At 44.3% G+C, this 69,847-nt stretch overlaps 1 pseudogene; it reads left to right on the top strand.

Moving 5' to 3' along the window:
* The first annotated feature begins 14,063 nt into the window (after positions 1-14,063).
* On the top strand, positions 14,064-49,609 carry LOC115175208 (HBS1-like protein; annotated as a pseudogene).
* Positions 49,610-69,847: the final 20,238 nt, after the last annotated feature.

Below are 69,847 nucleotides of genomic sequence, written 5' to 3'. Positions count from 1 at the left end.
CATTATACTGCTAGTTCACACTTACATTATACTGCCTCTAGTTCACATTACATTATACTGCCTCCAGCTCACGCCATTATACTGCCTCTAGTTCATTATATATTATACTGCCTCTAGTTCATTATATATTATACTGCCTCTAGTTCACAATCCATTATACTGCCTCTAGTTCACGTTCCATTATACTGCCTCTAGTTCATTATATATTATACTGCCCCTAGTTCACCGTTCCATATACTGCCTCTAGTTCACGTTCCATTTACTGCCTCTAGTCACGCTCCATTATACTGCCTCTAGTTCACATTACATTATACTGCCTCAAGTTCACATTACATTATACTGCCTCTAGTTCACATTACATTATACTGCCTCTAGTTCACATTCCATTATACTGCCTCTAGTTCACATTCCATTATACTGCCTCAAGTTCACATTACATTATACTGCCTCTAGTTCACGTTGCAAACTGGAGGGTGACGGTAGGCAGGGGTTTTGCCTCCGAATGGGAGGCGCGCTTTTCGAGTTGAGATTGAGAAATACATTTCTTTTAAATCGTGGCCACCAAAGTTTTTAACACACAATTGAATTTAGAATTGTTATTTGTTGCGGAACGACGGTTTAAAAAGCAGGTTTCACTCCAGTGAGGAGCCATTCTGGCGCTGTCTGAGAAGTGACAAACCAGAAAGCGTGGATAGATGGCAGCATTCGTGCAGAACTGAAAGCGCGAACCACCCCATTTAACCATGGCAAGGTGACTGGGAATATGGCCGAATACAAAAAAGTGTAGTTATTCCCTCCGTAAGGCAATCAAACAGGCAAACCGTCAGTACAGAGACAAAGTGGAGTCGCAATTCAACGTCTCAGACACGAGTCGTATGTGGCAGGGACTCCAGACAATCACGGACTACAAAGGGAAAACCAGCCACGTCACGGACACCGACGTCTTGCTTCCGGACAAGCTAAACACCTTTGCATACCGCTCCAATAGATCCACAGACGATGCAAACGCCATCACACTGCACACTGCCCTATCCCATCTGGACAAGAGGAATGCCTATGTAAGAATGCTGTTCATTGACAATAACTCAGCATTCAACACCATAGTACCCTCCAAGCTCATCATTAAGCTTGAGGCCCTGGGTCTGAACCCCACCCTGTGCAACTGGTCCTGGACTTCCTGATGGGCCACCCCCAGTTGGTGAAGGTAGGAAACAACACCTCCACTTTACTGATCCTCAACATAGGGGCCCCACAAGGGTGCTTGCTCAGCCCTCTGCTAAACTCCCTGTCCACCCATGACTGCGTGGCCACACGCACCTCCAACTCAAACATCAAGTTTGCAGACGACCACAACAGTAGTGGGCCTGATTATCAACAATGACGAGACAGCCTACAGGGAGGAGGTGAGGGCCCTGGGAGTGTGGTGCCAGGAAAATAACCTGGAGCTAATCGTGGACTTCACATCGACGGGACCTTGGCGTACACATCACTGAAATGGTCCACCCACAAAGACCGTATGGTGAAGAAGGCGCAGCAGCGCATCTTCAACCTCAGGAGGCTGAAGAAATTTGGCTTGGCACCTAAAACCCTCACAAACATTTACAAATTCATAATTGAGACCATCTTTTCGGGCTGCATCACCGCCTGGTACGGCAACTGTACCGCCTGCAACCGCAGGGCTCTCCAACACATCACCGGGGGCAAACTACCTGCCCTCCAGGACACCTACAACACTCGATGTCACAGGAAGGCCAAAAAGATCATCAAGGACAAGAACCACCTGAGCCACTGCCTGTTCACCCCGCTATCAGGTCAGTACAGGTGCATCAAAGCTGGGACCGAAAGACTGAAAAACAGCTTCTATCTCAAGGCCATCAGACTGTTAAACAGCCATCACTAGCCGGCTACCACCCGGTTACTCAACCCTGCACCTTAGAGGCTGCTGCCCTCTATACATAGACATGGAATCACTAGTCACTTTAATAATGGAATCACTAGTCACTTTAATAATGTTTACATTCTGCTTTACTCATTTCATATGTATATACTGTATTCTATTCTACTGTATCTTAGTCTATGTGGCTCTGACGTTGCTCGTCCATATATTTATATATTCTTAATTCCATTCCTTTACTTTAGATTTGTGTGTATTGTTGTGAAATTGTTAGATATTACTGCACGGTTGGAGCAAGAAACACCCGCAATAACATCTACTAAACATGTGTATGTGACCAATATAATTTGATTTGGTAGGACATTCCTCTCTTCAAACTAGGCCCTTGAGCTCCTCTGGTGCTGCCTGATAGGTGGTAGGATATTCCTCACCTTTCACCTTTCGACACGACCCCTCCCCCCGACGACATCGTACGAGCCAATCAGAAGAAAGCCTTCACCCCGAGTAGAGGTTGCTAATGAAGTGGACTGCCTGTTGCTAGGTTACCTCACATGTTCTAGGGAGTAGGGTAAAGACCCCTAGACGCTGATCTGGGGTCAGTTATGCATTTTCACCACTAATGGTTAAGGTTATTGCTTGAGGAAGGGGAAGCTGATACTAGATGTCCCTACGTAGGGGAAACTTCACCCTGGAGGTGCTACGGAAGTGGACTGACTGACTATAGGCTGCCTCGTACGCTAAGCAAGGAACATGGATTCATGGATTCAAGCACAACAACATGGATACATTTGAACATCTTGGCCATGGTCTGTCATAATCTCCACCCGGCACAGCCAGAAGAGGACTGGCCAACCCCTCATAGCCTGGTTCCTCTCTAGGTTTCTTCCTAGGTTTTGGTCTTTCTAGGGAGTTTTTTCCTAGCCACCGTCCTTCTACACCTGCATTGCTTGCTGTTTGGGGTTTTAGGCTGGGTTTCTGTACAGCACTTTGAGATATCAGCTGATGTAAGAAGGGCTTTATGAATACATTTGATTTGATACTCGGCAGTTGTAGGTTTAGAAAAGAAAGTGAATTTCCCAAAACTGCTCTTTTGAAAGTATTCTGAGAATTTTATGAGAGAGAGAGAGAGAGAGAGAGAGAGAGAGAAAGAAAAAATATTTGGATTGTGTTTTTTTGTAATTAGGAACAGAGGCTTTTTGTTGGATTTTGTCTATAATTCTAGCATATTTTTCAGTGTGATCTCTTTTACGGTAGCTCTTTTACGGTAGCTCTTTTACGGTAACTCTTTTACGGTAACTCTTTTACGGTAACTCTTTTACGGTAACTCTTTCACGGTAACTCTTTCACGGTAACTCTTTCACCGTAGGTATTTTACGGTAGCTCTTTTACGGTAGCTCTTTTACGGTAACTCTTTTACGGTAACTCTTTCACGGTAACTCTTTCACGGTAACTCTTTCACGGTAGGTATTTTACGGTAGCTCTTTAACGGTAGGTCTTTTACGGTAACTCTTTTACGGTAGCTCTTTTACAGTAGCTCTTACGGTAACTCTTTTACGGTAGCTTTTTACGGTAACTCTTTTACGGTAACTCTTTTCAAGAAAGATAAGAGAAATCATGTTCAGAAGGAAAGAATAGTGATATAGGCTAGAGGGGGTTGTACAGCTGGAATTGGAAATATGCATCTGTTAACCTTTGTTCTGGCTCACCACCTGTGTGTGTGTGTGTGTGTGTGGTGTGTGTGTGTGTGGGTGTGTGTGTGTGTGGTGTGTGTGTGTGGTGTGTGTGTGTGTGTGTGTGTGTGGTGTGGTGTGTGGTGTGTTTGGAGGGGGAGACGTTTGAGTTTACAGGACACCTGGAGTTTTTCCCATGACTGAACACACACACACAATTGTTTCACTAACCTTGTCGGGACACAATTTATAACCATTCAAAGTCCTATTTTCCCTAACCTTAACCCTAAACCTAATTCTAAACCTAATTCTAACCCAGACACTAATTCTAACCCTAAACCTAATTTTAACCCTGACACTAATTCCAACCCTAAACCTAATTCTAACCCTGACACTAATTCTAACCCTAAACCTAATTTTAACCCTGACACTAATTCCAACCCTAAACCTAATTCTAACCCTGACACTAATTCTAACCCTAAACCTAATTCTAACCCAGATACTAATTCTAACCCTAAACCTAATTTTAAACCTAATTCTAACCCAGATACTAATTCTAACCCTAAACCTAATTTGAAACCTAACCCTAGCTCCTAACCCTAAACCCCCTTGAAATAGCATTTGACCTTGTGGGGGACCAACAAAATGTCCCCAGTTGGTCAAATGTTTGTTAGTTTACTATTCTAGTGGGGACTTCTGGTCCCTACAAATATAGTAAAACATGTCCACACACCAATGGTTTAAAAATACTTTAAAGTACTACTTAAGTCGTTTTTTGGGGTATCTGTACTTTACTATTTATATTTTGTGTGTGTAGCTGGTGTAGAGTGTCATGCGCAGGACAGCAGATATGAGTGATCAACGTATTTACTCAAGTATTCACAAATACAACACAATATACTGAGCCCACAATAATGGACCGTATACAAGACAAACAATTTGCTTACCTCCCTAATAAATCCACAGACGACACAATCGCAATCACACTGCACACTTCAATAAATTCCTAAAGAAAATAATGTACTTTTTACTCCTTACATTTCCCCTGACAACCTAAAGCACTCGTTACATTTTGACAGGAAAATGGTCCAATTCACACACTTATCAAGAGAACATCCCTGGTCCTCCCTACTGCCTCTGATCTGGAGGACTCACTAAACAGAGAACATCCCTGGTCATCGCTACTGCATCTGATCTGGAGGACTCACTAAACAGAGAACATCCCTGGTCATCCCTACTGCCTCTGATCTGGAGGACTCACTAAACAGAGAACATCCCTGGTCATCCCTACTGCCTCTGATCTGGAGGACTCACTAAACAGAGAACATCCCTGGTCCTCCCTACTGCCTCTGATCTGGAGGACTCACTAAACAGAGAACATCCCTGGTCATCCCTACTGCCTCTGATCTGGAGGACTCACTAAACAGAGAACATCCCTGGTCCTCCCTACTGCCTCTGATCTGGAGGACTCACTAAACAGAGAACATCCCTGGTCATCCCTACTGCCTCTGATCTGGAGGACTCACTAAACAGAGAACATCCCTGGTCATCCCTACTGCCTCTGATCTGGAGGACTCACTAAACAGAGAACATCCCTGGTCATCCCTACTGCCTCTGATCTGGAGGACTCACTAAACAGAGAACATCCCTGGTCATCCCTACTGCCTCTGATCTGGAGGACTCACTAAACAGAGAACATCCCTGCTCATCCCTACTGCCTCTGATCTGGTGGACTCACTAAACAGAGAACATCCCAGCTCATCCCTACTGCCTCTGATCTGGAGGACTCACTAAACAGAGAACATCCCTGGTCATCCCTACTGCCTCTGATCTGGAGGACTCACTAAACAGAGAACATCCCTGGTCATCCCTACTGCCTCTGATCTGGAGGACTCACTAAACAGAGAACATCCCTGGTCATCCCTACTGCCTCTGATCTGGAGGACTCACTAAACAGAGAACATCCCTGCTCATCCCTACTGCCTCTGATCTGGTGGACTCACTAAACAGAGAACATCCCAGCTCATCCCTACTGCCTCTGATCTGGAGGACTCACTAAACAGAGAACATCCCTGGTCATCCCTACTGCCTCTGATCTGGAGGACTCACTAAACAGAGAACATCCCTGGTCATCCCTACTGCCTCTGATCTGGAGGACTCACTAAACAGAGAACATCCCTGGTCATCCCTACTGCCTCTGATCTGGTGGACTCACTAAACAGAGAACATCCCTGGTCATCATCATTGGCCTTAAGGACTCACTCTGGGTGATCAGATCTCTGTCTCTGTGATCAGGCCTCTCTCTCTGGGTGATCCTCTCTGGGTGATCAAGCCTCTCTCTCTGGGTGATCAGGCCTCTCTCTCTGGGTGATCCTCTCTGGGTGATCAGGCCTCTCTCTCTCTCTCTCGGTGATCAGGCCTCTCTCTCTGGGTGATCAGGCCTCTCTCTCTGGGTGATCAGGCCTCTCTCTCTGGGGGATCAGGCCTCTCTCTCTGTGATCAGGCCTCTCTCTCTCTGGGTGATCAGGCCCTCTCTCTGTGATCAGGCCTCTCTCTCTCTGGGTGATGTGTGTGTGTGTATTTGAAATGTTTTGACTGTTTTAAGTACTCACATAATTATTTTTCAGAGTACTCCAGAACTGGAATGGAAAAATATATATTTTTAGAACACAAAGCCCACACTGGAATTTGTTTTTGCACAGTGTGCAACAATGCCTCGTTTATCATAACCATGACAGATAACGCATCTGTCTTATTCAGAGTTATTATCAGAGTGAACATTTTGAAACAGGTCTCAATTGGGCGAGTTAAACAACATTTTGTAGCTTGTGTGTCATATCAGATACGTTTTTAATAGGTATTTATTTCTGTAGGTTTACGGGGAGCCGTCAGAAGGCAGTCGAGTGAGACGCGAAGGGGAAAGGGAATTTAGGAAGAACGACTGTGATGCCTGGCATCATGCAAAATGCACATCTACAAATGTAAACGCTAGAGTCAAAGCAAGTTAACTTTTGTCAAGACAACATAAAAAAACTGTAGGCACAACAGTTCACTTTGCCCGTTCAGGCAAAATAACATTCCACCAAATAGTTTTTACAGTATTTAGAAAAAGAAACATATCTGGTTAAAGATTGGAGTACGGGATCCCTACTGTGTGTTAACTCGTGTGTTTATGTGTGTGTGTTTGTGTGGAAAGTGTGTACTGTGTGTGTGTGTGTGTGTGTGTGTGGTGTGTGTGTGTGTGTGTGTGTGTGTGTGTGTGTGTCTCTATGGTGTTTTTCTCATGGACCACAACAAGGTGTGGGGCAGCTGAGCTACCATGGGTTTCCACCCGTTAATTCACTCTAGAAAACATTCTTCACCACTAAAACCAGCTTAAACCTACATGCTACCAGGTCATAAACCTGACTACCAGGTGGAAAACCTGACTACCAGGTGGAAAACCTGACTACCAGGTGGAAAACCTGACTACCAGGTGGAAAACCTGACTACCAGGTGATAAACCTGACTACCAGGTGATAAACCTGACTACCAGGTGGAAAACCTGACTACCAGGTGGAAAACCTGACTACCAGGTGGAAAACCTGACTACCAGGTGGAAAACCTGACTACCAGGTGATAAACCTGACTAACAGGTGGAAAACCTGACTACCAGGTGATAAACCTGACTAACAGGTGGAAAACCTGACTACCAGGTGATAAACCTGACTACCAGGTGGAAAACCTGACTACCAGGTGGAAAACCTGACTACCAGGTGATAAACCTGACTACCAGGTGATAAACCTGACTACCAGGTGGAAAACCTGACTACCAGGTGGAAAACCTGACTACCAGGTCATAAACCTGACTACCAGGTCATAAACCTGACTACCAGGTGATAAACCTGACTACCAGGTCATAAACCTGACTACCTGACTATTCTGTGGAGGGGTTTTGTGTGCGAGGGCGACGATATCTACATTAAAGTGTGTGTAGCCTATGTCCATCTGTCTATAACTAGCTGTATGTCCAGCTGTCTATAACTAGCTGTCTATAACTAGCTGTATGTCCAGCTGTCTATAACTAGCTGTCTATAACTAGCTGTCTATAACTAGCTGTCTCTCTAGCTGTATGTCCAGCTGTCCATCTCTAGCTGTATGTCCAGCTGTCTCTCTAGCTGTATGTCCAGCTGTCTCTCTAGCTGTATGTCCAGCTGTCTCTCTAGCTGTATGTCCAGCTCTCTCTCTAGCTGTATGTCCAGCTGTCTTCTAGCTGTATGTCCAGCTGTCCATCTCTAGCTGTATGTCCAGCTGTCTCTCTAGCTGTATGTCCAGCTGTCTCTCTAGCTGTATGTCCAGCTGTCTCTCTAGCTGTATGTCCAGCTGTCCATCTCTAGCTGTATATCCAGCTGTCCATCTCTAGCTGTATGTCTATGCTTTTCAGACAGTGCTAACGTGGTTTGCTGCAGGAATGCAAATGTCACAGCACACACACACACACACACACACACACAATTCCTGATCACTTTGCTCTATCTCTCTCTCTCTCTCTCTCTTTTCTCTCTTCACCACCTACGTAGGAAAAAGTGATTGTGCGTCAATCACCAGGCCGTCGTCATTGGTCTCTGTTCTGCAGTCTTGGTTTTGCAGATAGATGCAGGTGTTGCATTCCTTGTCGCAAGCTTTGACATCATCCCTCAAGGCACATTTCTCAATGCAAACTCATCGACAAGTAGCAAGTAACCTAGCAAGTAGATATTTATAGCCTTTTTATTATATCGTGTAAATAATCAATATTTAGTATTTCTCGTGTGTATTCTTGTTTATAATTTTTTAAATGAGCTGGTCTTCCCTGTGGCTCAGTTGGTAGAGCATGGTGTTTGCAACGCCAGGGTTGTGGGTTCGATTCCCACGGGGGGGCCAGTACAAAGAAAAAAGTAAGTCGCTCTGGATAAGAGCGTCTGCTAAAATTACTAAAATGTAAATGTAAAATGTAATTCCTGCAGATAGATAGATGCTGGTGTTGCATTCCTGCAGATAGATGCTGGTGTTGCATTCCTGCAGATAGATAGATGCTGGTGTTGCATTCCTGCAGATAGATAGATGCTGGTGTTGCATTCCTGCAGGTAGATAGATGCTGGTATTGCATTCCTGCAGATAGATAGATGCTGGTGTTGCATTCCTGCAGGTAGATAGATGCTGGTGTTGCATTCCTGCAGGTAGATAGATGCTGGGTTGCATTCCTGCAGGTAGATAGATGCTGGTGTTGCATTCCTGCAGGTAGATAGATGCTGGTGTTGCATTCCTGCAGATAGATAGATGCTGGTGTTGCATTCCTGCAGATAGATAGATGCTGGTGTTGCATTCCTGCAGATAGATAGATGCTGGTGTTGCATTCCTGCAGGTAGATAGATGCTGGTGTTGCATTCCTGCAGGTAGATAGATGCTGGTGTTGCATTCCTGCAGGTAGATAGATGCTGGTGTTGCATTCCTGCAGGTAGATAGATGCTGGTGTTGCATTCCTGCAGATAGATAGATGCTGGTGTTGCATTCCTGCAGATAGATAGATGCTGGTGTTGCATTCCTGCAGGTAGATAGATGCTGGTGTTGCATTCCTGCAGGTAGATAGATGCTGGTGTTGCATTCCTGCAGATAGATAGATGCTGGTGTTGCATTCCTGCAGGTAGATAGATGCTGGTGTTGCATTCCTGCAGGTAGATAGATGCTGGTGTTGCATTCCTGCAGATAGATGGATGCTGGTGTTGCATTCCTGCAGATAGATGGATGCTGGTGTTGCATTCCTGCAGGTAGATAGATGCTGGTGTTGCATTCCTGCAGATAGATAGATGCTGGTGTTGCATTCCTGCAGATAGATAGATGCTGGTGTTGCATTCCTGCAGATAGATAGATGCTGGTGTTGCATTCCTGCAGGTAGATAGATGCTGGTGTTGCATTCCTGCAGGTAGATAGATGCTGGTGTTGCATTCCTGCAGGTAGATAGATGCTGGTGTTGCATTCCTGCAGATAGATAGATGCTGGTGTTGCATTCCTGCAGAGGGTAGGAAAAGTAGCATCGCTCCAGCAAGAGGTCAGGAGGTCAGGAGTTTGGAAGACGCATCAGACTGAGTCTCAAATGGCACCCTATTCCCTATATAGTGCACTACTAGACCAGGGCCCTATTCCCTATATAGTGCACTACTATAGACCAGGGCCCTATTCCCTATATAGTGCACTACTTTAGACCAGGGCCCTATTCCCTATGTAGTGCACTACTTTGATTGGTGTCCATTGTCCTCTGGTCAACGTTAGTGCACGTTATAGGGAATAATATGGTGCCATTTAAGACGTCGACCTGGTCCCATATCTCTACCAGTCATCTTCTCTACCAGTCATGTTCTCTACCAGTCACCTTCTGAGATGTAGACCTAGTTCCATATCTCTACCAGTCATGTTCTCTACCAGTCACCTTCTGAGATGTAGACCTAGTTCCATATCTCTACCAGTCATGTTCTCTACCAGTCACCTTCTGAGATGTAGACCTAGTTCCATGTCTCTACCAGTCATCTTCTGAGATGTAGACCTAGTTTGATGTCTCTACCAGTCATCTTCTGAGATGTAGACCTAGACAAAGCATAGATGTTGTTTTGGTTTGTTGGTGACTGTGTTTTGTGTTGAACGGTAGCCTGTGCTTATGGAGGAAGCCGTTTGTTTTGTATCTTTAACTCAGTAGATGTGTTGCTGGGACCTTGTACCTGATTCCATCTGCATTCAGTACATGTTCGATCATATCAAAAATTGCAGCTTGGAGAATTCGATAACGTGCTTTTCTATTCTATCCGTTCACCCTGTGACTATGGCTTTGACTGTCTGGTGAGTGTCTGGTTAACAGACGAGGGCTTTGACTGTCTGGTGAGTGGCTGGTTAACAGACGAGGGCTTTGACTGTCTGGTGAGTGGCTGGTTAACAGACGAGGGCTTTGACTGTCTGGTGAGTGGCTGGTTAACAGACTATGGCTTTGACTGTCTGGTGAGTGGCTGGTTGACAGGCTAGGGCTTTGACTGTCTGGTGAGTGGCTGGTTGACAGGCTAGGGCTTTGGTACTGAAAGCTTATTGTTATGTCTGTAGCATTTCCCCTGTGTGCGTGAGTGTGTGTGCGTGCATGCATGCGTGCGCGCGTGCGTGCGTGCGTGAGTCATCCTAGGAGAGGTTATATGTGTCAGTCAGACAGCTCCCCTCACTAGTAACGAAGTGAAATATTCACTGTACAGTACTGCCTGTAAATCATGTCCTTTCTCATCTAAATTGCCTTTGGGAAGTATTCAGACCCCAGTGACTTTTTCCACATTTTGTTACGGTACAGCCTTATTCTAAAATGGATTCAAATGTATTTATTTATTTTTCTCATTAATCTACACACAATACCCCATAATGACATCACAATACCCCATAATGACAAAGCAAAAACAGGTTTAAAGAAATGTCCTGTCCCGTCCCCCCCCCAAAAAAATGGAATAAAGAAATATCACATTTACATATGTAAGTCTGAGGTCCTGAGAGCTCTGTAGCAGGTTTTCATCAAGGATCTCTCTGTACTTTTCTCCGTTCATCTTTCCCTCGATCCTGACTAGTCTCCCAGTCCCTGTCACTGAAAAACATCCCCACAAGTCAAGGGGTCTGAATTTTTTCCGAAGGCACTGTGAAAGACTGTTTAATAGGGGCTAGGGGTTGTTTCTGGACTTATACGCTGTGTCCCTAATGGAACCCCTTATTTTTATATAGAGGGACCAAGGGTGCTAGGGCGCAGGGCGTAGGGTCCAGGGTTCAGGGCGTAGGGTTCAGGGCGCAGGGTTCAGGGCGTAGGGTTCAGGGCCCAGGGTTCAGGGCCCAGGGTTCAGAGCCCAGGGTTCAGGGCCAGGGTTCAGGGTTCAGCAGGTTGCAGGGTTCAGGGCGCAGGGTTCAGGGCCCAGGGTTCAGGGCCCAGGGCTTAGTGTTCAGGGTTCAGGGCCCAGGTTGCAGGGCCCAGGTTGCAGGGCCCAGGGTTCAGGGCCCAGGGTTCAGGGCCCAGGGTTCAGGGTTCAGGGCCCAGGGCCCAGGGCTTAGTGTTCAAGGTTCAGGGCCCAGGGTTCAGGGCGCAGGGTTCAGGGCCAGGGTTCAGGGCCCAGGGTTCAGGGCCCAGGGTTCAGGGCCCAGGGCTTAGTGTTCAGGGCCCAGGGTTCAGGGCCCAGGGTTCAGGGCCCAGGGTTCAGGGCCCAGGGCTTAGTGTCAGGGTTCAGGGCCCAGGGTTCAGGGCGCAGGGCAACGTGTTTGTACATTCAAACAGGTATTCTCTCTTGTGATTCTCTCTGTGATTGAACAGGTGGTAGCCTCCTAAACTCCCCAACCCTATTGTGAATACCCTGCTTTCAACACATGTAAATTTTTATTAAAATAGATAAGCGTATACTAAATTACTACGAGGGCTGTTGTTGATGACATGATTTGGTTTGTTAGTTACAGCAGTTAATTACTATACTTTACTCTGCCACAGCCTCTACTGCACCCTAGTGGCAAGGAGGGAGATTACAGTGGAGATTATTATATATTCACGTTCTGTCTCTCTCCTCTCGGCCTCTCCTCTCTGTCTCGGCCTCTCTGTCTCTCTCTTCCTCTGTCTCTCTCTGTCTCTCTCTCCTCTCTGCTTCTCTCCTCTCTGCTCTCTCTCCTCTGTCTCTCTCTTTCTCTCTCTCTCTCCTCTCTGTCTCTCTCTCTCTCTGTCGCTCTCTCCTCTCTGTCTCTCTCTCTCTCTTTCTCTCTCTCTCTCTCTTTCTCTCCTCTGTCTCTCTCCTCTCTGTCTCGGCCTCTCTGTCTCTCTCTTTCTCTCTTGCCTCTCTGCCTCTCTGTCTCTCTCTTCCTCTGTCTCTCTCTCTCTTTCTCTCTCTCCTCTCGGCCTCTCTCTCTCTGTCTCGGCTCTCTCTCCTCTGTCTCTCTTTCTCTCTCTCCCTCTGTCTCTCTCCTCTCTCTCTCTCCTCTCTGTCGCTCTCTCCTCTCTGTCGCTCTCTCCTCTCTGTCGCTCTCTCCTCTCTTTCTCTCCTCTCTCTTTCTCTCCTCCTCTGTCTCTCTCTTTGTCTCTATCTCCACACCTGTCCATTCTCTCTCTCGGTCTCTCTCTCTTTCTCTCTCTCTCCTTTGTCTCTCTCTTCTTTCTCTCCTCTCTCTCTCTCTCTCTCTCTCTTTCTCTCCTCTCTGTCCTGTAGTTCTCTCCTCTGTCCTCTGTCTCTCTGTCTCTATCTCTCACACCTCTCCATTCTCCGTATTGCAGTCATTCCCTCGGTGCAGTTGCATCCACTTTGAAGTAAATATGCTCTAGTATTAGGTTACATTTTGAATGCCCAGAACTGTACATGCTTGACTTCCTGTTATTTGCTCAGTGTGTTAGGAAGGCAAACACAGCTGACTGACTGATGGATTCTGGTCATTAACTATAACCCTCAGGGTTGGAACCTTTTGTCCAAAACCTACCTCCAGGCCGCGTGTGTGGTGTGTGTGTGTGTGTGTGGTGTGGGTGTGTGTGTGTGTGTGTGTGTGTGGTCAATGGGAGGAGAGAACAGGTGTTGTAAGAGGGTAGATGAAGCCTGCGACTACCATCCTGATCAATGGGGCTTTCTGTAATCCTAGAAGGAGAGGGTTTGCATATCCTGCTTCCTCTCCCTCCCTTGCTCCTTCCCTCCATCCCTGCCCTCTCCCACTGCTCCCTATTCCTCCCTCCCTCCCTTGCTCCCCCTGCCCTCTCCCTTCCTCCCTCTCTCCCTCTGCCTCCCTTCCTCCCTCGCTCCCCCTGCTCTCTCCCTCCTCCCTGCTCCCTCCCTCCCGGCTTCCTCCCTTCCTCCCTCGCTCCCTAACTCTCTCTCTCCCTCCCTCCCTGCCATCATTGTGATGCAGACTGTTTAGATTGTGTGTGATTGTCAGGGCAGGTCAACAGTAGTAACACTGTATTCTTCAGGATTTAGCTGAATGACAACAGGAGACCCTAAACCTTAACCTTTAACCCTAACACTAAACCTTTAACCTTTAACCCTAACACTAAACCTTAACCTTTAACCCTAACCCTAAACCTTAACCTTTAACCCTAACACTAAACCTTTAACCTTTAACCCTAACACTAAACCTTAACCTTTAACCCTAAACCTTAACCTTTAAAAAATATAATTTTAAATCACCTTTATTTAACCAGGTAGGCAAGTTGAGAACAACTTCTCATTTACAACTGCGACCTGGCCAAGATAAAGCAAAGCAGTGCGACAGAAACAACAACACAGAGTTACACATGAAATAAACAAGCGTACAGTCAAACACAATAGGGAAAAAATAATAGTCTATATACAGTGTGTGCAACTGGCATGAGGAGGTAAGGCAATAAATAGTCCATAGTAGCAAAGTAATTACAATTTAGCAGATCAACACTGGAGTGATAGATGAGCAGATGAGATGTGTGTAAGTAGTGATACTGGTGTGCAGAAGAGCAGCAAAGTAAATAAAACAATATGGGGATGAGGTAGGTAGGTTGGGTGGGTTATTCACAGATGGACTATGTACAGCTGCAGCGATCGGTTAGCTGCTCAGATAGCTGATGTTTAAAGTTAGTGAGGGAAATGTAAGTCTCCAGCTGCAGCAATCAGGGTTCTAATTCTAACCTTAACCCTAAACCTAATTCTAACCCTAAACCTAATTCTAACCCTAAACCTAATTCTAACCCTAAACCTAATTCTAACCCTAGCTCCTAACCCCCTAGAAATAGCATTTGACCTCGTGGGGGACCAACAAAATTTCCCCAGTTGGTCAAATGTTTGTTTGTTTAGTTTGACGTCTGGTCCCCACAAGAATAGCCACACACACACACACACACACACCCACACACACACACACACACACACACACACACAGAGAGGTGGCTCCTAGGTGGTTTTCGTGAATCAGTCTCCTTGCAGCAGGGTTTTTCCTGTCCTCCAGAAAGACTCATTCAGAGAACCTCAGTTAGAAAACAATCTGTGTGTCTCCACAAGGTTAGCTGTACAAGACTGTGTGTGTTTAGTGTGTGTGTGTGTGTGTGTGTGTGTGTGTGTGTGTGTGTGTTATTGTGTGTGTGTGTGTTAGTGTGTGTCCGTCCGTGTGTGTGTGTGTGGTGTGTGGTTGGGTAAAAAAAACAGAAGAGACATTTCCCTCTCGTTTGGACTAATGAAGTGAACCAGAAAGGGAAAGCTCAGCCAAATGCCATTGGTTTCCTTCATTGCTCTGCGTGGCCATCCTGCTGTCTGATACTGTCTCTGCAGTATTCAGGGCATTCATCCTGCTGTCTGAATGGCCTCTGCAGTATTCAGGGCATTCATCCTGCTGTCTGAATGGCCTCTGCAGTATTCAGGGCATTCATACTTCTGATACTGTCTCTGCAGTATTCAGGGCATTCATACTTCTGATACGGCCTCTGCAGTATTCAGGGCATTCATACTTCTGGTACTGCCTCCTGCAGTATTCAGGGCATTCATACTTCTGATACGGCCCTCTGCAGTATTCAGGGCCTTCCTACTTCTGATACGGCCTCTGCAGTATTCAGGGCATTCATACTTCTGGTACGGCCTCTGCAGTATTCAGGGCATTCATTACTTCTGATACGGCCTCTGCAGTATTCAGGGCATTCATACTTCTGATACGGCCTCTGCAGAGGGTTCACCACTGGGGCGATGGCAGATCAGAGCTCAGTTTGGTCTCTGCGTTTCTCTCCGTGTGTGGACCAAGGTGTGATATAATATCTGGATCATACCATCTCTCCTCCGCTCTCTGAACATCTCTACCTGTGTGTGTGTGTGTGTGTGTGTGTGTGTGTGTGTGTGTGTGTGTGTGTGTGGTGTGTGTGTGTGTGTGTGTGTGTGTGAGAGACAGACAGTGGCTGGTGTGTGTGTGTGTGTGTGTGTGTGTGTGTGAGAGAGAGACTGTGTGTGTGGTGTGTGTGTGTGTGTGTGTGAGAGAGACTGTGTGTGTGTGTGGTGTGTGTGTGTGTTGTGTGTGTGTGGTGTGTGTGGTGTGTGTGTGTGTGTACATTGTGTTCATGACAAGGTATTGCGTTTGTTTAGTTAGCGCCCCAAGAATCATTCTGCGAAAATGTATCACTGTTCTATTTCCACAGCAACTGCCAGTTCTGAAATTAACCCTTTACCGACCAGGCTACCAGTGTTCCCAGTCAGACCACCAGTCATACCAGAACATCACTGACTCATCTAGCTAGACCCAGCCCAGGTCCTGGAGCAGACTGCTGCACACTCATCAGTCAAGGGTTCCTTTCAGCGAGGAGTGACAAAGCACAAACCATCCAGTCACTATACTAATGGACTGTTACATCCACAGTCTCTATACTAATGGACTGTTACATCCACAGTCTCTATACTAATGGACTGTTACATCCACAGTCTCTACACTAATGGACTGTTATATCCACAGTCTCTATACTAATGGACTCTTACATCCACAGTCTCTATACTAATACTATGGACTGTTACATCCACAGTCTCTATACTAATGGACTGTTACATCCACAGTCTCTATACTAATGGGACTGTTACATCCACAGTCTCTATACTAATGGACTGTTACATCCACAGTCTCTATACTAATGGGCTGTTACATCCACAGTCTCTATACTAATGGACTGTTACATCCACAGTCTCTATACTAATGGACTCTTACATCCACAGTCTCTATACTAATACTAATGGACTGTTACATCCACAGTCTCTATACTAATGGACTGTTAGATCCACAGTCTCTATACTAATGGACTGTTATATCCACAGTCTCTATACTAATGGACTCTTACATCCACAGTCTCTATACTAATACTAATGGACTGTTACATCCACAGTCTCTATACTAATGGACTGTTACATCCCAGTCTCTATACTAATGGACTGTTACATCCACAGTCTCTATACTAATACTAATTGACTGTTACATCCACAGTCTCTATACTAATGGACTGTTACATCCACAGTCTCTATACTAATGGACTGTTACATCCACAGTCTCTATACTAATGGACTGTTACATCCACAGTCTCTATACTAATGGACTGTTACATCCACAGTCTCTACACTAATACTAATGGACTGTTACATCCACAGTCTCTATACTAGTGGACTGTTATATCCACAGTCTCTACACTAATACTAATGGACTGTTAGTATAGCCTGCTGTATCTCTTGATGAAACCAGCTGTATCTGTTGATGAAGCCAGCTGTGTCTGTTGATGAAGCCTGCTGTATCTCTTGATGAAACCAGCTGTATCTGGTGATGAAGCCAGCTGTATCTGTTGATGAAGCCTGCTGTATCTGTTGATGAAACCAGCTGTATTTGTTGAAGCTAGCTGTTTTGTTGAAGCTAGCTGTGTCTGTTGAAGCTAGCTGTATCTGTTGAAGCTAGCTGTATCTGGTGATGAAGCCAGCTGTATCTGGTGATGAAGCCAGCTGTATCTGGTGATGAAGCCTGCTGTATCTGGTGATGAAGCCTGCTGTATCTGTTGATGAAGCCTGCTGTATCTGGTGATGAAGCCAGCTGTATCTGGTGATGGAAGCCTGCTGTATCTGGTGATGAAGCCTGCTGTATCTGGTGATGAAGCCTGCTGTATCTGGTGATGAAGCCTGCTGTATCTGGTGATGAAGCCAGCTGTATCTGGTGTTGAAGCTAGCTGTATCTGTTGATGAAGCCTGCTGTATCTGGTGATGAAGCCAGCTGTCTCTGTTGATGAAGCATGCTGTATCTGGTGATGAAGCCTGCTGTATCTGGTGATGAAGCCTGCTGTATCTGTTGATGAAGCCTGCTGTATCTGTTGATGAAGCCTGCTGTATCTTGTGATGAAGCCAGCTGTATCTGTTGATGAAGCCTGCTGTATCTGGTGATGAAGCCAGCTGTCTCTGTTGATGAAGCCTGCTGTATCTGTTGATGAAGCCTGCTGTCTCTGTTGATGAAGCCAGCTGTATCTGATACACACCTTGTGTATTGCTAATGGTTCTGCACATGTTGTGCTTTACTAGTTCACTCAAATTAATTTGCTAAGTAATACATTAAAATTGCATAATGAAACTGTATACTGTGTTTGTTGTATTCCTGTGTGAGAGAGAATATTATTGTGTTTGTTTGTACGGAGTTGCATTGTGTGTGTGTGTGTGTGTTGTGTGGGTGTGTGTGTGGTGTGAGAGAGAGAGAGAGAAACTGTGTGTGTGTGTGTTACTGAGGTGTCTCTCTCTCCCCCAGCTAAGTGGCCCGTGAGCGGGGAAATGTCACTGGACTCAGAGGTTCTGCCTAAAGTGGCCCGCATGGACCGTCTCGGGGAAGAAACAGACCATGGGCTTTGACGTGCCGTTGTATAACACACACACACACACACACACACACACACACACACACACACACACACACAGGCACACACAGCACACAATGTTCATCAGCTTTTCTCTGGGGCAGACTGGAGAGATAACGACTAATAGTAGTTGGGGACGGGGGACAGGAACAGTTGGGGACGGGAACAGGAACAGTTGGGGACATGGAACAGTTGGGGACAGGAACATTGGGACAGGAACAGGAACAGTTGGGGACAGGAACAGTTGGGGACAGGAACAGGAACAGTTGGGGACAGGAACGGGGACAGGAACAGGAACAGTTGGGGACGGGAACAGAACAGTTGGGGACAGGAACAGTTGGGGACAGGAACAGGAACAGTTGGGGACGGGAACAGGAACAGTTGGGGACGGGAAACAGGAACAGTTGGGGACAGGAACATTGGGGACAGGACAGGAACAGTTGGGACAGGAACAGTTGGGGACAGGAACAGGAACAGTTGGGGACAGGAACAGGAACAGTTGGGGACGGGAACGGGGACAGGAACAGGAACAGTTGGGGACGGGAACGGGAACAGGAACAGTTGGGGACAGGAACAGTTGGGGACAGGAACGGGGACAGGACAGGAACAGTTGGGGACAGGAACAGGAACAGTTGGGGACAGGAACAGTTGGGGACAGGAACAGGAACAGTTGGGGACAGGAACAGTTGGGGACAGAACAGTTGGGGACAGGAACAGGAACAGTTGGGGACAGGAACAGGAACAGTTGGGGACAGGAACAGTTGGGGACAGGAACAGGAACAGTTGGGGACGGGAACAGTTAGGAACAGGAACAGTTGGGGACGGGAACAGGAACAGTTGGGGACGGGAACAGGAACAGTTGGGGACGGGAACAGGAACAGTTGGGAACAGGAACAGGAACAGTTGGGGACGGGAACAGGAACAGTTGGGGACGGGAACAGGAACAGTTGGGAACAGGAACAGGAACAGTTGGGAACAGGAACAGTTGGGACAGGAACAGGAACAGTTGGGGACGGGAACAGGAACAGTTGGGGACTGGAACAGGAACAGTTGGGGACGGGAACAGGAAACAGTTGGGAACGGGAACAGGTACAAAACGATCTATATCCACAGTAAAACGAGTCCTATATCGACATAGCCTGAAAGGCAGCTCAGCAAGGAAGAAGCCACTGCTCCAAAACCACCATAAAAAAGCCAAACTACGGTTTGCAACTGCACATGGGAGAAAGATCGTATTTTTTGGAGAATGTGCTCTGTCTGATGAACAAAAATAGAACTGTTTGGCCATAATGACCATCGTTATTTGGAGGAAAAAGGGGAGCGTGCACAGCCGAAGAACACCATCCCAACTGTGAGCACGGAGGTGGCAGCATCATGTTGTGGGGGTGCTTTGCTGCAGGAGGGACGGTGCCTTCACAAATAGATGGCATCATGAGGCAGGAAATGATTAGTGGATATATTGAAGCAACATCTCAAGAACATCAGTCAGGAAGTTTAAAGTTTAGTTCGCAAATGGGTTCTTCCAATGGACAATGACCCCAGCATACTTCCAAAGTTTTGGAAAAATGGCTTAACGGAACAACAAGGTCAAGGTATTGGAGTGGCCATCACAAAGCCCTGACCTCAATCCTATAGAACATTTGTGGGCAGAACTGAAAAAAGTGTGTGCGAGCAAGGAGGCCTACAAACCTGACTCAGTTACACCAGCTCTGTCAGGAGGAATGGGCCAAAATTACTCTCCAAAATTCACCTAACTTATTGTGGGAAGCTTGTGGAAGGCTACCCGAAATGTTTGACTCAAGTTAAACATTTGTTTTTGGTTACCACATGATTCCATATGTGTTATTGATAGTTTTGTTGTCTTCACTATTATTCTCGAATGTAGAAAATAGTAAAAATAAGAAAAGCCTTGAATGATGTGGGTGTTCTAAAACCTTTGACTGGTACTGTATGTATATTTGTGTATATATTTGTGTAATATCTGTGTATATATTATTTGTGTATATATCTGTGTATATATATTTGTGTATATATCTGTGTTATATATATTTGTGTTATATATTTGTGTATATATCTGTGTATATATATTTGTGTATATATCTGTGTATATATTTGTGTATATATCTGTGTATATATATATATGTGTATATATATATTTGTGTATATATCTGTGTATATATATTTGTGTATATATCTGTGTTTATATATATTTGTGTATATATCTGTGTATATATATTGTGTATATATCTATGTGTATATCTGTGTGTTATATCTGTGTGTATATATCTGTGTGTAATATATATGTGTATATATCTGTTATATATATATTTGTGTATATATCGTGTATATATATATTTGTGTATATATCTGTGTATAATTTGTGTATATATCTGTGATATATTTGTGTATATATCTGTGTATATATATATTTGTGTATATATCTGTGTATATATATTTGTGTATATATCTGTGTATATATTTTGTGTATATATCTGTGTATATATATATATTTTGTATATATCTGTGTATATATATCTATATTTGTGTATATATCTGTGTATATATAATATTTGTGTATATATCTGTGTATATATATATTTGTGTATATATCTGTGTATATATATATATTTGTGATATATCTGGTTATATATATATATATATTTGTGTATATCTGTGTATATATATTTGTGTATATATCTGTGTGTATATATCTGTGTATATATATATATTTGTGTATATCTCTGGTGTATATATATATATTTTGTATATATCTGTGTATATTATATTTGTGTATATATCTGTGTATATATTTTGTGTATATATGTGTGTATATATCTGTGTGTATATATATCTGTGTGTATATATCTGTGTGTATATATATCTGTGTGTGTATATCTGTGTGTATATATATCTGTGTGTATATATCTGTGTGTATATATATCTGTGTATATATATCTGTGTGTATATATATCTGTGTGTGTATATCTGTGTGTATATATATCTGTGTGTGTATATCTGTGTGTATATATATCTGTGTGTGTATATATCTGTGTGTATATATCTGTGTGTGTATATATATGTGTGTATATATCTGTGTATATATTTGTGTATATATCTGTGTATATATATATTTGTGTATATATTGTGTATATATCTGTGTATATATATTTGTGTATATCTGTGTTGTATATCGTGTATATTATTTGTGTATATATCTGTGTGTATATATTTGTGTATATATCTTTGTATATATATATATTTGTGTATATATCTGTGTTATATATATTTTTTTTGGACACATATTTTAACCCCTTATTTTGTTGGCACAAAACTACGTTCATACTTCCCTTCATTTGTGTGGGTTAACTTCGGACGAGTCCCGTCACACTTAGTCCTCTTCCCTCTTCCCTGTCTCCTCTTCCCTCTTCCCTGTCCCCTCTTCCCTGTCTCCTCTTCCTCTTCCCTGTCCCCTCTTCCCTGTCCCCTCTTCCCTGTCTCCTCTTCCCTCTTCCCTGTCCCCTCTCCCTGTCCCCTCTTCCCTGTCCCCTCTTCCCTGTCCCCTCTTCCCTGTCTCCTCTTCCCTCTTCCCTGTCTCCTCTTCCCTCTTCCCTGTCCCCTCTTCCCTGTCCCCTCTTCCCTCTTCCCTGTCCCCTCTTCCCTGTCTCCTCTTCCCTCTCCCTGTCTCCTCTTCCCTCTTCCCTGTCCCCTCTTCCCTGTCTCCTCTTCCCTCTCCCTGTCCCCTCTTCCCTGTCTCCTCTTCCCTCTTCCCTGTCTCCTCTTCCCTCTTCCCTGTCCCTCTTCCCTGTCCCCTCTTCCCTGTCCCCTCTTCCCTGTCTCCTCTTCCCTGTCCCCTCTTCCCTGTCTCCTCTTCCCTGTCCCCTCTTCCCTGTCCCCTCTTCCCTGTCTCCTCTTCCCTGTCTCCTCTTCCCTGTCCCCTCTTCCCTGTCTCCTCTTCTCTGTCCCTCTTCCCTGTCCCCTCTTCCCTGTCTCCTCTTCCCTGTCTCCTCTGTCCCCTCTCCTCTGTCCCCTCTTCCCTGTCTCCTCTTCCCTGTCCCCTCTTCCCTGTCTCCTCTTCCCTGTCCCCTCTTCCCTGTCCCCTCTTCCCTGTCCCTCTTCCCTGTCTCCTCTGTCCCCTCCTCTGTCCCCTCTCCTCTGTCCCCTCTTCCCTGTCTCCTCTTCCCTGTCCCCTCTTCCCTGTCTCCTCTTCCCTGTCCCCTCTTCCCTGTCCCCTCTTCCCTGTCCCCTCATCCCTGTCTCCTCTGTCCCCTCTCCTCTGTCCCCTCTTCCCTGTCCCCTCATCCCTGTCTCCTCTGTCTCCTCTTCCCTGTCCTATCAAAACAAACTAACTTGATTGTAGCGTGTCTTACCAGGGTTATACTGAAGATTTCCTTAAAAAGAAGAAGAGTTAAATAAATGTTCCTTCTCTATTGTTGTCCTGTCCGTCCAGTACAGAGGAGAACGGGGTCCCCAAGCCCGTCCGTGCATCGCGGGGGTAGCCCTGATGACATGACCGCAAAAACCAGCCCTGAACACCCCCTCCAAGCGGCCGGAGACACCCTCTAAAGGGTTCGGGGGGGCCGAGGAGCCCCCTACCGTCCCACCCAGGACGTACCCCGGGGAAGGCCAAGCAACAGCTGAACGTCAGGGCAGAGCTGGAGAAGAGACAAGGGGGCAAGTCTCTACTCAACCTGGTGGTTATAGGTACATAAACGCACGTACACATTCCTCTGAGGCACACGCACACGCACTCACGCATGGACTGAATCACATAGACTACACTGTCGGCGTGGTTACAGAGACTACACTGTCGGCGTGGTTACAGAGATTGAACAGAACATTTTCAGTATGATTCCTGTTTTTTCACTTCACCCCCCCCTCCTCTCCAGGTCATGTGGATGCTGGGAAGAGCACTCTGATGGGTCACCTGCTGTACCTGTTGGGAAACGTCAATAAACGCACCATGCACAAGTACGAACAGGAGTCCAAAAAGGCCGGCAAGGCCTCGTTCGCCTACGCATGGGTCCTGGATGAGACAGGAGAGGAGAGGAACAGGTGTGTGTACAGACGGAGACGGATCCACGTACATTACCGACCTACTCTGTTAAAACACCCACTGAATCTGTGTGTGTGTGTGTGTGTGTGTGTGTGTGTGTGTGTGTGTGTTCCAGGGGTGTAACCATGGATGTGGGGATGACCAAGTTTTGAGACGGCCTCTAAGGTGGTGACTCTGATGGACGCTCCTGGACACAAAGACTTCATCCCTAACATGATCACCGGAGCAGCCCAGGTACGTCCAGACTTCACCCCTAACATGGTCCCTGGAGCGGGCCAGGTACGTCCAGACTGTGTACTCATCAGAAATATCGCCACCCTTGACATGATTCACAATTTGATTCACTATCTTGTAAAATAAGTTTCAATCAAAAACTTTTATTTGTTTGATTTACAACTGAACAAGATAAAATCATAAACTGAAAACTGACCTGGACTAAATGATTCGATATGAATTTGGGTTGGAGTGTTATTCATGCTACTGGTGGGAAGTTACAGGTGCCTACAGGGAAAAACATCGACATTCAACCAGTTCAAAAAACAAAGGAACATTCTGCTTCATTCCACTCCATTTGTAAAGTGCAAGGTGTGCCAATGTATTATATCTCACCTGGAGCTGCCAGAGGTTCCTAAATGTCCCCTTCTGTGACTTTGGGTTGAGGTCTTCTCCTCATTCACCAGATGAATTGTAATCTTTCACTATCTAAGGGTCTTCTTCTATGGTATTGTGTGTCTGCCATGACTAAGGGCGTTCTATATTACCGAAGGGGGCAGACTCAGTGAATCTCCTCACTTAGTTCCACAGTCGTTATACAGGACACCTTCAGTTAATTCCACAGTAGTTTATACAGGACACCTTCAGTTAGTTCCACAGTAGTTTATACAGGACACCTTCAGTTAGTTCCACAGTCGTTATACAGGACACCTTCAGTTAGTTCCACAGTAGTTTATACAGGACACCTTCAGTTAGTTCCACAGTAGTTTATACAGGACACCTTCAGTTAGTTCCACAGTAGTTTATACAGGACACCTTCAGTTAGTTCCACAGTAGTTTATACAGGACACCTTCAGTTAGTTCCACAGTCGTTATACAGGACACCTTCAGTTAGTTCCACAGTAGTTTATACAGGACACCTTCAGTTAGTTCCACAGTAGTTTATACAGGACACCTTCAGTTAGTTCCACAGTAGTTTATACAGGACACCTTCACTTAGTTCCACAGTAGTTATACAGGACACCTTCAGTTAGTTCCACAGTAGTTATGCAGGACACCTTCAGTTAGTTCCACAGTAGTTTATACAGGACACCTTCAGTTAATTCCACAGTAGCTTATACAGGACACCTTCAGTTAGTTCCACAGTAGTTTATACAGGACACCTTCAGTTAGTTCCCCAGTAGTTTATACAGGACACCTTCAGTTAGTTCCCCAGTAGTTTATACAGGACACCTTCACTTAGTTCCACAGTAGTTTATACAGGACACCTTCACTTAGTTCCACAGTAGTTATACAGGACACCTTCAGTTAGTTCCACAGTAGTTATACAGGACACCTTCACTTAGTTCCGCATTAGTTTATACAGGACACCTTCACTTAGTTCCACAGTAGTTATACAGGACACCTTCACTTAGTTCCACATAGTTATACAGGACACCTTCAGTTAATTCCACAGTAGTTTATACAGGACACCTTCAGTTAATTCCACAGTAGTTTATACAGGGACACCTTCCGTTAATCCACGTAGTTATACAGGACACCTTCATTTAGTTCCACAGTAGTTATACAGGACACCTTCTGTTAATTCCACAGTAGTTTATACAGGACACATTCAGTTAATTCCACAGTAGTTATACAGGACACCTTCACTTAATTCCACAGTCGTTATACAGGACACCTTCAGTAGTTCCACAGTAGTTTTATACAGGACACCTTCAGTTAATTCCACAGTAGTTATTCAGGACACCTTCAGTTAGTTCCACAGTAGTTATACAGGACACCTTCAGTTAGTTCCACAGTAATTTATACAGGACACCTTCATTTAGTTCCACAGTAGTTATACAGGACACCTTCAGTTAGTTCCACAGTAGTTTATACAGGACACCTTCATTTAGTTCCACAGTAGTTTATACAGGACACCTTCAGTTAATTCCACAGTAGCTATACAGGACACCTTCAGTTAGTTCTACAGTAGTTATACAGGACACCTTCAGTTAATTCCACAGTAGTTTATACAGGACACCTTCAGTTAATTCCACAGTAGTTATACAGGACACCTTCAGTTAATTCCACAGTAGTTTATACAGGACACCTTCAGTTAGTTCCACAGTAGTTTATACAGGACACCTTCATTTAGTTCCCCAGTAGTTATACAGGACACCTATATTTTGTTCCACAGTGGTTTATACAGGACACCTTCAGTTAGTTCCACAGTAGTTATACAGGACACCTTCACTTAGTTCCACAGTAGCTCCTACCAGGGGACGTGGAGAGGGTCTGTGGCTGCACCACGGACCTCTCACTACTGGTGTCCCCCATGGCTCGGTTCTAGTCCCTCTCCTCCTCTCTCTATACACCAAGTCACGGTCATATCCTCACATGGTGTCTCCTATCACTGCTATGAGGAATGGACCTCTCTTCTTCTCTCTATAGACCAAGTCACTGGTCATATCCTCACATGGTCTCTCCTGTCACTGCTATGAGGATGGACCTCTCTTCTTCTCTCTATAGACCAAGTCGCTCAGCTCTGTCATGTCCTCACATGGTCTCTCCTGTCACTGCTATGAGGATGGACCTCTCTTCTTCTCTCTATAGACCAAGTCGCTCAGCTCTGTCATGTCCTCACAAGGTCTCTCCTATCACTGCTATGCGGATGACAATCTACTACTTTCCTCCTTCTCTCCCCTTCTGACACCCAGGTTGGCGACACACATCTATGCGTGCCTGGCAGCTATCTCAACTTGGAGTTGGCCCCACCAACCTCAAGCTCAACCTCGACAAGACAGAGCTGTCTTACTCCCGGGAAGGCGTGCCCACTCAAAGACCTCTCCACACAGTCAACAACTCCACAGTGTCGCCCCTCCTAGAGAGCAAAGAACCTTGGTTTGACCCTGGACAACACCCTGTCATTCTCTGCAAACATCAAAGCAGTGACCTGCTCCTGCAGGTTTCATGCTCTACAACATCCGTAGGGTACGGGCCCTCCCTCACACAGGAAGAGGAACATCTGTAGGGTACCCCCCTACCTCACACAGGAAGTAGAGTACGACCCCTACCTCACACAGGAAGTAGAGTACGACCCTACCTCACACAGGAAGTAGAGTACGACCCTACCTCACACAGGAAGTAGAGTACGACCCTACCTCACACAGGAAGAGGACCATCCCTAGGGTACGACCCTACCTCACACAGGAAGCGTCACAGGTCCTAATCCAGACTTTTATCATCACCCATCTAGACTACTACAACTCGCTGTTGGCTGGAACCCCCGCAACTGATGCAGGAACTCTGCAGCCCACCTGGTTTTCAACCTTCCCAAGTTCTCTCATATCACCCTGCTCCTCCAGACACTCCACTACCGGACCATGGTGTTTACCTACGGACCAGCAAGAGGAACTTCCCCTCCCTACCTTCAGCCTAGGAGTCAAACCCAACACCCCAACCTGAGCTCTCTGTTCCTCCACTCTGGTGTCTTGGCCCGCCCACCTCTACAGGAAGGCAGCTCCCGCTCAGCCCAGTCCAGAGCTCTTCTCTGTCCTGGCACCCCACAACCTGTTCTGCCACCTCTGGTGTCTTGGCCCACCCACCCCTAGTCCAAGCTTTAAACTGTCCTGGCTCTCCAATGGTGGAACCAGCCCCCCTCCCTCTCTTGCTCTGACTTTGCTGATAGCTACTTTGAGGAAAAGTGAACTTTTGATATGTGATTTGTCCCACCTAGCTATATTAAGATGAAGTCGCTTAACTGTAAGTCGCTACTGTGGAACTAAACTGAAGATAGAAGGTATACTGTATCTACACGTTTTGCCTTGTGGCGTAGAGAAAATGTTGCATTTTTAAATACGTTTTGCTGCAATTCTACGCACTTTGCCATGGGGTGGATTCGACCAGCGTGTTCCAGTTCCTGCCAATATCCAGCAACTTCTCACAGCCGTTGAAGACGAACATTCCACAGACCCAATCAACAGCCTGATTAACTCTATGTGAAGGAGATGTGTCACGCTGCATGAGCCCAATGGTGGTCACACCAGATACTGATAATTTTTTTCTGATCCACGGCCCCTACATTTTTTTGTTTTTTAAAGGCATCGGTCCAACAGATGCATATCTGTATTCCCAGTAGAGAGAGAGGCTAATGATGGTCACACCAGATACTGACTATTTTTTTCTGATTCACACCCCTATTTTTTTTTTTAAAGGCATTTGTTACAAACTGATGCATATCGGTTTTCCCAATCGTGTGAAATCCATAGATTAGAGCCTAATGAATTTATTTCAATTGACTGATTTGCTGATATGAACTGACAGAGAATGGCGTCGGAGGGGGATGGCTTTTACAGGCTCCTAACCAACTGTGCTATTTTGTACGTTTTTTTTTTTTGCGTTGTTTATAACTTTTTTTTTTTTTACTTATTTTGTACATAATGTTGCTGCTACCGTCTCCGAAAATAACTTCTGGACAGCAGAACAGAAATTGCTCACCTCGAATTAGACAAAGATTTTTCTTTAACGAGTCCGACGCGAAGGATATACTGCTTTCTCGGGAACGTGCCCAAATCCCCGTCATGAAAAGACGGAGACAAAGGGGGCGGAGTTCGGGCTGCCTTCGTAGGCAGGTGAGGTAAATCTCCTCTACCATCCGTTCTATTGGCCAACGTGGCAATCATGGGAAACAAATGGATGATATACGATTTAAGACTATCCTACCATCAAGACATTAAAAACTGTAATTCTTATGTTTCACCGAGTTGTGGCTGAACAACGACACGGATAATATAGAGCTGCCGGGCATTTCCAGGCATCGGCAAGGACAGAGAAGCTACGTCTGGTAAGACTATTTGTCTATTTGTCAATAACAGCTGGTGTGCGATGTCTAATATTAAAGAAGTCTCGAGGTATTGCTCACCTGAGGTAGAGTACCTCATGATAAGCTGTAGGACCACACTATCTACCAAGAGAGTTTTTCATCTTATTTTTTTGTAGCCGTCTATTTACCACCACAGACCAATGCTGGCACCAAGACCGCCACTCAACAAGCTGTATAAGGTCATAAGCAAACAAGAAATTCTCATCCAGAAGCAGCGCTCCTAGTGGCCGGGGACTTTAATGCAGGCAAACTGAAATCCGTTCAACCTCATTTCTACCAGCATGTCACATGATCTACCAGAGGGAAAAAAAACTCTAGACCACCTCTACTCCACACACAGAGATGCGTACAAAGCTTACCCTCGCCCTCCATTTGGCAAATCTGACCATAACTCTATTCTCCTGATTCCTGCTTACAAGCAAAATTAAAGCAGGAAGTACCAGCTCAATAAGGAAGTGGTCAGATGATGCGGATGCTAAGCTACAGGACTGTTTTGCAGCACAGACTGGAATATGTTCTGGGATTCATCCAATGGCATTGAGGAGTATACCACCTCAGTCATTGGCTTCATCATGGCGGTTGTCATAGGAAAGCCCAAAAAGTCAGACTGTTCTCTCTGCTACCGCACGGCAAGCGGTACCAGTGCACCAAGTCTAGGTCCAAAAGGCTCCTTAACAGCTTCTAGCCCCAAGCCATAAGACTGCTGAACAATTTAATCAAAATGGCCACCGGACTATTTACATTTGACTGCTGCTACTCGCTGTTTCTTATCTATGCATAGTCACTTCACCCCTACCTACATGTACATATTACCTCTACTAACCTGTACCCCCATAGTCACTTTACCCCTACCTACATGTACATATTACCTCTACTAACCTGTACCCCCATAGTCACTACACCCCTACCTACATGTACATATTACCTCTACTAACCTGTACCTCCACACATTGACTCAGTACCCTGTATATACCTTCATTATTGTTATTTTGTGTTACTTTTAATTATTTTTTTACTTTAGTTTATTTGGTAAATACTTAACCAACAATGCAGTTCAAGAAATAGAGTTAAGGGCTTGTAAGTAAGCGTTTCACGGTAAAGTCTACACTTGTTGTATTCGGCACATGTGGCAAAGTTTTGATTTGATTTGAACTGAAGTTAGGTAATCTTTGAAAGTGTTGCATGTTGCGTTTATATTTTAGTTCAGTATAAATGGAAAGATACGGCTTACACAGAGTGGAAAATCACAGTGTATTCAGAATGTCCTCATTATGGCCTGGAATACAGATCAGAATGTCCTCATTATGGCCTGGAATACAGATCAGAATGTCCTCATTATGGCCTGGAATACAGATCAGAATGTCCTCATTATGGCCTGGAATACAGATCAGAATGTCCTCATTATGGCCTGGAATACAGATCAGAATGTCCTCATTATGGCCTGAATACAGATCAGAATGTCCTCATTATGGCCTGAATACAGATCAGAATGTCCTCATTATGGCCTGGAATACAGATCAGAATGTCCTCATTATGGCCTGGATACAGATCAGTATATGTCCTCATTATGGCCTGGAATACAGATCAGTATATGTCCTCATTATGGCCTGGAATACAGATCAGAATGTCCTCATTATGGCCTGGAATACAGATCAGAATATGTCCTCATTATGGCCTGTAATACAGATCAGAATATGTTCCTCATTATGGCCTGTAAATACAGATCAGAATATGTCCTCATTATGGCCTGTAATACAGATCAGAATATGTCCTCAATTATGGCCTGTAATACAGATCAGAGAATGTCCTCATTATGGCCTGTAATACAGATCAGAGAATGTCCTCATTATGGCCTTGTAATACAGATCAGAGAATGTCCTCATTATGGCCTGTAATACAGATCAGAGAATGTCCTCATTATGGGCCTGTATACAGATCAGAAATGTCCTCATTATGGCCTGTAATACAGATCAGAATATGTTCTCCTTATGCCTGTAATACAGATCAGAATGTCCTCATTATGGCCTGGAATACAGATCAGAATGTCCTCATTATGGCCTGGAATACAGATCAGAATGTCCTCATTATGGCCTGTAATACAGATCAGTATATGTCCTCATTATGGCCTGTAATACAGATCAGAGAATGTTCCTCATTATGGCCTGTAATACAGATCAGAGAATGTCCTCATTATGGCCTGTAATACAGATCAGAGAATGTCCTCATTATGGCCTAAAAGACAGATCAGTATATGTCCCTCATTATGGCCTGTAATACAGATCAGAATGTCCTCATTATGGCCTGTATACAGATCAGAATATGGCCTGTAATACAGATCAGAATGTCCTCATTATGGCCTGTAATACAGATCAGAATGTCCTCATTATGGCCTGTAATACAGGATCAGTATATGTCCTCATTATGGCCTAAAATACAGATCAGTATATGTCCTCATTATGGCCTGTAATACAGATCAGAATGTCCTCATTATGGCCTGTAATACAGATCAGAATATGGCCTGTAATACAGATCAGAGAATGTCCTCATTATGGCCTGGAAATACAGATCAGAATGTCCTCACATGCCTGGAATACAGATCAGAATGTCCTCACATGGCCTGGAATACAGATCAGAATATGTCCTCATTATGATGGTGTTAGTATAACCTGTGTGTGTCTCTCCTCACAGGCGGACGTGGCGGGTGTTAGTGGTTTGATGCCAGCAGAGGTGAGTTTGAGGCAGGGTTCGAGGCGGGTGGTCAGAGCGAGAGCACGGCCTTCTGGTCCGTTCGTTGGGCGTCACGCAGCTCGCTGTTGCCGTCAACAAGATGGACCAGGTGAGAAACAAAGTTGCCACTACTAATAGGTGTAGCCACGGCAACGCCGTACTCTGACAACAGTGGAATTATGGTACAATCGTGATTGTAACAGATAGGAAATGTTTAACAAGGAACTCTCTCTGTGTGTGGGTGTGTGTGTGTGTGTGTGTGTGTGTGTGTGTGTGCGCGTGTGTGTGACAGGTAAAACTGGCAACAGGAGCGATTTAAAGAGATCATCTCCAACTTGGACATTTCCTGAAACAGGCTGGATTAAGGTGGGTGGCTAGGGTTAGGACCTTTGACCTGGAGCTAGGGTTAGGACCTTTGACTGGAAGCTTAGGGTTAGGACCTTTGACCTGGAGCTAGGGTTAGGGAACCCTTTGACCTGGAGCTAGGGTTAGTGAACACTGAATTAAGACAATCAAGCTAACCCAAACTACAGTTTTATTGTGTTTCTAATAATGTTATAGCAGATTTATAATGCTTTTCTAGCAGTGTTTTTAGTGTTATATTATAGAGATCCTGTATCTATTTTGTAGCATAATTCTATGGTTCTGCTCTCTCCCAGGACTCGGTGTTGTACGTTAGTTATTGCAGTGTTATGTAGCATTATAAGTGGTTTGTCTGTCCCGACCCGTAGGCTATCAGGAGAGAACCTGACCACTAAGGTTCTATAACAGTGTTATGTAGCATTATAAGTGTTTTGTCTGTCCGACCCGTAGGCTATCAGGAGGAGAACCTGACCACTAAGGGTTCTATACAGTGTTATGTAGCATTATAAGTGTGTTGTCTGTTCCCGACCCGTAGGCTATCAGGAGAGACCTGACCACTAAGGGTTCATATAACAGTGTTATGTAGCATTATAAGTGTGTGTGTCTGTCCCGACCCGTAGGCTATCAGGAGAGAACCTGACCACTAAGGGTTCTATAACAGTGTTATGTAGCATTATAAGTGTGTTGTCTGTCCCGACCCGTAGGCTATCAGGAGAGAACCTGACCACTAAGGGTTCTATAACAGTGTTATGTAGCATTATAAGTGTGTTGTCTGTCCCCGACCCTTAGGCTATCAGGAGAGAACCTGACCACTAAGGGTTCTATAACAGTGTTATGCAGCGGACAGATTAGGGGAGGATGTCCAGATCAAATCAGATTTTATTTGTCACATGCGCCGAATACAACAGGTCGAGGAGAGTGAACAGTGAAATGCTTCCTTACAAGCCCTTAACCAACAATTCAGTTTTAAGAAAAATACCTAAAAAAAAAAAGAAATAAAACTAACAAATAATTAATGAGCAGCAGTAAAACAACAATACATACAGGGGGTACCGGTACAGAGTCAATGTGGAGGCTATATACAGGGGGTTACCGGTACAGAGTCAATGTGGAGGCTATATACAGGGGGTACCGGTACAGAGTCAATGTGGAGGCTATATACAGGGGGTACCGGTACAAGAGTTCAATGTGGAGGCTATATACAGGGGGTACCGGTACAGAGTCAATGTGGAGGCTATATACAGGGGGTACCGGTAACAGAGTCAAATGTGGAGGCTATATACAGGGGGTACCGGTACAGAGGCAATGTGGAGGCTAGATACAGGGGGTACCGGTACAGGATCAATGTGTAGGCTATATACAGTGGGTACCGGTAACAGAGTCAATGTGGAGGCTATAAACGGGGTACGGTACAGAGTCATGTGAGGCTATATACAGGGGGTACCGGTACAGAGTCATGTGGAGGCTATAAACGGGGTACCGGTACAGGGAGTCAATGTGGAGGCTAATATACAGGGGTACCGGTACAGAGTCAATGTGGAGGCTATAAACGGGGGGGTACCGGTACAGAGTCAATGTGGAGGCTATATACAGGGTGTTACGGTACAGAGTCAATGTGGAGGCTATATACAGGGGGTACCGGTACAGAGTCAATGTGAAGGCTATATACAGGGGGTACCGGTACAGAGTCATTGTGGGGCTATATACAGGGGTACCGGTACAGAGTCAATGTGGAGGCTATATACAGGGGGTACCGGTACAGAGTCAATGTGGAGGCTATATACAGGGGGTACCGGTACAGAGTCAATGTGGAGGCTATATACAGGGGGTACCGGTACAGAGTCAATGTGGAGGCTATATACAGGTGGTACTGGTACAGAGTCAATGTGGACGCTATATACAGGAGGTACCGGTACAGAGTCAATGTGGAGGGACACCAGTTAGTCAAGGTAATTGAGGTAATATGTACATGTAGGTAGAGTTATAAAAGTGACTATGCATAGATAATAACAGAGTAGCAGCAGTGTAGGGGGGGGGGGTTGAAATAGTCTGGGTAGCCATTTGATTACATGTTCAGGAGTCTTATAGCTTGGGGGTAGAAGCTGTTTAGAAGCCTCTTGGACCTAGACTTGGCGCTCCGGTACCGCTTGCATTGCGGTAGCAGAGAGAACAGTCTATAACTAGGGTGGCTGGTTTCTTTGACCATTTTTAGGGCCTTCCTCTGACACCGCCTGGTGTAGAGGTCCTGGATGGCAGGAAGCTTGGCCCCGGTGATGTACTGGGCTGTACGCACTACCCTCTGTAGTGCCTTGCAGTGATGCAACCCGTCAGGATGCTCTCGATGTTGCAGCTGTAAAACCTTTTGAGGATCTGAGGACCCATGCCAAATCTTTTCAGTCTCCTGAGAGGGAATAGGTTTTGTCTTGCCCTCTTCACGACTGTCTTGGTGTGCTTGAACCATGTTAGTTTGTTGGTGATGTGGACACCAAGGAACTTGAAGCTCTCAACCTGCTCCACTACAGCCCTGTCAATGAGAATGGGGGCGTGCTCGGTCCTCCTTTTCCTGTAGTCCACAATCATCTCCTTTTGTCTTGATCACGTTGAGGGAAAGGTTGTTGTCCTGGCACCACACGGCCCGGTCTCTGACCTCTTCCCTATAGGCTGTCTCATTGTTGTCGGTGATCAGGCCTACCACTGTTGTGTCATTAGCAAACTTAATGATGGTGTTGGAGTCGTGCCTGCCCGTGCAGTCATAAGTGAACAGGGAGTACAGGAGGGGACTGAGCACGCACCCCTGAGGGACCCCTGTGTTGAGGATCAGCGTGGCAGATGTGTTGTTACCTACCCTTGCCACCTGGGGGCGGCCCGTCAGGAAGTCCAGGATCCAGTTGCAGAGGGAGTTGTTTGATCCCAGTGTCCTTATTGATGAGCTTATTGATGAGCTTTGAGGGCACTTCAATAAGCTTTTGATGGCACTTTGGTGTTGAACGCTGAGCTGTAGTCAATGAATAGCATTCTCACATAGCTGTTCCTTTTGTCGAGGTGGGAAAGGGCAGTGTGGAGTGCAATAGAGATTGCATCATCTGTGGATCTGTTGGGGCGGTATGCAAATTGGAGTGGGTCTAGGGTTTCTGGGATAATGGTGTTGATGTGAGCCATGACCAGCCTTTCAAAGCACTTCATGGCTGCAGATGTGAGTGCTACGGGTCAGTAGTCATTTAGGCAGGTTACCTTACTGTTCTTGGGCACAGGGACTATAGTGGTCTGCTTGAAACATGTATATATTACAGACTCTGTCAGGGAGAGGTTGAAAATGTCAGTGAAGACACTTGCCAGTTGGTCCGCACATGCTTTGAGTACACGTCCTGGTAATCCATCTGGCCCCGCGGCTTTGTGTATGTTGACCTGTTTAAAGGTCTTGCTCACATTGGCTACCGAGAGCGTTACCACACGGTCATCCAGAACAGCTGGTGCTCTCGTGCATGGACTTCTGGGTTTCCCTTTGTAGTCCGTAATAGTTTTCAAGCCTGGACACATCCGACGAGCGGTCAGAGCCGGCGTAGTAGGATTCAATCTTAATCCTGTGTTGATGCTTTGCTTGTTTGATGGATCATCTGAGGGCGTAGCGGGATTTCTTATTGGCGTCCGGATTAGTGTCCCGCTCCTTGAAAACGGCCTTTAGCTCGGTGCGGATCTCAGGATATAAAATTTACTTGGAGAAACCTGAAATAATGTCAATAGGAAAAATGAAAAATACTAACTCATGATCTACATCCTTTCAGTGGACCATAAAATGTATAAAATACTTAGGATGCTTAATAATTGACAACAAACAACAAATATATAACGATAACTTTATCCAGTTACTCAACGATATGAAAGAACATCTAATTAAATGGAAAAATGTTCCGCTAAATTTTACAGGGAGAATAAGCCTCTTCGGAATGGCATGGCTCCTAAAGTTTTCATACTTATTATCGGTAATACCGATTACCCCAACGAAGACATTGCTTAAAGAACTATACTCAGTCATAACAGATTTTATATGGGAAAATACAACTCATAGAATAAAAAGGAAAGTTTTACATCTTCCTGAGTCTGAGGCTGGTTTTAACCTTCGTGAGTCTGAGGCTGGTTTTAACCTTCCTGAGTCTGAGGCTGGTTTTAACCTTCCTGAGTCTGAGACTGGTTTTAACCTTCGTGAGTCTGAGGCTGGTTTTAACCTTCGTGAGTCTGAGGCTGGTTTTAACCTTAGTGAGTCTGAGTCTGGTTTTAACCTTAGTGAGGCTGGTGTAATAGCTGTTCTATGTTCTCTCCCAGGACTCTGATGTGTTCTACGTGCCGACCAGTGGCCTATCAGGAGAGAACCTGACCACTAAGAGTTCTGCGCTGACGCTAACATCCTGGTACTCTGGACCCTGTCTGCTGGAACAGATCGGTAGACACACACACACACACACACACTCTTATTCAAGTCCACAAAGCTTTAGAAAATAACGTGACAACTCAACAATGTTTAACATTAAAACATCCATTATATACATGGCTGTGGGACAAGTGTATTTAATGAAGACAGAATGATTTCCATCTTCAGAGAGAGCAGAGTAGCTGAGACATATTGACTGTTTGATTTAGCCTCCGCTCTCTCCTGTAATGATCTGGAAGTGTGTGTCTTAAGTAGTGTTATGACTGACAATATTAAAAGTGGTAATCATTGTGATGTTGCTATGGTATTAGTCAGCATGGTAACAGAGTAACTCGGTGGTAGCAGTCAACAGTCTGATATGAAGATAACAGCTCACTATTTTTCATGCTCTCTCTCCCTCCCTCCCTCTCTCCATATCTATTCTATCTATGTCCCTCCCTCCCTCCATATCTATTCTCTCTCTCTCTCTCTCTCTCTCTCTCTCTCTCCTCTCCTCTCTCTCTCTCTCTCTCTCTCTCTCTCTCTCTCTCTTCTCTCTCTCTCTCTCTCTCTCTCTCTCTCTCTCTCTCTCTGTCCCTCCCTCCATATCTATTCTCTCTCTCTCTCTCTGTCCCTCCCTCTCTCCCTCCCTCCATATCTATTCTCTCTCTCTCTCTCTCTCTCCCTCCATATCTATTCTATCTCTCTCTCTGTCCCTCCTCTCTCTCTCCTCCATATCTATTCTATCTCTGTCCTCCCTCTCTCTCTCCTCCATATCTATTTCTATCTCTCTCTCCCCTCCCTCTCTCTCTCCCTCCATATCTATTCTATCTCTCTCTCCCTCCCTCTCTCTCTCCCTCCATATCTATTCTATCTCTCTCCCTCCCTCCATATCTATTCTATCTCTCTCTCTCTCCCTCCATATCTATTCTCTCTCTCTCTCTCTCTCTCTCCCTCCATATCTATTCTATCTCTCTCTCTCCCTCCATATCTATTCTCTCTCTCTCTCCCTCCATATCTATTCTCTCTCTCTCTCTCCCTCCATATATATTCTATCTCTCTCTCCCCTCCCTCCATATATATTCTATCTCTCTCTCTCTCCCTCCCTCCATATCTATTCTATCTCTCTCTCTCTCTCCCTCCATATCTATTCTATCTCTCCCTCCCTCCATATCTATTCTATCTCTCTCTCTCTCCCTCCATATCTATTCTCTCTCTCTCCCTCCCTCTCTCTCTCCCTCCATATCTATTCTATCTCTCTCCCTCCCTCCATATCTATTCTATCTCTCTCTCTCTCCCTCCATATCTATTCTCTCTCTCTCTCTCTCTCTCTCCCTCCATATCATTCTATCTCTCTCTCTCCCTCCATATCTATTCTCTCTCTCTCTCTCCCTCCATATCTATTCTATCTCTCTCTCTCTCTCCCTCCATATCTATTCTCTCTCTCTCTCTCCCTCCATATATATTCTATCTCTCTCTCTCCCTCCCTCCATATATATTCTATCTCTCTCTCTCTCCCTCCCTCCATATCTATTCTATCTCTCTCTCTCTCTCCCTCCATATCTATTCTATCTCTCCCTCCCTCCATATCTATTCTATCTCTCTCTCTCTCCCTCCATATCTATTCTCTCTCTCTCTCTCTCCCTCCATATCTATTCTATCTCTCTCCCTCCCTCCATATCTATTCTATCTCTCTCCCTCCCTCCATATCTATTCTATCTCTCTCTCTCTCCCTCCATATCTATTCTCTCTCTCTCTCTCTCCCTCCATATCTATTCTATCTCTCTCTCTCCCTCCATATCTATTCTATCTCTCTCTCTCCCTCCATATCTATTCTATCTCTCTCTCTCCCTCCATATCTATTCTATCTCTCTCTCTCTCCCCTCCCTCCATATCTATTCTCTCTCTCTCTCTCCCTCCATATCTATTCTATCTCTCTCTCTCCCTCCATATCTATTCTCTCTCTCTCTCTCCCTCCATATCTATTCTCTCTCTCTCTCCCTCCCTCCATATCTATTCTATCTCTCTCCCTCCCTCCATATCTATTCTCTCCGTCCACCTCCTCTCTCTTCCTCCTCCTCTCTCTCCATAGATTATTTCAAACCACCCCAGAGGTCGATAGAAAAGCCCTTCCGACTGTGTGTCTCGGACGTCTTCAAAGGTGAGATCACACTCTGTTCTATCTGTGGTTCTAGATCAGGGTTCTGTGTGGGTCTACATAGATACATTACATAGATACATTACATAGATACATTACATAGATATAGATACATTACATAGATACATTACATAGATACATTACATAGATACATTACATAGATACATTACATATATACATTACATAGATACATTACATAGATATAGATACATTACATAGATATAGATGCATTACATAGATACAGATGCATTACATAGACACAGATGCATTACATAGATACAGATACATTACATAGATATAGATACATTACATAGATACATTACATAGATATAGATACATTACATAGATATAGAGACATTACAGAGATATAGATATATTACATAGATAAATTATAGAGATACATTACAGAGATACATTACATAGATACAGATACATTACATGGATGTAGATACATTACATAGACATAGATACATTACATAGATACATTACATAGATACAGATACATTACATGGATATAGATACATTACATAGATACAGATACATTACATGGATATAGATACATTACATAGATACATTACATAGATACAGATACATTACATGGATATAGATACATTACATAGATATAGATACATTACATAGATATAGATACATTACATAGATATAGATACATTACATAGATATAGATATATTACATAGATATAGATACATTACAGAGATACATTACATAGATATAGATACATTACATAGATACAGATACATTACATAGATACAGATACATTACAGAGATACATTACATAGATACAGATACATTACAGAGATACATTACATAGATATAGATACAGATACATTACATAGATACATTACATAGATACATTACATAGATACAGATACATTACATGGATATAGATACATTACAGAGATACAGATACATTATATAGATACATTACATAGACATAGATACATTACAGAGATACAGATAATTACAGAGATACATTAGATAGATATAGATATAGATACATTACATAGATACATTACATAGATATAGATACATTACATAGATATAGATACATTACAAAGATATAGATACAGATACATTGCAGAGATACATTACATAGATATAGATACATCACATAGATACATTACATAGATATAGATACATCACAAAGATACATTACATAGATATAGATACATCACATAGATATAGATACATTGCAGAGATATAGATACATTACATAGATACAGATACATTGCAGAGATATATTACATAGATACATTACAGAGAAATAGATACATTACAGAGATATAGATACATTACAGAGATATAGATACATTACATAGATACGGATACATTACATAGATACATTACAGAGATATAGATACATTGCAGAGATACATTACAGAGATATAGATACATTGCAGAGATACATTACATAGATACATTACAGAGATATAGATACATTGCAGAGATACATTACAGAGATATAGATACATTGCAGAGATACTAGCCTTGTGCTGAACAAGGGATTCCCTAAAATGGGAAGCCTGGGGAAGTTCTATTGCAGAAATCCCCTATAGAGGGTCGGAACCAGTTGTAAATCTGTGACTCCTCGCGTCACGTTAAGCCAATGAAATGCCTTGCTTGGTCAGCGCTCCGACGTTGCTCACCGTATTAGTGCTGTAGGAGCAACAGTGTGTGAGGACTAAAGATGTTTCCGCATTTCTCTGCTATTTCGATATGAGCTAAAGCTGCAGTAAGATAGGAGAAATGTTCTACAATGTTGGCCGTTTCAATATTTTTTTTTAATTTAGACGTTTCTAAAGTGATATTTGGCTGTAAAGGCTAGCATGAGGGACAATAACTAGCTAGCCACAAGGAGGTTAGTTTTGAAAAAAGTCAGCTTAACCTTGTAAGCTACCTAGGTATAACTAACTAGCTAGTTAATAGCTAGTTACATTTTCTCTCACGATTATAAAGCCAACAATTTTTTGTTTATTAAAAAAAACAGCATATTATTGACCTAAAAGGTCGCTAGCTTATCCGGTACATGGTTGCTATGGGAACAACTGCGATCATTTTTGTAAGTGACATTGCTAAAAAAAAAAAAAAAAAAAAAAAAAAATGAACTAAAGTGATATTTACAAAATAATATATTGAACCTGTAATGCAAATCTCCAGTAGTCTAATTATCTTCTCCTTTTTTCCATACTGGACCTAAATCACAAGGGTTGGATTTGTACTAAACAATTTTAAATGTCATTTTGAAAAGGCAACATCTGGTGTATGGTTTGTCTCATATACACATTGTCTGCAGGTATCGTTTTAAATTAAGAACATACGATGCCATCAGAAAGTATTCATACCCCTGGACTTATTCCACATTTTGTTGTGTTACAGCCTGAATTCAAAATGGATGGCATTGATTTTTCTCTCAACCATCTACACACAATACCCCATAATGACAGTGAAAATGTTATTTTTTTATATTTTTTTTAAATCTAATGAAAATGAAATACAGAAATATCTCATTTACATTTTAGTCATTTATCAGATGTCTTATCCAGAGCGACTTACAGGAGCAATTAGGGTTAAGTGCCTTGCTCAAGAGCACATCGAAATATTTGTCACCAAGTTGGCTGAGGTATTTTTTAAATGTATATTTTATTTTTTTAATTTAACCTTTATTTAACTAGGCAAGTCAGTTAAGAACAAATTTTTATTTACAATGACGGCCTACCGGGGAACAGTGGGTTAACTGCTTTGTTCAGGGTCAGAACGACAGATTTTTAACTTGTCAGCTCGGGGATTCAATCCAGCAACCTAACCACTACCTGCCGTCTATCTATACTGAACTAAAATCTAAAATAAAACAATATAAAAATATCAACGCAACATGCAACAATTTCAAAGATTTTACAGTTACAGTTCATAAAAGGAAATCAGCCAATTTAAATCATTTCGTTAGGCCCTAATCTTTGGATTTTAGATGACTGGGCAGGGGCACAGCCATGGGTGGGCCTGAGAGGGCATAGGCCCACCTACTTGGGAGCCAGGCCCAGCCAATCAGAATTAGTTTTTCCTCACAAAAGGGCTTTTCCCCACAAAAGGGTCCCCCTCAGACGATCCCGCAGGTGAAGAAGCCGGATGTGGAGGTCCTGTACTGGCATGGTTATACGTGGTCTACAGTTGTGAGGCTGGCTGGGACATACTGCCAAATTCTCTAAAATTATATTGGAGGCAGCTTATGGTAGAGAACTGAACATTAAATTCTCTGGCAACAGCTCTGGTGGACATTCCTGCAGTCAGCATGCCAATTGCCCGCTCCCTCAACTTGAGATATATGTGGCATTGTGTTGTGTGACAAAACTGCACATTTTCGAGTGGCCTTTTATTGTCCCCAGCTCAAGGTGCACCTGTGTAATAATCATACTGTTTAATCAGCTTCATGATTTGCCACACCTGCCAGGTAGATGGATTATCTTGACAAAGGAGAAATGCTCACTAACAGGGATGTAAACACATTTGAACACATTGGAGAGAAATAAGATTTTTTGTGCTCGATCAGCTGTTGATATTCTTTTTAAAGATCTGTGTTCTAACCCTGTTCTCTGTGTTCTAGATCAGGGTTCAGTGTTCTAACCCTGTTCTCTGTGTTCTAGATCAGGGTTCAGTGTTCTAACCCTGTTCTCTGTGGTTCTAGATCAGGGTTCTGTGTTCTAACCCTGTTCTCTGTGGTTCTAAATCAGGGTTTTGTGTTCTAACCCTGTTCTCTATGGTTCTAGATCAGGGTTCTGTGTTCTAACCCTGTTCTCAGTGGTTCTAGATCAGGGTTATGTGTTCTAACCCTGTTCTCTGTGGTTCTAGATCAGGGTTCTGTGTTCTAACCATGTTCTCTGTGGTTCTAGATCAGGGTTCTGTGTTCTAACCCTGTTCTCTGTGGTTCTAGATCAGGGCTCAGGGTTCTGTGTAACAGGGAAGATCGAGGCGGGCTACATTCAGACAGGAGACAGAGTACTGGCCATGCCCCCCAATGAGACATGCACTGTTAAAGGTACTGTATGTTTCTATGTGTCTGTGTCTATGTGTCTATGTCTCTCTGTGTGTTTATGTTTCTCAATGTCTAGTACACCAGTGCCACCTTGTGGACATACAACACATCTCTGTCTCTCTCACTCTGTCACTCTCTGTGTGTCTGTCTCTCGTCTCTCCCTCTCTCTCTCTCTTTCTCTCTCTCTCTCTCTCTCTCTCTCTCTCTCTGTCTCTCTCTCTCTCCCTCTCTCCTTCTCTCTGTCTCTTCCTCTCTCCTTCTCTCTGTCTCTCTCTCCCTCTCTCTCCCACCCCTCCCTCTCTCTCTCTCTCTCTCTCTCCCCCTCCCTCCCTCTGTCTCTCTCCCTCTCTCCCTCCCTCTCTCTCTCTGTCTGTCTCTCTCCCTATGTGTCTGTCTCTGTGTTGTCTCTGTGTAGGCATCACTCTCCACGATGAGCCTCTGGACTGGGCAGCAGCAGGAGATCATGTCAGTCTGACCGTCACTGGCATGGACATCATCAAGATTAAGTTAGTATATAACATAAACGCTATCCTGAACACGTGACCTCTATCCTTAACACGTGACCTCTAACCCAAACCCACTGGCATGGGCAGCATCTAGATGAAGTATAGAACCTAAACCCTAACCTTAACCCCTAACCCCTACCCTCTAATCCCTACCCTCTAACCCCTAACCTCTAACCCCTACCCCCTAACCCCTAACCCTGCCCCACTGATCATCATCAAATCAAGTGGATGTGTAATTCTTTACTGTGTGTTTCTATCCCTGTAATGTTTGGTCTGTGTGGCTGTATGGACTCTACAAGGTGTTGAAAGCGTTCCACAGGGACGCTGGTCCATGTTGACTCCAACTTGACAGTTGTGTCCAGTTGGCTGGATGTCCTTTGGGTGGTGGATCATTCTTGATACACAGGGGAAACTGTTGAGCGTGAAAAACCCAGCATCGTTGCAGTTCTTGACACAAACCGGTGCGCCTGGCACCTACTACCATACCCTGTTTAAAGACACTTCAATCTTTTGTCTTGCCCATTCACCCTCTGAATGACACATACACAATCCATGTCTCAATTGTCTCAAGACATAAAAATCCTTCTTTAACCTGTCTCCTCCCCTTCATCTAAACTGATTGAAGTGGATTTAACAAGTGACATCAATAAGGGAACAACACTTTCACCTGGATTCACCTGGTCAGTCTATGTCATGGGAAAAAGCAGGTGTTCCTAATGTTTTGTCCACTCAGTGTCTATAATCTCTCCTCCAGTGTGGGCTGTGTGTTCTGTGATATTAAGGAGCCAATCAGAGCGTGTTCCCGCTTCAGGGCCAGAGTCCTGCTCTTCAACATAGAGGTCCCCATCACACAGGGCTTCCCCGTGAGTACACACACAGACAATCTGTGTTCCGTGGGCGGTTCTAAGTAGCTATAAGAATATTGTCTGTGTGGTTCTAAGTCTGTTTGTAGCAGGTAAGAATATTGTCTGTGTGGTTCTAAGTGTGTGGTTCTAAGTGTGTGGTTCTAAGTAGCTCAATGAATATTGTCTGTGTGGTTCTAAGTGTGTGGTTCTAAGTAGCTCTTAAGAATATTGTCTGTGTGGTTCTAAGTGTGTGGTTCTAAGTGTGTGGTTCTAAGTAGCTCAATGAATATTGTCTGTGTGGTTCTAAGTGTGTGGTTCTAAGTAGCTCTTAAGAATATTGTCTGTGTGGTTCTAAGTGTGTGGTTCTAAGTCTGTTTGTAGCCGCAAGAATATTGTCTGTGTGATTCTAAGTGTGTGGTTCTAAGTAGCTCTAAGAATATTGTCTGTGTGGTTCTAAGTAGCTCAGTGAATATTGTCTGTGTGGTTCTAAGTGTGTGGTTCTAAGTAGCTCTAAGAATATTGTCTGTGTGGTTCTAAGTGGGTGGTTCTAAGTAGCGCTTAAGAATATTGTCTGTGTGGTTCAAAGTGTGTGGTTCTAAGTGTGTGTTCTGTGTGTAGGTTGTGTTGCACTACCAGACGATCAGTGAACCTGCCACCATTAGGAAGCTTGTCAGTGTTCTGCACAAGAGCAGCGGGGAGGTGCTCAAGAAGAAACCAAAGTGAGTATCAAGGTTGAAGTCTTCATAGATAATGAAGCTGCTTCATGCTGCCGAGGGACCATAACAGAAGAGAAGTTTAGCCTCGCTCATCACACGGTTTTGTTGTTGAGGGAATCGGCCCGATATCGCTACGTCTGATTCTACCTTTAATGTCAATGCAGTATTCAGTTAACATTACATTAACATTGTGTTTTGGTTGGGTTTGTAACGGGAACATGTATTCCTTTCCGAATTGTTCGGCACAGGGACCTCGGTTCTGTCCTCACTGTGAACCCGAATGAAAACCTTTCAGACTCTTCTGTTAACCTCTCTGGCGCATGTGGGACGAATTCGTCCCACCTACGTAACAGCCACTTCAATCCAGTGGCGCGATTTTTGAATCGTTTGAAATACTATTACTTCAATTTCTCAAACATATGACTATTTTACAGCTATTTAAAGACAAGAATCTCGTTAATCTAACCACACTGTCCGATTTCAAAAAGGCTTTACAACGAAAGCAAAACATTAGATTATGTCAGGAGAGTGCCCAGCCAGAAATAATCAGACACCCATTTTTCAAGCTAGCATATCATGTCACATAAACCCAAACCACAGCTAAATGCAGCACTAACCTTTCATCAGATGACACACCTAGGACATTATGTTATACAATACATGCATGTCTGTTCAATCAAGTTCATATTTATATCAAAAACCAGCTTTTTACATTAGCATGTGACGTTCAGAAAAAGCATACCCCCCGCAAACTTCCGGGGAATTTACTAACAGTTTGCTAAATTACTCACGATAAACGTTCACAAAAAGCATAACAATTATTTTAAGAATTATAGATACATTACTCCTCTATGCACTCGATATGTCCGATTTTAAAATAGCTTTTCGGATGAAGCACATTTTCCAATATTCGAAGTACATAGCCCGGCATCACAGGGCTAGCTATTTAGACACCCACCCACTTCAGCCTTCACCATAATCACATTTCCTATAAGAAAAATTTTATTACCTTTCTTGTTCTTCGTCAGAATACACTGCCAGGACTTCTACTTCAATAACAAATGTAGGTTTGGTCCCAAATATTCCATCGTTATATCCAAACAGCGACGTTTTGTTCGTGAGTTCTAGACACTATCAGAATGCTACATCACGGTCTCGCGCATGGCGTGACAAAAAATGTCTAAATATTCCATTACCGTACTTCGAAGCATGTCAACCGCTGTTTAAAACCAATTTTTATGCCATTTATCTCGTAGAAAAGCGATAATATTCCGACCGGGAATCTGCAATGCGCTAAACAGCCGAATGAAATTTCTCCACGGGGGCGAATCGTGCACGCGCCTCATTCAATGGTCCTCTGATCGGCCACTTACCAAAGGCGATAATCTGTTTCAGCCAGAGGCCGCCTCGTCAACCTTCAGGTATTTCGCGGGTTCTGAGAGCCTATTGGAGCCCTGGGAATTCCGTAGGAATTGTCACGTTACAGCTAAGATCCTTACTTTTCAATAAACAGATGCAAGACGCACGACTCCTTGTCAGACAGGCCACTTCCTGCATGAAACCTTGTCAGGTGTTTGCCTGCCATAGGAGTTCTGTTATACTCACAGACACCATTCAAACAGTTTTAGAAACTTTAGGGTGTTTTCTATCCAAACCTGAACAATAATATGCATATTCTAGCTTCTGAGTCGGTGTAGGAGGCAGTTAAATATGGGCACATATTTTTTCCAAAATTCTCAATACTGCCCCCTAGCCCAAACAGGTTAAAGCAACGAGAGCCTACGTACACCTTATCAAAATTCTAATCTTAATTGGCACATTTCAAACTGTCCTTTTTGTGAGGTACAGGCAGGAAATATTTCTGTACATTGTTGGGGTCGATAAACCAGAATCGGAGGATCCATCGTTAAAATCTCTAGTTTGGGAACGTTTTGGGTTCACAGTAGAGATGGACAAGAGTGGTGGATAATACGTTAACAGTATGTCGTCGCCACGCTCAACGAGAATAGCCTACGCAGCTGCCAACTCTTCATCACTCCAGTATATCGGGGCAAGACGGAAACACAAAGAAACAACACAACGTCTGCCCTTGGCAGCTGATTCTGACCGGGCCAAAGAAGGTACAAGAGCGATAGATAGATAGGCTATATTTAAATCTTTTACTGTCTTGATTATAGGTATGCTCCCATTCTCGGTGGTTGAGAATAGTTTAGGTTTCAGCGCCAAATTTCTCGAGCCACGTTGCGAACCCGTTTCAGTAAACAGGGAGTACCCGATCAGTACATTCAGAAAGTATTTAGACCCTTTCCCTATTTCCACATTTTGTTGCACAACAGCCTTATTCTAAAATGGATTCAATGATTTTTTTTCCCTCATCAATCTACACACAATACCTCATAATGATTAAGCGAAAACAGGTTTTTGCAAATTTATAAAATGTTTTAATCAGAAGTTTATTTACATAAGTATTCAGACCCTTTTGTTATGAGACTCAGAATTGAGCTCAGGTGCTTCCTGTTTCCATTGATCATCCTTGAGATGTTTCTACAACTTGATTGGAGTTCACCTGTGGTAAATTCAATTGATTGGACATGATTTGGAAAGGAACACACCTGTCTATATGAGGTCCTACAGTTGACAGTGCATATCAGAGCAAAAACCAAACCATGAGGTCGAAGGAATTGTCCATAGAGCTCCGAGACAGGATTTTGTTGAGGCACAGATCTGGTTACCAAGAAATGTCTGCAGCATTGAAGGTCCCCAAGAACACAGTGGCCTCCATCATTCTTAAATGGAAGAAGTTAGGAACCACCAAGACACTTCCTAGAGCTGGCCGCCCGGCCAAACTGAGCAATCGGGGGAGAAGGGTCTTGGTCAGGGAGGTGACCAAGAACCCGATGGTCACTCTGACAGAGCTCCGGAGTTCCTCTGTGGAGATGGAAGAACCTTCTAGAAGGACAACCATCTCTGCAGCACTCCACCAATCAGGCTTTTATAGGAAAAGTGGCTTGACGGAAGCCACTCCTCAGTAAAAGGCGCATGACAGCCCACTTGGAGTTTGCCAAAAGGCATCTAAAGGACTCTCAGACCATGACAAACAAGATTCTCTGGTCTGATGAAACCAAGATTGAACTCTTTGGCCAGAATGCCAAGTGTCACGTCTGGAGGACACCGTATCCCTATGGTGAAGCATGGTGGTGGCAGCATCATGCTGTGGGGATGTTTTTCAGCGGCAGGGACTGGGAGACTAGTCAGGATCGAGGGAAAGTTGAACTGAGAAAAGTACTGAGAAATCCTTGATGAAAACCTACTCCAGAGCTCTAAGGACCTCAGACTGGGGCGGAGGTTCACCTTCCAACAGGACAACGACCCTAAGCACACAGCCAAGACAACGCAGGAGTGTCTTTAGGACAAGTCTCTGAATGTCCTTGAGTGACCCAGCCAGAGCCCGGACTTGAACCCGATCTCACAAAACTCTGGAGAGACCTGGAAATAGCTGTGCAGCAACGCTCCCCATCCAACCTGACAGAGCTTGAGAGGATCTGCAGAGAAGAATGAGAGAAACTCCCCAAATACAGGTGTGCCAAGCTTGTAGCATCATACCTAAGAAGACTCGAGGCTGTAATCGCTGCCAAAGGTGCTTCAACAAAGTACTGAGTAAAGGGTCTGAATACTTATGTAAATGTGATATTTATGTTTTTAATTTCCAATAAATTAGGAAACATTTCTAAAAACATGTTTTCCCTTTGTCATTATGGGGTATTGTGTGTAGATGGGTGAGAATATATATATTTTTTAATACATTTTTGAATTCAGGCTGTAGCACTACAAAATGTGGAATAAGTCACGGGGTATGACTACTTTCTGAAGGCTCTTTACCTACTGTAATCTAGCCATATCAAGGTTGAGCTTCCTTCATCCTTGAGCTTCCTTCATCCTTGAGCTTCCTTCATCCTTGAGCTTCCTTCATCCTTGAGCTTCCTTCATCCTTGAGCTTCCTTCATCCTTGAGCTCCCTTCATCCTTGAGCTCCAACTTCTTCTGCATGGTGACCTCTGTCACCTACTAAGGAAATGGCCTCTATAACAGCAGTTAAAAACATTTAAAAAATAAATAAAAACAATCCTCTTTTTTGAACTCTATAATTTGTTTTCGATCGCCGTACTTTTAGTTTACGGTTGACATTTTAGTCAGTCTGCGTTTCTCAACGAGTTCATATCACATGAACGCGTCCGACTGGTATTTACGACTTCACAACTGGTAAATTCCTCACCTCCCACATGGTTACGAACGCAGCATCAGAGTGGAAACTTGACCCAATATAACAATCCTGTCACAACAGACAATGCCAGGGACATTTGTGAATGGCTTTTCATCCCCCCCCCCCAAAACCGCAATACGTACAGAATCAGGGGTTTGGTGAACCGTGACCCCCCCCCCCCCCCCCTTAGTGTTGGGAAAGAATCTGAATGTTGTATAAATGTTTGTTTAATGTTGTGTAGGTGTCTGGGTAAGGGTATGAACGCGGTGGTGGAGATCCAAACCCAGAGGCCCGTGGCGTTGGAGCTTTATAAGGACTTCAAGGAACTGGGACGCTTCATGCTGAGATACGTAGGGTCAACCATCGCTGCCGGGGTCGTCACCGAGGTAACCGGGCATCGGCCTTCTCCTCTTGCTACCTGAGGAAAATAGATCTACGTTGTAGGCTTTTGTTTCCAAACGGCAACCTATTCCCTATATAGTGTCAGAGACCTATGGGATCTGGTCTATAGTAGTGCACTACGTAGGGAATAGGGCTCTGGTCTAATTACATTTTTACATTTTAGTCATTTAGCAGACGCTCTTATCCAGAGCGACTTACAGTAGTGAATGCATACATTTCATACATTATTTTTCTGTACTATAGTAGTGCACTATATAGGGAATAGGGCTCTGGTCTATAGTAGTGCACTATATAGGGAATAGGGCTCTGGTCTAAAGTAGTGCACTATATAGGGAATAGGGCTCTGGTCAACAGTAGTGCACTATATAGGGAATAGGGCTCTGGTCTATAGTAGTACCACTATATAGGGAATAGGGCTCTGGTCTACAGTAGTGCACTATATAGGGAATAGGGCTCTGGTCTATAGTAGTGTACTATATAGGGAATAGGGCTCTGGTCTATAGTAGTGCACTATATAGGGAATAGGGCTCTGGTCTACAGTAGTGCACTATATAGGGAATAGGGCTCTGGTCTATAGTAGTGTACTATATAGGGAATAGGGCCCCATTTGGGATACACGCTAATGCTCTATCTGAGCAAACAGAACAGGGGTCACCAAACCTGCTGGAGTTACAGGCTGTTCATCTGTCTGTTGTGAAGGATATAGTTTCCATAAACTTTAGAGTTCAATGTTTTAACCTAGTCTTGGTTTTGTGTTATTTTCTCGGTAGATCAAAGAATGACGAGCGGTCTGATCCAGCTTGATCAAGTCAAGAACTGGACCCGGAGACTGCATGACAGACGGCTAGCTGCAGACTGACAGACAGACAGACAAAGTGCAATTCCTTCAGAGATTGACAGAAGTGTCATTCACAGACTGAGTGTTCACATCCATCCCTCTATCTATCTATCCATCCCTCTATCTATCCATCCATCCATCCAGGGCAGAAGCTATCGAACAAGATGAAGTAAACAATGAACCAATAAAAGGTCCAATCCAGCTGTTTTTATCTCGATATCGAATCATTTCTTTGGTAACAATTAAGTGTCTTACTGTGATTGTTTTTCAATTAAAATGGTCAAAAAGAAACAAAAGATTTTCTTCATAGCAAATAGTAATTTCTCAAGCAAAAACTGTCTGGAAGTCATGTGAGTGGGGAGGGGAAACAGGAAACTAGCTGTTATTGGCAGAGAGGTTTGGAACTCTTTCTTATTGGTCTATTAACTAATTTACCCCAAAACTCCGTCCTACCAAAACGGTCAGAATTTTCAGGGAACTTTTTCAAACTGCTCTTTTCACAGTGTTATTCCAACCTCATGATATATAAATACTGTATATATTAAACACAGGAAAAATTGTGTTTTTGACTGCATTGGGCCTAGGGCTGTGGTGGTCATGAAATGTTGTCAGCCGGTTATTGACAAGCAAATAACTGTCGGTCTCACGGTAATTGACCGTTAATTAACATAAACACATTTATCATCTCCTGGCTTCCACACACAGACAACAAGCCACTGATTCAGACCTTTGGAACGTCTACATTTTAAAAAGTCTAATAAATCCATGTAATAAAGCCTACACATTCACAATAAATCCATTATTTATTTTAGACAGATCTAAAGAAACATGATATGACGAAAATGTAGTCTATTTCAGAAGAACAGAATAGCATCCTCTGAGTTGTCCTGATGTTAGGTCCTGATCTGGCTGTGCCATGTGGCTGTGGGGCTACACTAGTTCATTTAGCAGGTCCTGATGTGGCTGTGGGCTACACTAGTTAATTTAGCAGGTCCTGATGTGGCTGTGGGGCGACACTAGTTCATTTAGCAGGTCCTGATGTGGCTGTGGGCTACACTAGTTCATTTAGCAGGTCCTGATGTGGCTGTGGGGCGACACTAGTTCATTTAGCAGGTCCTGATGTGGCTGTGGGCGACACTAGTTCATTTAGCAGGTCCTGGTGTGGCTGTGGACTACACTAGTTCATTTAGCAGGTCCTGATGTGGCTGTGGACTACACTAGTTCATTTAGCAGGTCCTGGTCTGGCTGTGCCATATGGCTGTGGGCTACACTAGTTAATTTAGCAGGTCCTGATGTGGCTGTGGGGCTACACTAGTTAATTTAGCAGGTCCTGATGTGGCTGTGGGCTACACTAGTTAATTTAGCAGGTCCTGATCTGGCTGTGGGCGACACTAGTTAATTTAACAGACAAGATTTGCTTAGAATTCCATGGCATTATTTTATGTTATTTTATAGTATGAAGAATACAATTGAACAATGCTGAATAAAATAGAAAGGTCATTTTCTCCAAACGATTTGAGGGAGTGTGTGAAGCGGTTAACAAAGAAATAGGTATTCCTATTATTAATTATTAATGTAACTTTAGTTCTACAAACGTTGGTCTTTATGTTTTGATGTTTAATACATTGTGAGGCTGAATGATGAGACTCTAATGATGATTTGGAAAAAGTTGCTTGAAAGGCATGAGCTCTGCTTTTTTTTTTGCGCAGGCTGTACACACTTCATCAGTCTCTCATTCACAATTTGACAAACACTTGATAATACCTCGAATTTCCGGGCGACATCCCCTTTGTTTTTGCTGTAATGCCTCCTTAAATAATCCATGTATTTTCCGGCCGGTGGTTGTTGTGCCCTTAGGCTGAATATAATAATTATAATTCCCTTCTCCCAGCTGCCGTGCTCCGAAGCACCTCTCACTCACATTGTTCTCTCAGATATCTCAATTCTTATTAGCCCATTCCCGTCAGGTGATTGTTTCCTTCTCATTGGCTACAAGTGAAGACGGACACATCGGGGACCCAACTGCGAACGTCCTTATCCAATTCCGAAGTGCATATTGAATACATATACATTTTAGTCATTTAGCAGACGCTCTTATCCAGAGCGACTTACAGTAGTGAATACATACATTTCATACATTTTTTTTTTCTTCCCTGTGCTGGCCCCCCTTGGGAATCGAACCCACAACCCTGGCGTTGCAAACACCATGCTCTACCAACTGAGCTACAGGGAAGGCCTTGGAATACGTTGGAAGAACTGTCCACATTTACTTTTCGTCAGCCAACAAGATGAGTAGGTGTAACAGACAGTAAAAACACTAGCCTATATCAATCTACTATCCCCCATAGTACAAAAGTTGACCTATTCTGTGCAAGAAATAATTATTCATGACATATTTTGGGACAGCTGTGGGATGCGGTAGATCCCAAATTAATACAACCACTAGCATCAAAACACCTTTTAAAAGCAATGGACCTGATGCAACAGATCAGAACGTTTAGCTTAAAATGTTGATAAACTATTAGGCTCTTTCGCCACATGTTTAATTGCCATACTGTAATTACTTCGCCACCATGGCCTATTTATTGCCTTAATTCCCTTATTTTACCTAATTTGCACTCACTGTATATAGACTTTTTGTTTTCTTTTTTTCTACTGTATTATTGACTGTATGTTTTTTGTTTATTCCATGTGTAACTCTGTGTTGTTGTATGTGTCGAACTGCATTGCTTTATCTTGACCAGGTCACAGTTGTAAATGAGAACTTGTTCTCAACTAGCCTACCTGGTTAAATAAAGGACTTGTTCTCAACTAGCCTTCCTGGTTAAATAAAGGACTTGTTCTCAACTAGCCTACCTGGTTAAATAAAGGACTTGTTCTCAACTGGCCTACCTGGTTAAATAAAGGACTTGTTCTCAACTAGCCTACCTGGTTAAATAAAGGACTTGTTCTCAACTAGCCTACCTGGTTAAATAAAGGTGAAATATATATTTTTTAACATGATAAAAGTGCAGCAATGCGCACATGGCAGTAGTCTATAATGTTTCCAAAATTATATCAATTAGCGTGAAATAAACCTTTTTTCAAAAGTGTCCGCAACTGCGATTATGCATGTAATGCTTTTATTATTAAGGTGAAATTTTATGGTGAAAATGATCTCTCCCCAAACTTGAAACTCACTACAACTACAATAAAGACATTAGTCACTACAACTACAATAAAGACATTAGTCACTACAATAAAGACATTAGTCACTACAACTACAGTAAAGATATTAGTCACTACAATAAAGACATTAGTCACTACAACTACAGTAAAGATATTAGTCACTACAATAAAGACATTAGTCACTACAACTACAATAAAGACATTAGTCACTACAACTACAGTAAAGACATTAGTCACTACAACTACAGTAAAGACATTAGTCACTACAATAAAGACATTAGTCACTACAACTACAATAAAGACATTAGTCAGTACAACTACAATAAAGAAGATAGTCACTACAACTACAGTAAAGACATTAGTCACTACAGCTACAGTAAAGAAATTAGTCACTACAGCTACAATAAAGACATTAGTCACTACAGCTACACTACTGACTGTCTAAGTTACAGTGCATTCAGAAAGTATTCAGACCCGTTGACTTTTTCCACATGTTGTAACGTTACAGCCTTATTATAAAATGGATTAAATTCTTTTTCTCTCATTAATCTACACACAATACACCATATTGGCAAAGCAAAAAACATTTTTTAGAAATGTATTAAAACATTTAAAAAACTGCTATCACATTTACATAAGTATTCAGACCCTTTACTCAGTACTTTGTTGAAGCACCTTGGGCAGCGATTACAGCCAAGAGTCTTCTTGGGTGTGACGCTACAAGCTTGGCACACCTGTATTTGGGGAGTTTCTCCCATTCTTCTCTGCAGATCCTCTCAAGCTCTGTCAGGTTGGATGGGGAGCGTCACTGCACAGCTATTTTCAGGTCTCTCCAGAGTTTTGTGAGATCGGGTTCAAATGCGGGCTCTGGCTGGGCCACTCAAGGACATTCAGAGACTTTTCCAGAAGCCACTCCTATGTTGTCTTGGCTGTGTGCTTAGGATCGTTGTCCTGTTGGAAGGTGAACCTTCGCCCCAGTCTGAGGTCCTGAGTGCTCTGGAGCAGGTTTTCATCAAGGATCTCTCTGTACTTTTTTCCTTTCAACTTTCCCTTGATCCTTTCCCTCCCAGTCCCTGTCGCTGAAAAACATCCCCACAGCATGATGCTGCTCAGTTTGGCCGGGCGGCCAGATCTTGGAAGAGTCTTTGTGGTTCCAAACTTCTTTGATTTAATGATGGAGGCCACTGTGTTCTTGGGGACCTTCAATGCTGCAGAAATGTGTTGGTACCCTTCCCCAGATCTGTGCCTCGACACAATCCTGTTTCGGAGCTCTACGGACAATTCCTTTGATCTCATGACTTGCTTTTTGCTCTGACATGCACTGTCAACTGTGGGACCTTATATAGACAGGTGTGTGTGCCTTTCCAAATCATGTCCAATCAATTGAATTTACCACAGGTGGATTACAATCAAGTTGTAGAAACATCTCAAGGATGATCAATGGAAACAGGAAGCACCTGAGCTCAATTTCTAGTCTCATAGCAAAGGGTCTGAATACCTATGTAAATAATATATTTCTGTGTTTTTAACTTTGTGATTATGAGGTATTGTGTGTAGATTGAGGGAAATGTTTATATTGAATCCATTTTAGAATAAGGCTGTAATGTAACAAAATGTGGAAAAAGTTAAGGGGTCTGAATACTTTCCGAATGCGCTTGTATCTGGACCATATAGTGAAAAATAATTGTCAAATTAAAAGGTTCAGCCCAGGTCCACATACTGTTCAAAGGTACGGCTGAGTTCCCACCTAGGTCCCTGGCCCAGAAGGGGGGCCAGATACAGACTGCCCTGCACACCTTATATGGGGCCATGGCTGAGTTCCCACCAGAGGTCTCTGGGCCAGATGCAGGCTGCTCTACAGACATATGGGGCCATGGCTGAGATCTCACCAGAGGTCTCTGGGCCGGATGCAGGCTGCTCTACAGACATATGGGGCCATGGCTGAGTTCTCACCAGAGGTCTCTGGGCCGGATGCAGGCTGCCCTACAGACCTTATATGGGGCCATGGCTGAGTTCCCACCAGAGGTCTCTGGGCCGGATGCAGACTGCCCTACAGACCTTATATGGGGCCATGGCTGAGTTCTCACCAGAGGTCTCTGGGCCGGATGCAGGCTGCCCTACACACCTTATATGGGGCCATGGCTGAGTTCCCACCAGAGGTCTCTGGGCCGGATGCAGGCTGCCCTACAGACCTTATATGGGGCCATGGCTGAGTTCCCACCAGAGGTCTCTGGGCCGGATGCAGGCTGCCCTACACACCTTATATGGGGCCATGGCTGAGTTCTCACCAGAGGTCTCTGGGCCGGATGCAGGCTGCCCTACACACCTTATATGGGGCCATGGCTGAGTTCTCACCAGAGGTCTCTGGGCCGGATGCAGGCTGCTCTACAGACCTTATATGAGGCCATGGCTGAGTTTCCACCAGAGGTCTCTGGGCCAGATACAGGCTGCCCTACAGACCTTATATGGGGCCACATTAAACCAGCTAAACAAACAAATAAACGCAACGTGCGAGAATTTCTAAGATTTTACTGAGTTAAAGTTCTTATAAGGAAATCAGTCAATTGAAATCAATTCATTAGGTCCTAATCTATGGAGTTCACATGACTGGGAATACAGATATGCATCTGTTGGTCACTCATACCTTTAAAAAACTAAAAAATGTAGGGGCATGGATCAGAAAAACCAGTCAGTATCTGGTGTGACCACCATTTTCCTCATGCAGCGTGACACATCTCCTTCACATAGAGTTGATCAGGATGTTGATTGTGGCCTGTGGAATGTTGTCCGACTACTCTTCAATGGCTGTGCGAAGTTGCTGGATATTGGCGGGAACTGGAACACGCTGTCGTGCACGTCGATCCAGAGCATCCCAAACATGCTCAACGGGTGACATGTCTGGTGAGTATGCAGGCCATGGAAGAAGTGGGACATTTTCAGCTTCCAGGAATTGTGTACAGATCCTTGCACCATGGGCCTCATTATCATGCTGAAACATGTGGTGATGGCGGTGGATGAATGGCACGACAATGGGCCTCAGGATCTCATCACTGTATCTCTATACATTCAAATTGCCACCGATAAAATGCATTTGTGTTCATTGTCCGTAGTTTATACCATAACCCCACCACCACCACGGGGCACTCTGTTCACAACGTTGACTTCAGCAAACCGTACACACTGTCTGCCGTCTGCCCGGTAGAGCACCCTTCGCTGGAGTTGCTTACCAAGAAGACAGTGGATGTTCCTGAGTGGCCGATTTACAGTTTTGACTTAAATCTACTTGAAAATCTATGGCAAGACCTGAAGATATTTGTCTAGCAATGATCAACAACTAATTTGACGAGCCGTTTATTCTGATTTGAATAGAATAATGGGCAAATATCCAGAATAGACTCAGCTGTTTTATCGGATTACAGTTGAACAACTTAAAAGTTATAACCTTTGTGTGTGGTTGTTTCAGTCCAATAACAGGCAGTCCTATCGCCTCATCTCTCCCCTGCCCCCTCTCCTCACCTCTCCCCTGCCCCATCTCCTCATCTCTCCCCTACCCCATCTCCTCACCTCTCCCCTGCCCCATCTCCTCATCTCTCCCCTGCCCCATCTCACCACCTACCGCCTCTCCTCACCTCTCCCCTGCCCCATCTCCTCATCTCTCCCCTGCCCCATCTCCTCACCTACCTCCTCTCCTCACCTCTCCCCTGCCCCATCTCCTCACCTACCTCCTCTCCTCACCTCTCCCCTGCCCCATCTCTCCCCTGCCCCATCTCCTCATCTCTCCCCTGCCCCATCTCCTCATCTCTCCCCTGCCCCATCTCCTCATCTCTCCCCTGCCCCATCTCCTCACCTCTCGCCAGCCTCTTCTCCACTCACCGTCATCACCAAACTTTCCTTCTTATCACCCCTCACCTTCACCTCCCACACCATCTCCCTCACCTTCACCACCCTCACCATCTCCCTCACTTTCACAACCCTCATCTTCTCCCTTACCTTCACCTCCCTCACCTTCACCACCCTCACCATCTCCCTCACCTTCACCTCCCTCACCATCTCCCTCACCTTCACCTCCCTCATCTTCTCCCTTACCTTCACCTCCCTCACCATCTCCCTCACCTTCACTACCCTCACCATCTCCCTCACCTTCACCTCCCTCATCTTCTCCCTTACCTTCACCTCCCTCACCATCTCCCTCACCTTCACCTCCCTCACCATCTCCCTCACCTTCACCTCCCTTACCATCTCCCTCACCTTCACCTCCCTCATCTTCTCCCTTACCTTCCCCTCCCTCACCATCTCCCTCACCTTCACCTCTGTACGCTTTGGAGCTGAGCAGACCAGGACAACTGCCCCATCGCCCAATATGATAAAAGCCCCATCGCCAACATGATAAAAGCCCCATCGCCCACATGATAAAAACCCCATCGCCCATATGATAAAAGCCCCATCGCCAATATGATTAAAGCCCCATCGCCAATATGATTAAAGCCCCATCGCCAACATGATAAAAGCCCCATCGCCAACATGATAAAAGCCCCATCGCCCATATGATAAAAGCCCCATCGCCCATATGATAAAAGCCCCATCGCCCACATGATAAAAGCACCATTGCCCACATGATAAATGCCCCATCCCCCATATGATAAAAGCCCCATCGCCAACATGATAAAAGCCCCATCGCCCACATGATTAAAGCCCCATCGCCCATATGATAAAAGCCCCATCGCCCACATGATAAAAGTCCACATGGGGCAACGTCCTAGACAGTAGGGTAGAGGGGGTAGTTGACCAAGGGGGTCCCTCCAGGGAGTAATAGTAGAGGGGATAGTTGACCAAGGGGGTCCCTCCAGGGAGTAATAGCAGAGGGGATAGTTGACCAAGGGGGTCCCTCCAGGGAGTAATAGTAGAGGGGGTAGTTGACCAAGGGGGTCCCTCCAGGGAGTAATAGCAGAGGGGGTAGTTGACCAAGGGGGTCCCTCCAGGGAGTAATACGGGCTCCTCATGAGGCACATCAGGGACTCTGCCATCTTCGAGGGTCCGGAAGGAACAAAACAGCTGTCTCTTGATGTTCATGGTAAATGCCGGTCCCTTGATGTCCATGGTACAGGACAGTTGTTCCCCATGCACAGGGTAGGAGAGCCCTGGTGTAAACCTACAGGAGGGTAGTTCTCCAGGAACAGGGTAGGAGAGCCCTGGTGAAAACCTACAGGACAGTAGCTCTCCAGGAACAGGGTAGAAGAGCCCTGGTGTAAACCTACAGGACAGTAGCTCTCCAGGAACAGGGTAGGAGAGCCCTGGTGTAAACCTTCAGGACAGTAGCTCTCCAGGAACAGGGTTGGAGAGCCCTGGTGTAAACCTACAGGACAGTAGCTCTCCAGGAACAGGGTAGCAGAGCCCTGGTGTAAACCTACAGGACAGTAGCTCTCCAGGAACAGGGTAGAAAAGCCCTGGTGTAAACCTACAGGGCTGCAGAGCCCTGGTGTAAACCTACAGGACAGTAGCTCTCCAGGAACAGGGTAGGAGAGCCCTGGTGTAAACCTACAGGACAGTAGCTCTCCAGGAACAGGGTAGGAGGGCCCTGGTGTAAACCTACAGGACAGTAGCTCTCCAGGAACAGGGTAGGAGAGCCCTGGTGTAAACCTACAGAACAGTAGCTCTCCAGGAACAGGGTAGGAGGGCCCTGGTGTAAACCTACAGGACAGTAGCTCTCCAGGAACAGGGTAGGCGGGCCCTGGTGTAAACCTACAGGACAGTAGCTCTCCAGGAACAGGGTAGGAGAGCCCTGGTGTAAACCTACAGGACAGTAGCTCTCCAGGAACAGGGTAGGAGAGCCCTGGTGTAAACCTACAGGACAGTAGCTCTCCAGGAACAGGGTAGGAGAGCCCTGGTGTAAACCTACAGGACAGTAGCTCTCCAGGAACAGGGTAGGCGGGCCCTGGTGTAAACCTACAGGACAGTAGCTCTCCAGGAACAGGGTAGGAGAGCCCTGGTGTAAACCTACAGGACAGTAGCTCTCCAGGAACAGGGTAGGAGAGCCCTGGTGTAAACCTACAGGACAGTAGCTCTCCAGGAACAGGGTAGGAGAGCCCTGGTGTAAACCTACAGGACAGTAGCTCTCCAGGAACAGGGTAGGCGGGCCCTGGTGTAAACCTACAGGACAGTAGCTCTCCAGGAACAGGGTAGGCGGGCCCTGGTGTAAACCTACAGGACAGTAGCTCTCCAGGAACAGGGTAGGAGAGCCCTGGTGTAAACCTACAGAACAGTAGCTCTCCAGGAACAGGGTAGGAGGGCCCTGGTGTAAACCTACAGGACAGTAGCTCTCCAGGAACAGGGTAGGAGGGCCCTGGTGTAAACCTACAGGACAGTAGCTCTCCAGGAACAGGGTAGGCGGGCCCTGGTGTAAACCTACAGGACAGTAGCTCTCCAGGAACAGGGTAGGAGAGCCCTGGTGTAAACCTACAGAACAGTAGCTCTCCAGGAACAGGGTAGGAGAGCCCTGGTGTAAACCTACAGAACAGTAGCTCTCCAGGAACAGGGTAGGAGGGCCCTGCTCTAGCCCATCTTCCACCACATTATTTGAGCTGTCACAATGTGTCAACAACGTTGGCTGCATGTTAATCACAATGATATAACATTTATATTTATAGATATAACAGCAGCCGAACCAGTACTCCAATTGAATCCCTATCTTGATTTAGTTTTATGTTTTTTACGTTGAGGAACAGACTATAGGGCATTCGGCACAATTATTTATTTTAACAATTTATAAAAGTCACAATTGTTTTAACGTCCATTCAGAATGTTCTGTTTGTCCTGTTTCCACGGCATGGCCACTCTGAAGGCTCTAATCTAGTGTTTGTGGTAGGCCTCTCCACGGTCGTGTTGTACAGAGTGGAAGACGAATATTCTGTCAGCAGATGGAGATGTTGTGCTAAAATACATTAGAGGTCAACCATAGGCCTTATATCTTAAAAGTACCTGACTCTCCAAATAGGATCAAACAAAGTCTGAATGGAATGGAGAAATACATCACTTTTTTTTTCCCTCCAAATTCTGGTCCCCAACCGTTTAGAGTTGAAGATCTCTGTAGTACCTTTCTAGGGACCAAATCAGTGTGTGTGCAATAGGCTGGAGGGTGGAAAGGGTTTCCAAAGGGGGAATACAGTAATGGTAAAGCAGGAATACAGTAATGGTAAAACAGGAATACAGTAATGGTAAAGCAGGAATACAGTAATGGTAAAACAGGAATACAGTAATGGTAAAACAGGAATACAGTAATGGTAAAGCAGGAATACAGTAATGGTAAAGCTGGAATACAGTAATGGTAAAGCAGGAATACAGTAATGGTAAAACAGGAATACAGTAATGGTAAAACAGGAATACAGTAATGGTAAAACAGGAATACAGTAATGGTAAAGCAGGAATACAGTAATGGTAAAGCAGGAATACAAATCAAATCAATTTGTATTTGTCACATGCGCTAAATACAACAGGTGTAGACCTTACAGTGAAATGCTGACTACAACAGGTGTAGTAGACCTTACAGTGAAATGCTGACTACAACAGGTGTAGTAGACCTTACAGTGAAATGCTGAATACAACAGGTGTAGTAGACCTTACAGTGAAATGCTGAATACAACAGGTGTAGTAGACCTTACAGTGAAATGCTGAATACAACAGGTGTAGTAGACCTCACAGTGAAATGCTGAATACAACAGGTGTAGTAGACCTCACAGTGAAATGCTGAATACAACAGGTGTAGTAGACCTCACAGTGAAATGCTGAATACAACAGGTGTAGTAGACCTCACAGTGAAATGCTGAATACAACAGGTGTAGTAGACCTCACAGTGAAATGCTGAATACAACAGGTGTAGTAGACCTTACAGTGAAATGCTGACTACAACAGGTGTAGTAGACCTTACAGTGAAATGCTGACTACAACAGGTGTAGTAGACCTTACAGTGAAATGCTGAATACAACAGGTGTAGTAGACCTTACAGTGAAATGCTGAATACAACAGGTGTAGTAGACCTCACAGTGAAATGCTGAATACAACAGGTGTAGTAGACCTCACAGTGAAATGCTGAATACAACAGGTGTAGTAGACCTCACAGTGAAATGCTGAATACAACAGGTGTAGTAGACCTCACAGTGAAATGCTGAATACAACAGGTGTAGTAGACCTCACAGTGAAATGCTGAATACAACAGGTGTAGTAGACCTCACAGTGAAATGCTGAATACAACAGGTGTAGTAGACCTTACAGTGAAATGCTGAATACAACAGGTGTAGTAGACCTTACAGTGAAATGCTGAATACAACAGGTGTAGTAGAACTCACAGTGAAATGCTGAATACAACAGGTGTAGTAGACCTCACAGTGAAATGCTGAATACAACAGGTGTAGTAGACCTCACAGTGAAATGCTGAATACAACAGGTGTAGTAGACCTTACAGTGAAATGCTGAATACAACAGGTGTAGTAGACCTCACAGTGAAATGCTGAATACAACAGGTGTAGTAGACCTCACAGTGAAATGCTGAATACAACAGGTGTAGTAGACCTTACAGTGAAATGCTGAATACAACAGGTGTAGTAGACCTCACAGTGAAATGCTGAATACAACAGGTGTAGTAGACCTTACAGTGAAATGCTGAATACAACAGGTGTAGTAGACCTCACAGTGAAATGCTGAATACAACAGGTGTAGTAGACCTCACAGTGAAATGCTGAATACAACAGGTGTAGTAGACCTCACAGTGAAATGCTAAATACAACAGGTGTAGACCTCACAGTGAAATGCTGAATACAACAGGTGTAGTAGACCTCACAGTGAAATGCTGAATACAACAGGTGTAGTAGACCTCACAGTGAAATGCTGAATACAACAGGTGTAGTAGACCTCACAGTGAAATGCTGAATACAACAGGTGTAGTAGACCTTACAGTGAAATGCTGAATACAACAGGTGTAGTAGACCTTACAGTGAAATGCTGAATACAACAGGTGTAGTAGACCTCACAGTGAAATGCTGAATACAACAGGTGTAGTAGACCTTACAGTGAAATGCTGAATACAACAGGTGTAGTAGACCTCACAGTGAAATGCTGAATACAACAGGTGTAGTAGACCTTACAGTGAAATGCTGAATACAACAGGTGTAGTAGACCTTACAGTGAAATGCTGAATACAACAGGTGTAGTAGACCTCACAGTGAAATGCTGAATACAACAGGTGTAGTAGACCTTACAGTGAAATGCTGAATACAACAGGTGTAGTAGACCTTACAGTGAAATGCTGAATACAACAGGTGTAGTAGACCTTACAGTGAAATGCTGAATACAACAGGTGTAGTAGACCTCACAGTGAAATGCTGAATACAACAGGTGTAGTAGACCTCACAGTGAAATGCTGAATACAACAGGTGTAGTAGACCTTACAGTGAAATGCTGAATACAACAGGTGTAGTAGACCTCACAGTGAAATGCTGAATACAACAGGTGTAGTAGACCTCACAGTGAAATGCTGAATACAACAGGTGTAGTAGACCTCACAGTGAAATGCTGAATACAACAGGTGTAGTAGACCTCACAGTGAAATGCTGAATACAACAGGTGTAGTAGACCTTACAGTGAAATGCTGAATACAACAGGTGTAGTAGACCTCACAGTGAAATGCTGAATACAACAGGTGTAGTAGACCTCACAGTGAAATGCTGAATACAACAGGTGTAGTAGACCTCACAGTGAAATGCTGAATACAACAGGTGTAGTAGACCTTACAGTGAAATGCTGAATACAACAGGTGTAGTAGACCTCACAGTGAAATGCTGAATACAACAGGTGTAGTAGACCTCACAGTGAAATGCTGAATACAACAGGTGTAGTAGACCTCACAGTGAAATGCTGAATACAACAGGTGTAGTAGACCTCACAGTGAAATGCTGAATACAACAGGTGTAGTAGACCTTACAGTGAAATGCTGAATACAACAGGTGTAGTAGACCTTACAGTGAAATGCTGAATACAACAGGTGTAGTAGACCTCACAGTGAAATGCTGAATACAACAGGTGTAGTAGACCTTACAGTGAAATGCTGAATACAACAGGTGTAGTAGACCTCACAGTGAAATGCTGAATACAACAGGTGTAGTAGGCCTCACAGTGAAATGCTGAATACAACAGGTGTAGTAGACCTCACAGTGAAATGCTGAATACAACAGGTGTAGTAGACCTTACAGTGAAATGCTGAATACAACAGGTGTAGTAGACCTCACAGTGAAATGCTGAATACAACAGGTGTAGTAGACCTTACAGTGAAATGCTGAATACAACAGGTGTAGTAGACCTCACAGTGAAATGCTGAATACAACAGGTGTAGTAGACCTCACAGTGAAATGCTGAATACAACAGGTGTAGTAGACCTCACAGTGAAATGTTTACTTACAGGCTCTAACCAATAGTGGAAAAAAGGTATTAGGTGAAGAAATAAAAACAACCGTAAAAAGACAGGTTATATACAGTAGAGAGGCTATATACAGTAGAGGTTATATACAGTAGAGAGGTTATATACAGTAGAGAGGTTATATACAGTAGAGAGGCTATATACAGTAGAGAGGTTATATACAGTAGAGAGGTTATATACAGTAGAGAGGCTACATACAGTAGAGAGGCTACATACAGTAGAGAGGCTATATACAGTAGAGAGGTTATATACAGTAGAGAGGCTATATACAGTAGAGAGGCTATATACAGTAGAGAGGTTATATACAGTAGAGAGGCTACATACAGTAGAGAGGCTACATACAGTAGAGAGGCTATATACAGTAGAGAGGCTATATACAGTAGAGAGGCTATATACAGTAGAGGCTATATACAGTAGAAGCTATATACAGTGTAGAGGCTATATACAGTAGAGAGGCTATATACAGTAGAGGCTATATACAGTAGAAGCTATATACAGTGTAGAGGCTATATACAGTAGAGAGGCTATATACAGTTGAGAGGCTATATACAGTAGAGGCTATATACAGTAGAGAGGCTGTATACAGTAGGGAGGCTGTATAACAGTAGAGAGGCTATATACAGTAGAGAGGCTATATACAGTAGACAGGCTATATACAGTAGAGAGGCTATATACAGTAGAGAGGTTATATACAGTAGAGAGGTTATATACAGTAGGGAGACTATATACAGTAGAGGCTATATACAGTAGAGAGGCTATATACAGTAGAGGCTATATACAGTAGAGAGGCTATATACAGTAGAGGCTATAAACAGTAGAGAGGCTATATACAGTAGAGAGGTTATATACAGTAGAGAGGCTATATACAGTAGAGAGGCTATATGCAGTAGAGAGGCTAGAGAGGTTATATACAGTAGAGAGGCTATATACAGTAGAGAGGCTGTATACAGTAGAGAGGCTATATACAGTAGAGAGGCTATATACAGTAGAGAGGTTATATACAGTAGAGAGGTTATATACAGTAGAGAAGTTATATACAGTAGAGAGGCTATATACAGTAGAGGCTATATACAGTAGAGAGGCTATATACAGTAGAGAGGCTATATACAGTAGAGGGGCTATATACAGTAGAGAGGATATCTACAGTAGAGAGGCTATATACAGTAGAGGCTATATACAGTAGACAGGCTATATACAGTAGAGGCTATATACAGTAGAGAGGCTATATACAGTAGAGGCTATATACAGTAGACAGGCTATATACAGTAGAGGCTATATACAGTAGACAGGCTATATACAGTAGAGAGGTTATATACAGTAGAGAGGTTATATACAGTAGAGAGGCTACATACAGTAGAGAGGCTATATACAGTAGAGAGGCTATATACAGTAGAGAGGCTATATACAGTAGAGAGGCTATATACAGTAGAGAAAAAGCCCTTAACCAACAATGCAGTTTTAATAAAATACTCCCCCCAAAAAAGTAAGAGATAAGAATAACCAATAATTAAAGAGGAGCAGTAAATAACAATGTGGAGGCTATATACAGGGGGATACCGGTACAGAGTCAATGTGGAGGCTATATACAGGGGATACCGGTACAGAGTCAATGTGGAGGCTATATACAGGGGGTACCGGTACAGAGTCAATGTGGAGACTATATACAGGGTGTTACGGTACAGAGTCAATGTGGAGGCTATATACAGGGGGTACCGGTACAGAGTCAATGTGGCGGCTATATACAGGGGGTACCGGTACAGAGTCAATGTGGAGGCTATATACAGGGGGTACCGGTACAGAGTCAATGTGGAGGCTATATACTGTCCTTCATACTGAGATGGGCTGTCTGTCCTTCATATTGAGAAGGGCTGTCTGTCCTCCACCCTGAGATGGGCTGTCTGTCCCTCCATACTGAGATGGGCTGTCTGTCCTCCATACTGAGATGGGCTGTCTGTCCCTCCATACTGCGATGGGCTGTCTGTCCTTCATATTGAGATGGGCTGTCTGTCCTCCACCCTGAGATGGCTGTCTGTCCCTCCACCCTGAGATGGGCTGTCTGTCCTCCACCCTGAGATGGGCTGTCTGTCCTCCACCCTGAGATGGGCTGTCTGTCCTCCACCCTGAGATGGGCTGTCTGTCCTCCACCCTGAGATGGGCTGTCTGTCCCCCACCCTGAGATGGGCTGTCTGTCCTCCATATTGAGACGGGCTGTCTGTCCTCCACCCTGAGATGGCTGTCTGTCGTCCATATTGAGACGGGCTGTCTGTCCTCCACCCTGAGATGGCTGTCTGTCCTCCATATTGAGATGGCTGTCTGTCCTCCACCCTGAGATGGGCTGTCTGTCGTCAATATTGAGATTTGCTGTCTGTCTCCACCCTGAGCGTTGATGATTCATCATGCAGAGGCCGTAGAGAGGCCAGATTTAGACATTACATCCCGCCATTCAACCCTAATGTGTTTGTACTCCACCCAGCACGTTACCCACCACACCCCCTCTCTGTACCCCACCCTCTTTGTTTTGGCTAAGAAGGGGATACTATGGTATGCCCCTCTGTGGTTACACACACACACACACACACACACACACACACACACACACACACACTTCTATTAGATAATGCCCTTGGCACCACACCTCTCTCTCTCACACGAACAGGAACAGGAAATAAAATGTCAGCATTTTTTCTCTGTCTCTCTCTCTCTTCCGTCTCTATTTTGGGTGCCATTTTGGGACGCAGAGTAAGTCTACCTCTGTAGTGTGTCTTTGTCTCTCTGTGTGTGTGTGTGTGTGTGTGTGTGTGTGTGTGTGTGTGTGTGTGTGTGTGTGTGTGTGTGTGTGTGTGTGTGTGTGTGTGTGTGTGTGTGTGTGTGTTACGTGACAGATAAAAGAGATCAGCAGCAGACCAAGCCAAGCATATTGCTTTCACCTTTTTTTTTTTTATCAGAGCCTGCCAAAGTAAAAACACTTTAATAACTTAAATATACTATTCTATAGCACAGAAGTGCCTGCGACATGTCCCAAATGGCACCCTATTCCATATTCCTATTAGTGCAATAGGGCCCCTGGTCAAAAGGAGTGCACTACACACACCGTTTGGATAAGTGTTAATGTTACTTTAGTTTGAATGATGATAAATGTTATGAAAGATAACTGACCTGACCTCGGCCCTCTAACAAGACTCTGTCTCTCTCCCTGAGTTGTGACAGGGTCAGACCTCTAACAAGACGCTGTCTCTGTCCCTGAGTTGTGACAGGGTCAGACCTCTAACAAGACGCTGTCTCTGTCCCTGAGTTGTGACAGGGTCAGGATTCTTCTGATGATTTGGTTCTTTTCATGATGTGTGATTATAATTGACCTGCCTATGGCTCAGTTGGTAGAGCATGGTGTTTGCAACACCAGGGTTGTGGGTTCGATTCCCACGGGGGACCAGTACAAAAAAAAAAAAATGTTTTTTAAAAAGGCATGAAATGAGATGTGTGAAAATGTATGCATTCACTACTGTAAGTTGCTCTGGATAAGAGCGTCTGCTAAATGACTAAAATGTAAATGTAATTATTATTTATCTTCTCTTTCTCAGTCTCCCTCTCTCTCTCTGTCTGTTGATGTTGGCACAGAGTTCCCCCAACCAGAGGGAGGGAAGGAAAGATATGACAGATAGCGCTGAGTAGTGTGAAACTCCTGAGTTGAATCAGGTTAAACAAACCAGTGTGTGGGTCTTTCTGTGTGTGTGTGTGTGTGTGTCTTTGTGTCTGTGTGTGCGTCTGTGTGTGTCTATGTAATCAGAGCGTGTTACCTAACGGATGCTCATCAAATGAACCAAAAAGGGTAGAATGTTGAGCAACCTGACAGTCAGATAAATGTAGGACAGTGTGTCTGTCTGTGAGCTGTAAATGTGTGTGTGTGTGTGTGTGTGCGCGTGCAGGTGTCTGTATCGTAAGTGGTGTGTGTGTGTGTGTGTGTGTGTGTGTGTGTGTGTGTGTGTTCATCAAATAGCAGCAGCAACAGGTCAAGCTAGCTGTGGCCTCAACCTCTCCTCTGTGTTTGTCTTGGCCTGACTCGTCCTGGCCTGACTCGTCCTGGCCTGACTCGTCCTGGCCTGACTCGTCCTGGCCTGACTCGTCCTGGTCTGACTCGTCCTGTCCTGACTCGTCCTGCCCTGACTCGTCCTAGCCTGACTCGCCCTGCCCTGACTCGTCCTGCCCTGACTCGTCCTGCCCTGACTCGTCCTGCCCTGACTCGTCCTAGCCTGACTCGTCCTGCCCTGACTCGTCCTGGCCTGACTCGTCCTGGCCTGACTCGTCCTGGCCTGACGTTGATGTTGTGAATAGGGCAGTTGCGGTGACCGTACCACCGCCACACCGGCTGTAACGGGTCATGAAGGCAGTCAAATTAGTCACGGTAATAAGGCTTCTTCAAGCTCTATAAATTATCCATTCTAAATTAAAACAAATTTCACACATATATTATTTAGTATACACTTGTAACAATGCCTCCTAGTAGGAGGGGGGGTGTAGGAATCAGGAGCAGGAGAGCAGAGAAGTTCTAGTGGCACAAAACGTTTATTAAGGTGGTCCCGAACTCACAATACAAACAAGAGGGAAAAACACGCAGAAACGTAGTCGCCACCCACAGGGAAACTAACTACACACGGAGGAGAAACCTCGACTCCAAAAAACAAAGTCTCGAAAGTACACGGTAACATCTACCGAAAACAAATCTAAACCCCGTGGTGCACGCACACCTAACATGCAATACACACAAATAATCCCGCACAAAGCCTAGCATGCAGCGGGGTGTATATAAACCCACCGAAATCAACTTAACTGAACACAGGTGGGAAAAAACAGACAGACACAAACGAGAAGGAAAATGGGATCGGTGGCAGCTAGCACCGCCCGAACGGGGAGAGGAGCCACCTTCGGTGGAAGTCGTGACAACACTACCGTTCAAAAGTTTGGGGTCACTTAGAAATGTCCTTGTCTTTGATAGAAAAGCACGTTTTTTGTCCATTAAATAAACATCAAATTGATCAGAAATAGTGTAGACATTCTTAATGTTGTAAATGACTATTGTAGCTGGAAACGGCTGATTTTTTAATGGAATATCTACGTAGGCGTACAGAGGCCCATTATCAGCAACCATCACTCCTGTGTTCCAATGGCACGTTGTGTTAGCTAATCGAAGTTTATCATTTTAAAAGGCTAATTGATCATTAGAAAACCCTTTTGCAATTATGTTAGCACAGCTGAAAACTGTTGTCCTGTTTAAAGAAGCAATAAAACTGGTCTTCTTTGGACTAGTTGAGTATCTGGAGCATCAGCATTTGTGGGTTCGATTACTGGCTCAAAATGGCCAGAAACATAGACCTTTCTTCTGAAACTCGTCAGTCTATTCTTGTTCTGAGAAATTAAGTCTATTCCATGCGAGAAATTGCCAAGAAACTGAAGATCTCGTACAACACTGTGTACTACTCCCTTCACAGAACAGCGCAAACTGGCTCTAACCAGAATAGAAAGAGGAGTGGGAGGCCCTGGTGCACAATTGAGCAAGAGGACAAGTACATTAGAGTGTCTAGTTTGAGAAACAGACGCCTCACAAGTCCTCAACTGGCAGCTTCATTAAATAGTACCCGCAAAACACCAGTCTCAACGTCAACAGTGAAGAGGCGATTCCGGGATGCTGGCCTTCTAGGCAGAGTTCCTCTGTCCAGTGTCTGTGTTCTTTTGCCCATCTTAATCTTTTTATTGGCCAGTCTGAGATATGGATTTTTCTTTGCAATCTGGTAAAAGGGCACAATCTGGTAAAAGGACAGCCCACAGCACTCCGGCCCATTGGCCGCAAAAGGCATGGCATTTTTGGGGTGCATTACACAAAGGGGATGCCGCCGGGAAATTCGAGGTATTATCAAGTGTTTGTCAAATTGTGAATGAGAGACTGATGAAGTGTGTACAGCCTGCGCAAAAAAAAACAAAAGCAGAGCTCATGCCTTTCAAGCGACTTTTTCCAAATCATCATTAGAGTCTCATCATTCAGCCTCACAATGTATTAAACATCAAAACATAAAGACCAACGTTTGTAGAACTAAAGTTACATTAATAATTAATAATAGGAATACCTATTTCTTTGTTAACCGCTTCACACACTCCCTCAAATCATTTGGAGAAAATGACCTTTCTATTTTATTCAGCATTGTTCAATTGTTTTCTTCATACTATAAAATAACATAAAATAATGCCATGGAATTCTAAGCAAATCTTGTCTGTTAAATGAACTAGTGTCGCCCACAGCCACATCAGGACCTGCTAAATGAACTAGTGTAGCCCACAGCCACATCAGGACCTGCTAAATGAACTAGTGTAGCCCCACAGCTACATCAGGACCTGCTAAATGAACTAGTGAAGCCCCACAGCCACATCAGGACCTGCTAAATGAACTAGTGTAGCCCCACAGCCACATCAGGACCTGCTAAATGAACTAGTGTAGCCCCACAGCCACATCAGGACCTGCTAAATGAACTAGTGTAGCCCCACAGCCACATCAGGACCTGCTAAATGAACTAGTGTCGCCCCACAGCCATATTGCACAGCCAGATCAGGACCTGCTAAATGAACTAGTGTAGCCCACAGCCACATCAGGACCTGCTAAATGAACTAGTGTAGCCCACAGCCACATCAGGACCTGCTAAATGAACTAGTGTAGCCCACAGCCATATGGCATAGCCACATCAGGACAACTCAGAGGATGCTATTCTGTTCTTCTGAAATAGACTACATTTTCTTCATATCATGTTTCTTTAGACCTGTCTAAAATAAATAATGGATTTATTGTGAATGTGTAGACTATATTACATGGATTTATTAGACTTTTAAAATGTAGATGTTCCAAAGGTCTGAA

This window comes from Salmo trutta, chromosome 35 (assembly GCF_901001165.1).
Source record: "Salmo trutta chromosome 35, fSalTru1.1, whole genome shotgun sequence".
NCBI classification, from domain to species: domain Eukaryota; kingdom Metazoa; phylum Chordata; class Actinopteri; order Salmoniformes; family Salmonidae; genus Salmo; species Salmo trutta.
The sequence above is the reverse complement of the archived record's forward strand: the minus strand, read 5'-3'. Positions and strand labels throughout refer to the sequence as shown.